Source organism: Haliotis rubra, unplaced genomic scaffold (genome assembly GCF_003918875.1).
Source record: "Haliotis rubra isolate DU_JTF1 unplaced genomic scaffold, ASM391887v1 Scf539, whole genome shotgun sequence".
NCBI lineage: Eukaryota > Metazoa > Mollusca > Gastropoda > Lepetellida > Haliotidae > Haliotis > Haliotis rubra.
Window position 1 is genome coordinate 629,207 of NW_025767234.1, and position 72,089 is coordinate 701,295.

Genomic DNA, 72,089 nt, shown 5'->3' on the forward strand with positions numbered 1-72,089 from the left:
ATACATAGGTGACGTTGGCAACACTTTGAAGTATATCGCACTGTTTGTTGTATACAGGGGACTCTGATTAGACCATGAAATATAACGTAGTGGTTGTTGTATACATAGGTGACGTTGGCAACACTTTGAAGTATATCGCACTGTTTGTTGTATACAGGGGGCTCTGATTAGACCATGAAATATAACGTAGTGGTTGTTGCACTATATCGGGCGTTCAGGATGCCTTGGTCAAAGCTTTCGATATATCGTGCAGTATTAAACGGCGATATTTACCTTCGACATTACTGCTAATTGAAGCGGTTAAAGCACTGTCATACGGATACGTACAACTGGGTTGTAAGTTGTACATTTTGTGCATCAATGCAACTCATGCGTTGATCAGAAAGTTCTCCAAGAACTGTCAATGCGAGGAGGAATGAGGACGTCCGTGGGATATCCTTACAAATAACGTCAGTTTATGATGAATGAGGATTGATCAAGCGGTTGAAGATGCTTCGGGAAGAATGCATGGAAGACAAAGCTCATGCTCTATGATAAACACCATAGACTATTTATTTTTAACATTGAATAAATACAAGAGATATGTTTAAAAAGGTAAAGTTGTTAATATCAGTAAAATACAGAAGTAAAGTAAGTAAGTAAATAAAATAAGTAACTAAGTAAAATACACAGAAATAATGAGTATTATTTTTATCTGGTACAAGATGCGGCATCATGTTGATGATTTGGGTCATAAATAATAATAACAATAATAATAATATGGATTCTTATATTGTGCTAAACTCCACACCAAAGTGTGCTCAAAGCGCTAAAACATAGCGTAAAGTTCGTAAATAATTATAATAATTGAGCAGAGTTCTAATCAAAGTTGCTGTGATAAAGATTAATCGTATTTCATGTATAATAGATATACACTTCACAGAAAGGGTGAACTTCATTTGTAATTACGACTGAAAAAAACATTGGGAGATATATATAGGAATCAGTCAAAGTTGATATTATAATAATGAAAGTATTTAGAGTGCATCACCACGTGCACTTCCTTATGACTATAGTTGTTTGTACAGTAACGCTCTTTAAAGATAATCGGTGTATGACGTGAAAAAATATGCCTGTGTACGATTTTCATTTTCAAAAAAAAAAAAAACTGCTAGAAAGAAACAAACACTAACAACTGTGTGATGCAAGGCGATTGGTCAAAATTAATGGTCTACAGTGATTTATGGACCTTGACAGCAGTCAAAATCAAGAATGACACATCATGCACGTGTATGGGGCTATTGCGTTGTGCACGTGCATCACATGCTTTGTGTTTAGGGTGGTGATAAAGAGAAATGGTGGTCCGTTCGTAAGTTGTCTACCGTAACAGTTTGTTAACGCTTATAATTCCTGTCCAATTCAAAGCTCAGGTTCCCCAACTTTTTTTAAGAGTAAATGTTACACGCTTAAGTGATATTGTCACTGAGAAGCCCTGCAAACCATGTATAAGTTCATACTAATGAATGAAATGTCATCTGTAATTAGTAAGCATTGGCCGCATCTCTCAGAATCGTCTTATCTGTCACAGTGCTGACAGAACTTGTGAATAACATTAAGATATCACAACGGGTTACTGGATTAAAAATAAGGAACAAAACACACCAAAATCACATACATTTGCTGTAACCAACGTTTTCGGTCACTTATTGAAGTCAATGCAAAGATCGAAGTCCCATGAGGTTCCAGGTAAATCATATGTCCACATGCTCTATACAGAGGGGACTATACTCAGTGTAGCATGGGGTCATGCATGTTGTCTGTATAGGGGACACTGATCACAAGATGCACTATAACGCTATCTATGTTGAATTGTATATTGAGAAGGGGACTATACTCAGTGTAGCATGTGGTCATGCATGTTGTCTGTATAGGGGACACTGATCACAGGATGCACTATAACGCTATCTATGTTGAATTGTATATGGAGAAGGGGACTATACTCAGTGTAGCATGTGGTCATGCATGTTGTCTGTATAGGGGACACTGATCACAAGATGCACTATAACGCTATCTATGTTGAATTGTATATTGAGAAGGGGACTATACTCAGTGTAGCATGTGGTCATGCATGTTGTCTGTATAGGGGACACTGATCACAGGATGCACTATAACGCTATCTATGTTGAATTGTATATGGAGTAGGCTCTGATTATACCGTGTTGCATGAATCCAATAAAGCGTCACTTAAATCATATGTCTATATCTGAGTCGAAGGTAACCAGTACTGTTTACTGGTCCGTCTGGCTAAATACAAATAATGTGTTCCCACTGTCCCTTTGGTCCCAGTACAGGACCCAGTTCCTCCCGCATTGTTTGATAGACCATGCACGATAGTACACAAAACATTGTCTTATGAAGTGTTGTCCAGTGCTAGACATGAAAGGATTCTTGGGGTTTACGCACGATTACCCATTTAGCTGGTCCCTTTGTCTTATACATGAGACGGGTAGATCAAAGGAAAGAAATATTTTATCAGATACTTAGTGAACGAACTGACCAATGATATACCTAAATCTTGAGTTCATCTTCTTGGCAGAAGTCTGTTTGATTCATATAACACACGCGCGCACGAACAGACGCTCACTGTGCTCAACAGTTTGGACAAAGGATTTCTTTATCGACTTCTTTATCGACCTCTAGTATCCACTGCGCTGGTGTGTCGACTGGGTGAACAGTCAATCTTTGGGAAAACTTATATGCTTGAACATTGTGCAGTGTACACCATTCCAGGGTATGACGACACATCATCAATCAAGTCAATCAGTCTGGAAACCTAATCTCCGCGGTGGGATCACACAACACGCATCGAGCACTGGAGCACCAATTTATAGGTAAAAATAGGTACCGTAATGTTTTCCATTATTTTCGACATCGACACTCTTAAACATATTCAAACACGGCAACCGTGTTGTTCTTCATGGCGACATATATACAGTCATACTTATCAAAGCAAACAGCAACAGGACCACAAAAGCTATCCACATCGGACCATATTTGATCTTGCTTAGAACCATCATTGCCAATGTTTGTCACTTTGTTCAGCGTATAGTCCGTAAAGAAAATGTCTCCCTTTGAATTGACAGCCACACCTCGGGTACACTGAGCCTCTCTGCACTGAAATATACACTCGCCAGCCAGGGAGACTTTGGTGATTGTGCTGTTACTGACATCACCTACAACAACGTTACCATCTCGCGAGAAGGAAATATACCGATCAATGTACACACCTTTTTTTACATCGACTTCCTTGTTGATCTATAGTTTCCACTGCACTGGTCTATCGTTTGAAGCAACAGTCGATCCTTGCCAAACTAACAAGCTGTTGGCCCATTGTGCAATATGGAACCCCGCAAGGGTGTGACGACACATGATCAATCAAGTCAATAAGACTGGAAACACGATACTACGGGTGAGGTATCAGACGCCGCGCATTGGACTCTGGAGGCCAATTTATCCTTCCTTGTTAGACAATATAAAGGCACTGTAATGTTTTCCATTATTTTCGACGTCTTTAAAGTTCTCTTAAACATATTCAAACACGGCAATCGTGTTGTTCTTCATGGCGACATATATACAGTCATACTGATCACAGCAAAGAGCAACAGGACCACGAGTGCTATTCACATCGACCATATTTGATCTTGCTTAGCACCATCATTGCCAATGTGTGTCACTTTGTTCAGCGAATAATCCGCTGGAGCTTTGAATAACATATTTGACGGATCTGGAATAGTTATAAGAAGTGTTAATTTGTCACGCAACTTGAAATCTAAAATGTCAACTGTGGATTGCGCGCATGCTTCGATTCTGTTTGATCCGAGATAGGTTGTTCCAAAATATTTCTTATCAGTGGAAAACTCTTTACATTTCTGAAGTTCTAGCTCTACCGCCAGTACAGAAACCAGCATCTTGTGCGGAACAGTCACAATGACGTCATGACATTCTATTTTAGCCAGTCCCACATGGTTTTCCAGATAGAGTTATGCTTTCGGTCATAGATTCAAAGTGATCCCGAGAAAAACCGGATACCCTTCACTGTCATGTTTTGTGGTATCTGTTCCAATGGCCTGCTGCGGAGACACATTGTATTGTGTTTTGCGTATTTACCTGCAAGTAAAAAGGAGAGGACAAGTTTCTGTTAAAGTTGATGAGTCCTGTTTGACAGCTTGTACGTGAACCAAGCATTTGGTCGTCACACTAAAATGCTCGCGTCAATCTTAGCCTGTCAAGGATAAATCCAACACTTTTTGTACGCCCCTTAACGTATCCACAGATCATATGTTTCCAACCGATCTACGGGTACATAATTATACCAGGCACATAAAGAAACTGTGCATACAAAAATTTAAATCTAAATTTATCAAACCTGTGTAGACACATAAGGATTTAAACTCAGAGATTTGTGACATGTATCCAACATGCATGCACGTGCCACGTTCCGTGACGTCAGTGGGTTCGTCCTTGAGACGTGCAATACGTTGTTGCACGTGTGCATTCCGGGAAAGAGAAACAGAGCAAATGAATGCCACTCAATACTGTCACTTTGGAAAGTTTCAACCCCTGCCCTTGCGATCGTTCAAGAACTAAAAGCATAGCATGCCAAGGCTCACGTCTGCACAACGTCATGAGGCCATTGGGATGGTCCGTGGGGGAATGTCTCAACGACAAGTGGTTGCACATTTCCACTGCCACCGGAACACCATTTCTGCACTGGTGAGACGCTACCAGAACACAAATGACGTCATCGATCGGCCACGTTATGGACGTCCACGCGTAACAACGCCAAGACAGGACAGATGGATAAGGGTGACCCATCTTCGCCACAGGTTTCAGACTGCAGTGATGACTGCCCGAACCATCCCAGGACTTCGCCGTATCCACCCCAACACAGTTCGACAACGTTTACGTCATCACGGGATCAGACCACGACGTCCCGCCATACGGCCTATCCTGACACAACGTCATCGACAAGCTCGCCGAATGTGGTGCCGAAATCATGTCCGCAGACCCTTGTTTTGGTGGAGAAATGTTGTTTTCACAGATGAGTCCAGGTTTAACATTTCCCATAGTGATGGACGTCAACGTGCCTATAGACGCGTGGGAGAACGTTATGCACAGGCCTGTGTCTTGGAGAGGAATCGCTTTGGTGGTGGTTCCGTGATGATTTGGGGTGGAATAACAGCACGCCAAAGAACTCCTTTGGTGATTGTTCAGGGCAACTTAACTGGTGTGTGGGCTACAGGGATCAGATTCTTCGACCTGTGGCAATTCCTTCTGCAACGTCATGGCCCTGGGTTAACATTCCAACAGGACAATGCCCGCCCTCATACGGCAAGGGTTGCTATGGATTTCTTGCAACACCACAACGTTGACTTACTGCCTTGGCCTGCAAATTCACCGATCTCTCCCTCGATAGAGCATGTTTGGGACGAGATGGATCGACGTCTACGCCGTCTTCCCTCATCCGCCAGATAACGTCCTTGACCTTGCAACAGAACTTGAGAGAATCTGGCGTGACATCCCACAAGCCTTCCTTGCACGTTTGATAGGCTCTATGCGTCGTCGATGCACTGCTGTTCTCAATGCCGATGGTGGACATACCCGTTATTGAGCTTGTGACATGGTCGTTTGACCCCTGTCCCGCTTGTGGACTCGTGACGTCATTGTGATTGACTTTTCAATTGAAATTCTCCTGACTTGTTATGGTCTCATGATCCCTCCATTAAAGTTTATATGTACCTTTGACATTGTTATCGTACTTATCAACTGGGATAATATTTTGACAATGCACAGTTTCTTTATGTGGGTAGTATATAATCATTATATGCCTGGCTAGTTTAGTTTATCAGGAATATCAGGAATAAACGATGTATGATCTTTAATAAGGAATGATGATTTTATTTTTCACAATTCAGACAGGAGATAAATCAAAAAGCAAAGTACCTTTGTCACGTTGTCGTTTTTCTTTTAATACAGACTGCTCGCCAATGTTTACATCATCTGCCGTACCCGTTCCACTGAAACATATCAGACAATGTTGCACATCATCACATCATTAAGCTTCAGTATTGTGTTAGAAACACATGATAATAATCTTATTTCATCTATGCCAGATTCTTTTTTTCCATATATTTTAAGTATTGTGAAATGAAATGATGAATATCAAGGTCGATAATAGAGCCTATTTTCTAAAAGCTCATTAAATTATTATTATTAAATTTTGATACAAGGATGATATCTTCTTCTGTAGCTCTACTTTCGTACGTTTGCAACAGAAATGCAAAACTTTGTTTTACCTTTTCCACTTGTCCACCTCCCTTTTTCCTGTTTTAGAGATTCGTTCATTCAACAGTAAATTCAGAGTCTCATCTCTGTGTGATTCATTTTTCGCACTGAAGATGGAATCTATGTGAAGCATTAGCTTACGGTACATGTCCACAGGTGTAACATAGTGGGACGCCCTGCCAGTATCCTCATCAACAGTTACCAATGACCGATGGTCAGATAGAGCAGACATCATGATGAAGGCTTTGTGGATTTTCAAACATCTTTCTTCAGACATCAACAGATTACTACCAATACTATATGTTGATGTCTCTTCTTTCAATGTTGACAGTCTCCTGTTAAATGCTTTGGTTGTCTTAGTATCTTCGGACCTGATAACTCCGTAGATCACATCAAATGGTTCATCCGTGAAATATCGTGCATACGTCAATGCCTTGGCTACGGATTTGTTGTATTGTCTTTCTTCCTCTGAGTCATCTGTGCCCTCGATGTTAAAGGCTGAGATACTTCCATCACTGTCTTCGTTGTCCTCAATGAAGGTGAGCAGTGTTGGGGAATGGATTTCGATATCAACAGAGCGTCACAGATAACGGTATCGGGACGAGCGTCACAGTTCTTCAAGTTGCATATTGCAGCCATGGATCTGCCCACAACTGTTCTACCTGCTTTGTCGATGACCTCTCTCAGACGTGAGGTGAGGTTCCTAAACTTGCCTTCAGCTTCAAATGTTTTGAACATCACTGATGAGAATATTCCTTGAAGTAGTAAATATGTTATTCAAATCAGTTATAAATCTTGCATCATACAAGAAACGTATTAGAGCATTTGCGTCAAACATTACACCTTTAAATAACTGTAACGTCTGTCAGTCTCGTAATCATGTTTTTGAGGGTACATTTTGTGCAACGCTAAGAATGTAGAGACAATTATATGTGTAAAGTGAAATAAGATGAACTTTTCAGAACTATGACCTGCTTGTTCAAGTCTGTTCGTTTAAGAAATACTAGATTCTCTTTTCAAAGAAAAGTTGTCAATGTAATGTAAGAGGTAAACAATAAACGGTATAAGCAATGACAGTGTTTTCGAACCTATTGTAGAAACTGATTCTTTAATCTCCTCCAGTGAGTTTCCGCGTTCCATAACAGTCGGTGGAAATGATGATGCCGAAGTGTACGTGAGGTAGTGGAGGTCACCTGAAGTTGTAGGGTCTGTACGAAGAAACGAATTCTTTTTAATTTTAGCCTGCTGGGACATGAAACGCACATTCAATAAAAATAGCACATGCTGTCTGGTCTCCGGCCCGCACCTGAAAAAATCTAGACAAAGTATCGGAATGAGAAGTTTGATTCATATTTTCTGTAAAATGTTATGGCTATTTTTTGTTTACAGTCGCTTTGTGTGGCAGCTAGAAGATGTTCATATCTGAATTATTTGTTATTCATACATCGGTATTGTCATAGAAAACAACAAGCAGAAATAACCATGTGGTACTGGTGTGTGTGTAAGACATGCACATCGACTTCCATATGTACATGAATGGGCCGATATGGTCAAGTTTCCTAAACCGGGTACCAATACTATTTCAATGTGGTACATAAAGATATGCTCGTGGTGTTGTCTGAATCGTAAATTGACTTTGTGTTATTCATTTTAAAACGGTGTTGTGACTGTATTACGTTGTTTCTGTTAAGACTCAGTTGAGGACAGATACGTTGATCAAGACGGCAGTGGACGTTTCCATTGCAGCCAGACCATTCCCGTGTTGCCCCACCCAGTATTTCAAGATTACCAGTGGAGATCCGGGTTAGAATTGGTCTTCAGTAACCCATGCTTGTCGTAAGAGGCGACTAACAGGATCGGGTGGTCAGACTCACTGACTTGGTTGACGCATGTCATCGGTTCCCAATTGCGTAGATCGATGCGCATGATGGTGATTACTGGATTGTCTGTTCCAAACGCGTTCATTTACAGACCGCACTCATATGACTGGAATATTGTTGAGTGTGGTGTTAAACAAACAAGCAAACAAAGTGTTACAAACAGTTCAAGAAGCGAAACGTGTATCTGAAGGGTCATCTCTCATTGCAGTTTCTGTCATCTCATATTAATAGCAATGCCAACATTGTTTCGATCATCTTTTACAGCTTGAGTGCCCAGTCTGGGCCTATTTTGGAAGCTTGACTACTGTCATTCTATAAACATTACTTTATTGTTGTAACAGGTGTTTTTATTTTGAATGGCCATTTTGCATCTTTAGCGCTTGTCTTCCATTGTAATTCTTTTGCAGTACCGTGTATTGATATGTAAACAAATACATCTCTGCAAAAGTCACGCACAACCAAATATTAATTGCAATATGTCATTGATTTCGGACGTGATGTCGTTCATAGTTCATCCCAGCGAAGAGACCATCTTTTTGCGTAATATCAGCATAAAAATTTTTGCATGAGACGTTTCACATGCACATAAAGCACGCGAGGAAGATGGCGCCCTCATTAGAGATAAACAGATGTTTACTGTGAAGCAATATTGACGGCGATATTCAAATTGATATCTGAGGTAAAAGGAGGCCGAAATTGTCCAAAGGAATGAAATGGCAAATTATTGGCATAGAACCGGGATCTCTTGTCGGGCTATAGGCAGACAGTTGAATACCAGCCATACAACTGTTAGCAGACAGACGGCGACAGAGAAAATCAGATGCCAGGGAAGACAGGGCTCTTGTCAGGATGGCTGACTCAATCCGTTCATCAGCAGTGTTCAGTCACGGAACCAATGGCGGCTACACCAGAGAGTCTCCCCAAGAACTGAAACATGAGGTCATGGCGCCGTATTCACTGGTCCGACGAAAGTCGGTCATTGCTGCACGTCACTGATGGTCGTGCGATGGTATAGCGGTCACGAGGAACAGTTTACCGCCTGGGAAATATCCAGAAAGAAGTCAATTTTGGCTTAGGTAGCGTCAGGGAGTAGGGCTACTGATTGGGGTCTTTTTTGTCACTTTAAACTGAATTTGTTTGTTAATCATTCATGGGAATCTTGGGATAGCGGTACCAAAATGAAATCCTGAATCAACATGAGGTGCCTAATTTTGACAACCCTTCTTGCCAGTCGCCCAGTATGCATGGACGACAGTGCCCGACTCCGCTGCACACGCCTAGTTCACCAGCTCCTTCAAGACAATGCAATTGAAACGATGACATGGCCAGCTCGACGACCAGACCTGAATCCCCTGGAGCCTATGTGGGACATTACGGGGCGCAAGACAAACTGAGAGATCCTCCCATGAACAAGCTGCAAGATTTATCTCAGGATTTAGCGGAGGAGTGACGCACGATACCATATGAGGACATTCAGAAGATTCATCGAGAGCATGAGACGAAGTGTCAGAGACACCATTGCTGCCAGAGGGGGATACACAAGATACCGAAGAGACTTCACTTTGTAAAACTGTAATGTGTCTGATGTTTGTTTGTTGCAGACGAATTCTGTTGCCGCCGTGTTGAGCCTCTTTAGGACAATACTTTTGCGTCATTTGATTCAATGGGTTTTTATGGTCATTAAATGATGCCGCTCAAAACATCGTTGTATCAGCTTTTTAGCGTGAAATGTCCCATAAAATACTCAAGAAAGACAAAGTCTAGATAAAGAATCCATTGTAGAAACGCTGATTACTATTACATATTTCATAGTGAGCTCTATGTAACGCAACCTTTCTATACAGTGGACTGTGCATGACTTCTGCTGAGGTGTATAGTTCCTTTTGGGATTCATTTGTCATTTTGCTGCTAGTCTCCCATGATTCATTTGTCATTTTGCTGCTAGTCTCCCATGGTTCCTGAGACAATGATTCCTGAGTTGGGGAACTAAGATCAAAGTCAGATAGCTTGGCGAGGTTTAAACTTTCGTTTCACAGAGGAACACATGGCAACAGCCAGTTGGATGCCTATATTGTTAATATACATGTAAAGGTAGCTGTTTACACATTCCCTGTACAATAGCTAGCTAAATCTGTTTATACACTCAATACATTCTGTATGAGTACAACCTTTTACGCGTAACGTCTCTTGCATATAAACAACAAATTGAATAACAAGCTTTTTATTTGACATTTCCGGATCACCAGACTGCACCTTTAACTGCTTTCAAATTGCTTTGTCAAGTGTTTTTCTTCACTGTCCTCTTGACAATCAACACACATGTGGTTCATGAATATCTCAGGCGTATCATGTATGCAGGATCTTGTTTGAACAGTTGGTGCGTATTTCAGATGCATTGGAGGTGTAATTCTATTCAGATACACATTTTTATCCGGCGCGAGATTTTTATTTCCTATTGTTATTTAAAGTACCGTCCAAAAGAAAGTTATCAGTTTTAAAGTAACTGTGTACAAAACAATAATGTTGGTACAGGTTTGAACCCAAGCAAAAACGCAACAATGTTACAATAACAACGCAGCTGTTCGAAAACCTCGTACGAATCGTGAATTCTACAAAACGCGATAAACGTAATTGTGGGGAATTGGTGCAAATGCACGTGTATGATTGTGTCATAGATACTGATGTTGGACAGAGCAAGCATGTGGCTTAAACATGATTTCCGTTTGTAAAACAATTATCATAAATCTCATTTACGTCTTCGTTTCTATTTTGTGATCAAATGAAGAATTACTTTCTTTTGCCTAGTAGTTTATTTCGACATTTTATTTTCAGCGGGTTTTGTCAGACGTAGAATTACTACCAACTCAAAGCACAATCAAAGAGGTGACTTGTCATTTACTTTTCTTTCTTTCTATCTATCTATCTATCTATCAATCTACATGAAATGTGTGAAATGTAATTCAACATGATACTCATTATTCAATATTACTGAAGAATATAACATATAAATGAATCATGAGTATCGCAGAGTTCGGTAATGAATTATTGTCCACAGACGCCACACAGAAGAAACCAGGGTAAATACACATCTGGTAATGGATGCCACTGTCTCAAAGTATTTACATTGTAGGATGCTCCCGAACCTTCTGACACCATTCCTGTGGTACGACACGTTGGATACAATTGTTCTCATTTATACGGTAGGACTCTGGACCATCACTGTCGAAGAACGCAACTCCTCTGAAGGAAGGCACATATATCTCAAGAACATAGATGTCTTCATGACGTTTCACTTTATGGAACGTAAACTTCAGTGATTGTGTGATCACATCTCTGCTAACAGTGGCAAACTCCGGGGTAAGAAACAAAATCTTCGAAGCAATTTGGTCCAGTATATCTGACTTGAGAGTCTCATGAAGCTCCTTCTTCAGTTCAAATCCTTCAATGGATACCTTTCTTGAGTTGTAGGTGCGCCTTGTTCGATCTTGTTCAGCAATTCCTAGGAAATAATACCCGCCTCCTTTCTGGTTTGCAAAGGATGAAATGTATTCCCTCAGACGAAGTTTGTCCATGATGTAGGGTGCCCAATCAGTCCTGGCCACCTGGTCGGCATGTGGGAAGGATTTTAGTTGCACGTTGCTGGCCTCTTGCAGCCCATGAAGTGACTTCTTCTCATACTCTCCACCTGATCTGTCTTTACTCAGGATGTAACGCATGTTCAACACTGTGGGTCTAGCAAGGCCTTTGTTGAGGTTGATGTGTGTGTTGTAGTTTACGGTAGATATAGTTGATGAAGAGTTGCATGTGATCGAGAGGCAGTTTGGTTCTCCTTTCAGCCAATTTCTGGAGTAACTATCATGGAATAAGACGCCATCCTCAATTAGTTCATTTAGCCTATCATCAATCAGTTCGTCAACTAGTGCAAGAGACGTGTCGCTGTCATCCATATGTGTAAAATATATCAGCAAGATGCCACCGTTTGAGTTTCTCAGTGCACAAATATGTTCAAAAATACGCTCTTTTTCCTTGTTTTTTCTTTCAGTCTTTTCTTGTTTTTCTTTCTTTTCCTGCTCTTTGTCCAGTTTTCTGTTCTTGGACGAGCTTGCCTTTGTTCCATTGGAATCTTTATCCGTTGGCGGACAGATGCTTCTGATGTCAACATGCATCGATAGGACACGCTGTGAGGTCTCCATACCACTTACAACGGTCTTGCATTTTGAACAGTCTGAAAAACCACATCTAGAGTTTAGCTCGACTCGGTCACCTGAACTTTCCTCAAATGGTCTTCAAACTTAAATATATTATCCTTCATATGTGCTTCTCGAGAACAGATAGTGTGTTTTCAAGTTTAATCAGCAATAACAATACATGTATGTGTACATTTCACTAGCCACTCGTTATTAAAAGGTTCACCTTCATCCCGGTCCATTCCCATAGACTTATGTCCGGTATCATAGCCCAGTCATTGAAGCCGCTCCCCCAACGATGAATACCATTTCTGGAGTGAGTTTACATTTCTGCCGCACTCAGCAATATTCCAGGAATATTGCTTGCGGCGTAAAAAATAAACTCATATTGAAATTTAGCCGTCACCCATTGCACAGAAATATGCAATGTTGAAATTGAGCGGCAATTGGAAGGAATAAATATAATCGACGAGATAAAGGAAGATAAGATGATGCAGTGCCCCTTTCAACTCTGCGGCTAGTGAATATAGAACTTTTGGAGGGGTGACATGGAAGGAAGTCTTTCACTTTTAGAGATTCCATTCTTATATTTACCTTTATCATTTGGTCCGTGAACACTGTCCATGGGGGTAAAAGACGCTTGACCTTCATCACGATGTTTCTCATCACCACCCTCATGTTTCTTCTTGGTTCCACGTTCAGAGGAACGGCTCATAGTGACAGCATACACGTATGATTGAGTATGTCGGATGCACTGTTCTAAGCACCTGTCAGTCAGTTGCACTACAGTCTAGTCTCTACAGCTGACGATGAATTGAATTTTTCAAACACCGGGGAGTTGTCAAATACAGAGGAGTTGATCAGTGTGCTTTCCAGACTGGTTCCTGTTTGTGTTGTATTCAGTGATAGCTGTTAACTCAACTCTATCATGACGATATGGTATAATATTACCTGGGTGCAGTGTTTATAGGTCACAATTGAGTTTCGTTGCAAAAACGAGGATCCCAATACCTGTATTTAAAAACTTGAGTAATTAAGTCTTTTATGATCAGGCGCTTTTATCTCCAACGAACATATTCATGACGTTATCCATTATCTCGCCTGAAATAGTATCTAAATTGTTAAACGCTTTGTAGAATCACAGACCGCGTGTCTTGTCCGTGTTTGCGCATTACGTATTTCGTTCCACTCTGTAAGTGACGCTATTGAGTGCATTCAACTTCAAAAACCAGTTTATGTGAATCTTCACACCAGTGTACAGGTGACCCTAGTTGCCTGGGGTGTCGTAAATTCACTATATGTACGTTTGCTTTGGAAGGGAAACTAGTGGGTTCGAATCCCAATTTCGACCAGATTAATTGTTTTGTTCCGAAGGCGCCAGATCCGTGGTGGGGCTTACCAAGGAAGCTAAGAATACATCTATGGCTTTTCACCCAAGCTTACATACTGCGATACAGTTGTTGTTGGTTCTCAGTGTGGCGTTAAACCAAACTCTCACTCACTCATCGGGTCCAGATTTAACATCGTGGTGAAAGAGTGTGTGTATCTAGGCATAACAACGCTTGAGACTAATGTACGTGGAATGAACACTCAAGTTGACAAGAGATGGTGACTCTAAATCCATTGATTAACGGACATATTATTTTTTTTTTCCAGGGGTGTCGTTTGTCTCAAAATGCAATGGTAATGTTCATGCTATTCAGCTACTGTCCTCGGATGATTTGAATAAACTAGTCAAACCAAAGTCTGTGTCCCAAGCCTGTAAATAAATATCACGTTTCATGCACTGATATGTACAAATCAATCGGTTTTATTTTAAAACTGGATTTGTTCAGAATTTGCAGAATCGACCAATTTATGAGGACAAAGACAACAGAAGGAATGGTGTTTTAAATTACATCAAGCAAAAATATATCCATATGAAACATTTCCGAATCCCTAAGAAGTGTAACCTACTGATATTAACTAACATTATTCTCCATGTAAATAGAGTATGCATTGTAATGTGCAAAGCGCCCAACTTGGCCAGGAGATTATCATCTTGGAGGGCAGTCGGATGGCCTAGTGGTTAAAGCGTTTGCTCGTCATGCCGACCCGCGTTCGATTCCCCATTTGGGTACATTGTGTGAAGCCCATCTCTGGTATCCCCCGCCGTCATATTGCTGGATTATTGCTAAATGCGGCGTGAAACTAAACTCACTCACGCACTCATTACACTGGAATACATTGCTCGATGAAAATCCCTCGTGTGATGACATTTGTGGAAAGTCGCAAAATGTTCAGATATTGGAATGTTTTCCAAACCACTAACCCAAGGAACTCCACGGACTCGGCATACAATATACACCTTTACATTCCTCTTCTAATTTTGTATCTACACATGTTGTATCTACTGGATGATAAACCACGTATCAGATGGTTGAACCATGACCTTAGGATGACACAATGGAGAGATGGGATTGTTCCCAGTACCCCTTGAACTCAGCAAGTAATTAATTATGTCGTTCCGCTGTGTAGTCAGATGGGATTGTAGCCTGATGTGAGTGTTCAAGCATTACACAATGTATTGCCTGAAAACATTAATAACATACCTCAGCCAGATCTCGACGGGGCGGTGGGGTAGCCTTGCGCTTAAAACATTTGCACAGACCTGGGTTTTATTCCCCACATGGGTACAATATGTGTTCTGGTGTCCCCCGCCGTGATATTGCTGGAATATTGCTCAGGCACTCAAAACCGCTCAAACTGCAAATTACCATCTCAGCAAAATAGGCAAAATCCGCAAGTACATTGATACGGACACATGCAAAACTCTCATGAATTCCTTTGTCACATCAAGATTAGATTATGGTAACTCCCTTTTGTCCGGATCAACTGTCATCTCGCACCTTCAACGAATCCAGAACAAAGCAGCGCGAATAATCACCCGTACTCGCCCAACTGAACACATCTCACCCATCCTAAGGCAACTCCACTGGCTTCCTTTAAAGCATCGTATCATATTCAAACGTCTTCTTTTCACGTACTCCACACTAAATGTGGACTCCTCACCACAGTATCTCAAAGACCTTCTTAATCTGTACCAGCCCGCAAGAACTCTCAGATCCTCAACCAAGCAGCAACTTTCCATCCCATCAACGTCTACTCAACTCACTGAAAATGCCTTCTCTGTATATGCTCCTCGACTCTGGAACTCCATCCCAATGGACTTCAACTCTGTGGACTCTGTTTCAATCCTCCAAGAAGTCTCTAAAAACATTTTTGTTTAGCCATTAACTCTTTTCCACTGCTTTCCTCAAAACTATAGCAGGCCTAGCTTGGAAATTAGGCGCTATACAAGTGAATTATTTTATAATATTGCTAAAGGCGGTGTAAAATCCAACTCACTCGCTCATATCCTGAAGGTAATGCATCGTTGTATTTTGATATCATATATACTCTATGAAAACAAAGCAGCAATTATAGGTATGATTAATGCACCTAAGCCCACAAAGCTGCCGGGCGTCTGATCGTTTGCCTACGTTCGGACTGGCACAGAGACATCTTTCCGTTTGAATCGGTGATTAGTGAGACGTGTCAGGAATCTTTAGGACATACAGGAACATCAACCCTTAGGATGACCGCGCGTTCTTGTAGCGCGTCACAGACGGTCATATTCCGGTCTGGGGGTAAACATAAACGGCGTCGAGCACAGGAACAGTCAACAGATCCACCGCAGCATCACATTAACCCCCTTACAAAATGCAAAAAATATTTTTATGGAAAATAGTGTAAAGAAGTCAAAAAGGGGTACTAAAGGCCACAATAATTATCAACAAGGGAGTTTCCATTGTATTGTGTGTGGTATGTTTGTGAGTGATATTCACATGTTGACAAATCATAATGTTCTCGGCTTTACGAGGAACGCTTTAACTCCAAGGCTACTCCGTCATTGCCGAAATATTGCAATGTTTTTGGATTGATGTGTGTTTTTGTTATATTGTCCAAGAGCCTTCGTATTAGTGCCTTCTTGGTTAGTAGTCCAGGGTGATTGACGGACAGAAGACAAAAGACGAAGACGACAGCAGCCATGTTTATTGTTGTTGGGGGAATACAGGTCGAAATGGTACATAATGGTAATAACGTGACAGAACGTGACCGGAGACCCGCTCTGTCACATACACACATGCAGGAGTCAGACGTCTATTCTTCATCGTCTACGTAGTCGTTGGTGAGACGACGGCCTTGGCCGACGCCACGACCAGCCGCACAATCCGTCTGCTTCTGTCGATGATAACTTCAGTTTCCCAGACTGGAGACCGTCTCTCCGACTGATCATGTCAGTCGGGATTTACAGACAGGGTCATTACTCCATGTGATAACTGATTTACAGATAGGATTGAGAATTACGGTCTTGCCCGATTTTCGGTGTACTTTGGACATATATCAAAACAATTCGGTAGTTTAATATATTAAGTTTAAAAGAAATGGTTTTGCTATATGCCAACATCATCAATACCAAAATCTCACCCAACTTTGTGACTAGAATCATGTTGCACAATATCTTGAAGCATGCTAGGAATTTTATTCAATATCAAAGGAAGTGGGCTAGGTCTCTGAGAGTCGCGGCAGCTGACTGGATGGTGAACAATATGACCGAGAAGTGTTGTTTGACTCTCTCCCATTGTTTCGCCGGATCCGCTGATTTGTTAATCTCAAAGAGCAGATCGGTGAGACCAAGGAATGACGGCCCTGCATAGCTGTTGACACTGCTGGGGGCGAACAGGATGTGTCTGAAAAAGAACAGTTAGATTGTAAAACAAGTCACTCTCAGTGTCTTTTCATTTGGGACAACCCAGCCATTCCTCTGCAATCAGTCAGTATAAGTTAATATATATGCAGCCAGTCACTATTATTTATATGTTAAAATACCACCCCATTTGAAACAAAGCACACGCACACACACATATATAAATATGTCTTATCATACTTTTATATATATATAATATTTGAATTTAGATGTTCCGATATTTATCTGAATGTAAACGTCGAAAATGGACACGTCCAGTTAATTACCTCCAAAAATCGTCTGGCATAAAATAAAATATTGTGTTATCTTTTGAGAACATTTCATGAAGTTCTGGCTGAGAAATACATCTACGTATAGTTTAAAGTTGAATCAGAGAATGAACCTGATTCTTCCCGAAATAGGATCTGCCTGGGATTCCGTTAGGATCCAAGAATGCTCTCTCTAGTTGCAGCAGCTGGTCTTTGATGCGGCGGACGGACAGGGGACTGAATGGAGGGACGGACGTTCATGAGCATAACTGAACAGGTGAGTTAGTGAGTGTGATTAACGCAACTGTCAGCTGTGACAGCGACAACATAACAGTCTGTAAATGTCTGAATCTTGGCAAGACAAACCAGTGATTGATAGCATGAGCAAGCTTTCAGCCTCCGGGACACCACAATGGATGAGGACATATGCTGAAAGTTAGGGAATAGCATTCAAGATAGTACTTTGATAGTGCCTATACAGTGATTAAGTAGATAGCAGCTGTGCGACAATCATTTCATATTTACCGGTATAACCGGTACTTCTTTGTAATGGTATGATGCAAAGTTTCGGTGTAGATTCTTACACCGCTGTCAAGCAAGAGTTACAACGGTTGACACACGGTATAAGGATCTTTACCGAAACGTCGAATCAGTAATATAATTAAGAAGTTGTCTTCCAAAATGAATGATGTCTTTTTATTTTATATTTATTTAGTTCTAAAATGCTAGTCAAAAATATCAGTCAATGAACCTGCCATGTGCCGTACAGTATGAAATGTCTTTGCATACGATCTGTGACGCCAAGGATGTGATTTGTTGATAAATATAAGTCGGTTTGTTGTTTAACGCCACACTAAGCAATATTCCAGCTATATGATGCCGATCTGTAAAAAACTTGTTATCTACATTATATCGACAGTACGCAGTAGTGATAGCGTCATGTGAGCTGTGAGTTGTGTTGAAGTCTGGTGGTTTAAGTGTTTGCCCGTAACGCCTAAGATTCGGGTTCGATTCCCACATGGAACATTTCTAGTGTCCACAACGGCGATTGTTGAAGACTCGCTCAACGTTTAGAATGATATCTGATAAGATATAAGTGATTGACATCATGACCATCGACATTTGCAATCAGGATACCAAGTCTGAGTACCCCATATCGATATTCGCCTCTTAGAACTTGCATGGGTTGCTGAAGATCAGTTCTAATGTTGTACCGCAGTTCGGTAGGTCGTTCAACCCAAGAACACTTTGGGGTTATTTTTCAATTAGTTCCAGTGGTAAAACAGAAACGGTCTTTCTGTGTGTAGACTAACTCATTCTTTTACCCTCAGCATGCCAATTATGTTCCTTTCTCCTTGACCAGAGATACTGTGCGATAGTGTGGACATAGTCATTGACCAGTGACACTAGGGACACAGACACTGAGCAGTGATACCGGGGAAACAGACATTGACCAGTGACACTGGGGACACACATATTGACCAGTGACACTGTAAAAATAGACATTCACAAGTGATATTAGGGACACAGACATTGACCACTGATACTGGGGACACAGATATTGATCAGTGACACTGGGGACACAGACATTGACCAGTGATACTGGGGACAGAGACATTTACCAATGATATTAGGGACAAAGGCATTGACCAGTGATACTAGGGACAGAGATACTGACCAATGATACTGGGGACACAGACATTGACCAGTGATACTGGGGACACAGACATTGACCAGTGATATTAGGGACACAGACATGGACCAGTGATACTGGGGACACAGACATTGACCACTGATACTGAGGACACAGACATTGACCAGTGATATTAGGGACACAGACATTTACCTGTGATACTTGGGACCCAGGCATTAACCAATGACACAAGGGACAGAGATATTGACCAGTGAAACTGGGGACACAGACATTGACCAGTGATACTAGGGACACAGACATTGACCAGTGATACTGGGGTCACAGACATTGACCAGTGATACTGGGGACACAGACTTTGACCACTGATACTGGGGACACAGACATTGACCAGTGATATTAGGGACACAGACATAGACCACTGATACTGGGGACACAGACATTGACCAGTGGTAGTAGGGACACAGACTTTGACCTTTGATACTGGGGACAGAAACATTTACCAATGATATTAGGGACAAAGGCATTGACCAGTGATACTGGGGACAGAGATATTGACCAGTGATACTGGGGACACAGACATTGACCAGTGATACTGGGGTCACAGACATTGACCAGTGATACTGGGGACACAGACTTTGACCACTGATACTGGGGACACAGACATTGACCAGTGATATTAGGGACACAGACTGGGGACAAAATAGACCACTGATACTGGGGACAGATACTGGGGACATTGACCAGTGATACTGGGGTCACAGACATGGACCAGTGATACTGGGGACACAGACATTGACCACTGATACACAGGGACACAGACGGTGATATGATATTAGGGACAAGACATAGACCACTGATACTGGGGACACAGACATTGACCAGTGGTAGTAGGGACTGGGCGTACCTTTGATACTGGGGACAGAAACATTTACCAATGATATTAGGGGACCAAGGCGTTGACCAGTGATACTGGGGACAGACATATTGACCAATTACGATATTGAGGACACAGACATTAACCAATGATACTGGGGTCACGAACATTGACCACTGATACCGGGGACCACAACTTTGATGATACTGACACGGGCATTGACCAGTGATAGTAGGATACACACGCGAACCCGCTGATACTTTAGGGACACAGACGATTGATATGACCGTAGGACACGAGGGCGACCTTTGATGCTAAGGGACAAGAAACATTTACCAATGATATTAGGGACAAATACATTGACCAGTGATACTGGGGACAGAGATATTGACCAGTGATACTGGGGACACAGACATTGACCAGTGATACTGGGGACACAGACATTGACCAGTGATACTGGAGTCACAGGCATTGACCAGTGATACTGTTGACACAGACATTGACCAGTGATATTAGGGACACAGACATTGACCAGTGATACGGGGTACAGAGATATTGATCAGTGATACTGGGGACACAGACATGGACAAGTGATACTGGGGACAAAGGTACTGACCAGTGATATTACTGACACAGACATTCACAAGTCATACCAGGGACACAGGCACTGACCATTGATATTAAGGACACAGACATTGACCAGTGACACTAGGGACACAGACATTGACCACTGATACTGAGGACACAGACATTGACCGGTGATATTAGGGACACAGACATTGACCAGTGATTCTGGGGACACAGACATTGACCAGTGATATTAGGGACACAGACATTTACCAGTGATACTGGGGACACAGACATTGCCCAGTGATACGGGGGACAGAGATATTGACAAGTGATACTGGGGACACAGACATGGGCCAGTGATACTGGGGACAAAGGCACTGACCGGTGATAATACGGACAGAGACACTGACCAGTGATACTGGGGACAAAGATGTTGACCAGTGATGCTGGGGACACAGACAATGACCACTGATACAGGGGACAGAGATATTGACCAGTGATACTTGGTACACAGTCAATGACCAGTGATACTGTGGACACAGACATTAACCACTGATACTCGGGACACAGACATTGACCAGTGATACCAGGGGCACAGGAACTGACCAGTGATATTAGGAACAGAGGCATTCACCAGTGATACTGGGGACAAAAATGTTGACCAATGATGCTGGGGACACAGACAATGACCACTGATACAGGGGACAGAGATATTGACCAGTGATACTGGGGACACAGACATTGACCAGTGATACTGGGGACACAGACAATGACCAGTGAAACTAGGGACAGAGATATTGACCAGAAATGCTGGGGACACAGACAATGACCAGTGATACTGGGGACACAGACATTAACCAGTGATACTAGGGACAGAGATATTGTTCAGTGATACTGGGGACACAGACATTGACCAGTGATATTAGGGACACAGACATTTACCAGTGATACTGGGGACACAGACATTGACAGTGATACTGGGGTCACAGACATTGACCACTGATACTGGGGACACAGACATTGACCAGTGATACTGGGGGCAGAGATATTGACCAGTGATACTGGGGACACAGACATTGACCAGTGATATTAGGGACACAGACATTGACCACTGATACTGGGGACACAGACATTAACCAGTGATACTGGGGACACAGACATTGACCAGTGAAATTAGGGACACAGACAATGACCAGTGATACTGGGACACAGACATTGACCAGTGATACTGGGGACACAGACATTGACCAGTGATACGGGGGGCAGAGATATTGACCAGTGACACTGGGGACACAGACATGGACCAGTGATACTGGGAACAAAGGCACTGACCAGTGATATTACCGAAACAGACATTGACAAGTGATACCAGGGACACAGACACTGACCATTGATGTTAGTGACACAGTCACTGACCAGTGATATTGGGGACACAGACATTGACCAGTGATAATGGGGACAAAGGCACTGACCAGTGATATAAGGGACACAGACGTAGACCAGTGATACCAGGGGCATAGGCACTGACCAGTGATATTAGAGACAGAGACACTGAGCAGTGATACTGGGGACAGAGATATTGACCAGTGATACTGGGGACACAGACAATGACCAGTGATACTGGGGACACAGAGATTGACCAGTGATACTGGGGACACAGACATTGACCAGTGATACCAGGGGCACAGGTACTGACCAGTGATACTGGGGACACAGACATTGACCAGTGATACTAGGGGCAGAGATATTGTCCAGTGAAACTAGGGACACAGACATTGACCAGTGATATTAGGGACACAGACATTTACCAGTGACACTGGGGACACAGACAATGACCAGTGATACGGGGTACAGAGATATTGATCAGTGATACTGGGGACACAGACATGGACAAGTGATACTGGGGACAAAGATACTGACCAGTGATATTACTGACACAGACATTGACCAGTCATACCAGGGACACAGGCACTGACCATTGATATTAGGGACACAGGCACTGACCAGTAATACTGGGGACACAGACATAGACCACTGATACTGGGGACACAGACACTGACCGGTGATATTAGGGACAAAGGCACTCACCAGTGATGCTGGGGACACAGAAACTGACCAGTGAGACTTGGGACACAGACATTGACCACTGATACTGCGGACACAGACATTGACCAGAGATACCAGGGGCACAGGGACTGACCAGTGATACTGGGGACACAGACATTGACAAGTGAAACTGGGGACAAAGGCACTGACCAGTGATAATAGGGGCACAGACATAGACCAGTGATACAAGGGGCCAGGCACTGACCAGTGATATTAGGGACAGAGACATTGACGAGTGTTACTGGGGACAGAGGTATTGACCAATGGTGCTGGGGACACAGACAATGACCACTGATACAGGGGCCAGTGATATTGACCAGTGATACTGGGGACACAGACATTGACCAGTGATACTGGGGACAGAGATATTGACCAGTGATACAGGGGACACAGACATTGAGCAGTGACACAGACATTGACCAATGTGAAGCATATGGTAAAATTACAGAGTCACAGCCTGGTTTCCGTCATGATTACTCCACCATTGATAATATCTTTACCCTCCAGTCTATTATCCAGAGGTACCTTAGTAAGCAAAAGGTTAAACTTTATTGTGTGTTTGTGGATTTTGCTAAGGCATTCGACAGTGTAAGTCGTTTGAAATTATGGTCAGTTTTGAAATCTAGAGGTGTTTCCCCCAAAATGGTTAACTCGATACAGTCCATCTATTCATCCGTTAAGGCTAGCGTAAAATTTAATAATGTGTTGTCAGGATTTTTCCTTGTTCACGTGGTGTTCGTAAGGGCTGTGTCCTTAACCCTCTGTTGTTTTCGATTTTTATCAACGAGTTGGCTGTTGAGGTAGAACGAAGTTCAGGTCCAGGTATTCAATTACATCCCGATGTTATTCAAATATTTATTCTTCTTTTGCGGATGACATCGCACTTATATCTGATACTATTGAGGCCGCTACAGAAGCGCATCGATGTTTTAGAAAAGTTGTGTATAGAATACGGTCTTGAGGTCAATTTGGATAAGACAAAAGTTGTCGTTTTCAGAAAGGTGGTATTTTATCAAAAGAAAGTTGGTTTTATAATGGAAGGAAGTTAGAAGCGGTAACTTCATATAAGTATCTAGGTATAACATACACAAGGGCTTGTCTTGGTCTAGTCATTGTTCTAATGCAGCTTTGCAAGGTAAAAAGGCTTTTTTGGGTGTTCTTAAAATATAAGTAAGCTTGGTAATATATCTCATGAATTATACTTTAAGATATTTGATATGAAAATAGCTCCTATTCTGCTGTATGGCGCCGAGGTCTGGGGATTCTGTCAGAATGATTATGTTGAATCTGAGCACACATTGGCTTGCAAACGGTTTTTAGGCGTTAAGATCTCTACAACTAATAATGAAGCTCGTGGTGAATGTGGGCGGTATCCCTTATATATCCTAGCATATAAAAGGGTAATAAAGTATTGGTTAAAATTATTGAGTATGTCTGATTCTCGTCATCCAAAAAAATGTTATCATATGATGTTAATGGCTTTAGATCATAGTAAAGTTAATTGGGCGTCGAAGTGTCGAGATCTGCTGTACAGTTTGGGTTTTGGTTTTGTTTGGGAACAGCAATCTGTTATTTCTCCTACCTCGTTTTTATCTGAATTTGTGAGTCGACTTAAATGTATTCATGAACAGAATTGGTATAGTTCACTTCAAAATGGCAGCAAATCTATGTTTTATTCTTACTTCAAAATATCATTGTCCAGGGAATTGTATTTAAATGTGATTAACATTAAAATGTTTAGAGTAGCACTCGCTCAGTTTAGATGTTTTTCACATCAGTTACGTATAGAAACTGGAAGGTATTATAATATAGATAGAAATGATAGATTATGTTTACAGTGCGATGAAGGTTATATTGAGGATGAATACCATCTTCTCCTCGTGTGTTCCAAATTCCAACAGCTCAGCTTGAACCATTTACCTAAAACCTATTGTATCAACCCAAGTAAAGCCAAATTCAAACTCCTCATGACATCATCAGATTGTAAACATATAAATAACTTAGCCAGCTTTATCTATCATGCAATGTATCTAAGGTGTTAAAAATTATCAATCTATACTGTACACACTATGTTTTGCCATGTAAATGTAGCTTATGTAGCTATGGGCCGATGGCCTACACTTCTGTAATAAAGAATTGAAATTGAAACCAGTGATAATAAGGGCAGGGATATTGACCAGTGCTATTGGGGACACAGAAATTGACCAGTGATATTAGGGACACAGACATTTACCAGTGATACTGGGGACAGAGACATTGACCAGTGATACCGGGGACAAAGGCATTGACCAGTGAGATTAGGGACACAGACATAGACCAGTGATACTAGGGGCAAAGGCACTGGCCGGTGATATTAGGGACAGAGACACTGACCAATGTTACTGGGGACAGAGATATTGACCAGTGATGCTGGGGACACAGACAATGACCAGTGATAATGGGGACACAGACATTGACCACTGATACTGGGGACACAAACAGGGACCAGTGATACTGGTGACAAAGGCACTGACCAGTGATATTACTGACACAGACATTGACCAGTCATACCAGGGGCACAGGCACTGACCATTGATATTAGGGACACAGGCACTGACCATTGATATTAGGGACACAGGCACTGACCAGTGATATTAGGGACACAGACATTGACAAGTGATACTGGGGACAGAGATATTGACCAGTGATGCTGGGGACAGAGATATTGACCACGGATACTGGGGACACAGACATTCACCAGTGATACTGGGGACAGAGATATTAACCAGTGATATTACTGACACAGACATTGACCAGTCATACCAGGGACACAGGCACTGACCATTGATATTAGGGACACAGGCACTGACCAGTGGTATTGGGAACACAGACATTGACAAGTGATACTTGGGACAGAGATATTGACCACTGATACTGGGGTCACAGATATTGACCAGTGATACTGGGGACACAGACATTGACCAGTGATACTGGGGACACAGACATTGACCACCGACACTGGGGACACAGACATTGACCAGTGATACTAGGGACACAGACATTGACCAGTGATACTGGGGACACAGACATTGACCAGTGATACTGGGGACACAGACATTGACCAGTGATATTAGGGACACAGACATTGACCAGTGATACTAGGGACAGAGATATTGACCAGTGATACTGGGGACACAGACATTGACCAGTGATACTGGGGACACAGACATTGACCAGTGATACTGGGGACACAGACATTGACCAGTGATACTAGGGACACAGACATGGACCAGTGATACTGGGGACACAGACATTGACCACTGATACTGGGGACACAGACATTGGCCAGTGATATTAGGGACACAGGCGTTGACCACTGTTACTGGGGACACAGACATTGACCACTGCTACTTGGGACACAGACATTGACCAGTGATATAAGGGACACAGACATTGACCAGTGATTTTGGGACACAGACATTGACCAGTGATACTGGGGACACAGACATTGACCAGTGATACTGGGTACAAAGGCACTGACCAGTGATATTACTGAAAGAGAAATTGACCAGTGATACCAGGGACACAGGCACTGACCATTGATATTAGGGACATAGTCACTGACCAGTGATACACGGGACAGAGACATTGACCAGTGATACTGGGGGCAGAAACACTGATCAGTGATACTGGGGACACAGACATTGACCAGTGATACTGGGGACACAGATATTGATCAGTGATGCTGGGGACACAGACAATGACCAGTGATACTGGGGACACAGACATTGACCAGTGATACTGGGGACACAGACATTGACCAGTGATACTGAGGACACAGACATTCACCAGTGATATTAGGGACACAGACATTAACCAGTGATACTAGGGACAGAGATATTGACCAGTGATACTGGGGACACAGACATGGACCAGTGATACTAGGGACACAGACATTGACCTGTGATACTGGGGACACAAACATTGACCAGTGATACTGGGGATACAGATATTGACCTGTGATACTGGGCTCACAGACATTGACCAGTAATACTGGGGACAGAGACATTGACCATTGATACTGGGTACACAGACATTTACCAGTGATACTGGGAACACAGACATTGACCAGTGATAATGGGGACACAGACATTGAGCAGTGATACTGGGGACACAGACAGTGACCAGTGATACGGGGGACAGAGATATTGACCAGTGATACTGGGAACAGAGACATTGACCAGTGATAATGGGGACAAAGGCACTGATCAGTGATATTAGGGATACAGACATTGACCAATGATACCAGGGCACAGGCACTGACCAGTGAAACTAGGGACACAGACATTGACCAGTGATACTGGGGACAGAGACATTGACCAGTGATACTGGGGACACAGACACTGACCAGTGATACGGGGGACAGAGATATTGACCAGTGATACTGGGGACAGAGACATTGACCAGTGATAATGGGGACAAAGGCACTGATCAGTGATATTAGGGATACAGACATTGACCAATGATACCAGGGGCACAGGCACTGACCAGTGAAACTAGGGACACAGACATTGACCAGTGATACTGGGGACAGAGACATTGACCATTGATACTGGGGACAGAGATATTGACAAGTGATACTGGGGACACAGACATTGACCAGTGATACTTGGACACAGAATTCACCAGTGACCAGACATTGTGATACTGGGGACACAGACATTGACCAGTGATACTGGGGACACAGACATTGACCAGTGATACTGGGGACACAGACATTGACCAGTGATACTGGGGACACAGACATTGACCAGTGATACTGACACAGACATTGACCAGCGATACTGGGGACACAGACACTGACCAGTGATATTACTGAAAGAGACATTGACCAGGGCACTGACCATTGATACTGGGAACACAGACACTGACCAGTGATACTGGGGACACAGACACTGACCAGTGATACTGGGGACACAGACATTGACCAGTGATACTGGGGACACAGACATTGACCAGTGATACTGGGGACACAGACATTGACCAGTGATACTGGTGATACTGGGGACACAGACATTGACCAGTGATACTGGGGACACAACACACTGACCAGTGATACTGGGGACAGAGACATTGACCACAGACATGACCAGTGATACTGGGGACACAGACATTGACCAGTGATACTGGGGACACAGACATTGACCAGTGATACTGACATTGACCAGTGATACTGGGGACAGAGATATTGACCAGTGATACTGGGGACAGAGACATTGACCAGTGATAATGGGGACAAAGGCACTGACCAGTGATATTAGGGATACAGACATTGACCAATGATACCAGAGGCACAGGCACTGACCAGTGAAACTATGGACACAGACATTGACCAGTGATACTGGGGACACAGACATTGACCATTGATACTGGGTACACAGACATTAACCAGTGATAATAGGGACACAGACATTGACCAGTGATACTGGGGACACAGACATTAACCAGTGATTCTGGAGACACAGACATTGACCAGTGATACTGGGGACACATACATTGACCAGTGATAATAGGGACACAGACATTAACCAGTGATTCTGGGAACACATACATTGACCAGTGATACTGGGGCCACAGACATTGACCAGTGATACTGGGAACACAGACATTGACCAGTGATACTGGGGACACAGACATTCATCAGTGATACTGAGGACACAGACATTGACCAGTGATACTTAGGACAGAGATATTGACCAGTGATACTTGGGACAGAGATATTGACCAGTGATACAGAGACATTGACCAGTGATACTGGGGACACAGACATTGAGCAGTGATACTGGGGACACAGACATTGACCAGTGATACTGGGGATACAGATATTGACCTGTCATACTGGGCTCACAGACATTGACCAGTAATACTGGGGACACAGACACTGACCAGTGATATTGGGGACACAGACATTAACCAGTGATACTAGGGAAAGTGATATTGACCAGTGATACTGGGGACACAGACATTGACCTGTGATACTAGTGACACAGACATTGACCAGTGATACTGGGGACACAAACATTGACCAGTGATACTGGGGATACAGATATTGACCTGTGATACTAGGGACACATACATTGACCAGTGATACTGGGGATACAGATATTGACCTGTGATACTAGGGACACAGACATTGACCAGTGATACAGGGGACACAGACATTGACCAGTGATACTGGGGACAAAACATTGACCAGTGATACTGGGGATACAGACATGGACCAGTGATACTGGGGACACAGACATTGACCACTGATACTGGGGACACAGACATTGACGAGTGATCCTGGGGACACAGACATTGACCAGTGATACTGGGTACACAGACATTGACCAGTGATACTGGGGACAGAGACATTGACAAGTGATACTGGGGACACAGACATGGACCAGTGATGCTGGGGACACAGACATTGTGCACGGACACTAGGGACATAGACATTGACCAGTTATACCAGGGACACAGACATTAACCATTGATAGTTGAGACACGGTCATTGACCAGTGATACTGGGGACACAGACACTGACCAGTGATACGGGGGATAGAGATATTGACAAGTGATACTGGGGACAGAGACATTGACCAGTGATAATGGGGACAAAGGCACTGACCAGTGATATTAGGGATACAGACATTGACCAATGATACCAGAGGCACAGACACTGACCAGTGAAACTATGGACACAGACATTGACCAGTGATCCTGGGGACACAGACATTGACCATTGATACTGGGTACACAGACATTAACCAGTGATACTGGGGACACAGACATTGACCAGTGATACTGGGGACACAGACATTGACCAGTGATACTGGAGACACAGACATTGACCAGTGATACTGGGGACACATACATTGACCAGTGATAATGGGGACACAGACATTGACCAGTGATACTGGGAACACATACATTGACCAGTGATACTGGGGACACAGACATTGACCAGTGATACTGGGGACACAGACATTGACCAGTGATACTGGGGACACAGACATTGACCAGTGATACTGGGGACACAGACATTGACCAGTGATACTGGGGACACAGATATTGACCTGTGATACTGGGGACACAGATATTGACCAGTGATACTGGGGACACAGACATTGACCAGTGATACTGGGACACAGACATTGACCAGTGATACTGGGGACACAGACATTGACCAGTGATACTGGGGACACAGACATTGACCAGTGATACTGGGGACACAGACATTGACCAGTGATACTGGGGACACAGACATTGACCAGTGATACTGGGGACACAGACATTGACCAGTGATACTGGGGACACAGACATTGACCAGTGATACTATGGACACAGACATTGACCAGTGATACTGGGGACACATTGACCATTGACACAGTGATTGACTGGGGATACAGACATTGACCAGTGATACTAGGGACACAGACATTGACCAGTGATACTAGGGACACAGACATTGACCAATTGATACTGGGGACACAGACATTGACCAGTGATACTGGGGACACAGACATTGACCAGTGATACTGGGGACACAGACATTGACCAGTGATACTGGGGACACAGACATTGACCAGTGATACTGGGGACACAGACATTGACCAGTGATACTGGGGACACAGACATTGACCAGTGATACTGGGGACACAGACATTGACCAGTGATACTGGGGACACAGACATTGACCAGTGATACTGGGGACACAGACATTGACCAGTGATACTGGGGACACAGACATTGACCAGTGATACTAGGGACACAGACATTGACCAGTGATACTGGGGACACAGACATTGACCAGTGATACTGGGGACACAGACATTGACCAGTGATACTGGGGACACAGACATTGACCAGTGATACTGGGGACACAGACATTGACCAGTGATACTGGGGACACAGACATTGACGACTGATACTGGGGACACAGATATTGACCACTGATATTAGGGACACAGATATTGACCAGTGATACTGGGAACACAGATATTGACCAGTGATACTGGGGACACAGACATTGACCAGTGATACTGGGGACACAGACATTGACCAGTGATACTGGGGACACAGACATTGACCAGTGATACTGGGGACACAGACATTGACCAGTGATACTGGGGACACAGACATTAACCAGTGATACTGGGGACACAGACATTGACCAGTGATACTGGGGACACAGACATTGACCAGTGATACTGGGGACACAGACATTGACCAGTGATACTGGGGACACAGACATTGACCAGTGATACTGGGGACACAGACATTGACCAGTGATACTGGGGACACAGACATTGACCAGTGATACTAGGGACACAGACATTGACCAGTGATACTAGGGACACAGATATTGACCAGTGATACTGGGGACACAGACATTGACCAGTGATACTAGGGACACAGACATTGACTAGTGATACTGGGGACACAGACATTGACCAGTGATACTGGGGACACAGATATTGACCAGTGATACTGGGGACACAGACATTGACCAGTGATACTGGGGACACAGACATTGACCAGTGATACTGGGGACACAGACATTGACCAGTGATACTGGGGACACAGACATTGACCAGTGATACTGGGGACACAGACATTGACCAGTGATACTGGGGACACAGACATTGACCAGTGATACTGGGGACACAGACATTGATCAGTGATACTGGGGACACAGACATTCACCAGGGATACTGGGAACACAGACACTGACCAGCGATACTGAGGACACAGACAATCTCTGCAGATACTGGGGAACACCGACATAGCCCGGTGATAATTTGAGCAAACGTGTCAATAGATTCTAACAGGTTAAGATATGTCAGATAAACGTCCCAATACACAAGGTCAGTTACTTATCAACTTATCAAGTACTTTTATGGTATACTGCAACGTTTAACACTGATGGTACGGGGATTATACGTGCGGTGCTTTTGTGAATACGTTCGTTCAGAAGATAATTTTGTACTCAATGATATTCAAGTTATATTTTACGTGAACTTCAACAGATATTGAGAACAGACCATCAGCATGCTTGTTTCAATGTCACTGCATATGCATATGCAGCAGTTAAGGCTTAATTTTTTCAGGGCAGAATGACGTTTTCATGTCGATGGTATTTTCCATACATGGAAGCATGCCATATATGTCCTCTGACCGTCTCATTGGTCCCACAGATGAAACGTCTACCTGGAGAGCGGAAGATTGTTGGTTCCATCCCAATTCGCATCAAAACAAAATACCGTTAAAAAGGGTACTTGTTGTTACCCTGCCTGGATTTTAGCATTAGGTGGATAAAACAAGGCCTGGTCGGCTCGGAGTCAGCATTACGTGTCTGGATGGGGTATCGATGTTATACAACAGTCCGTTTGATTTCATTTGAGACCGATGAATTCCTCACTAACACAAAATCTAATAATTACAACAAAACCAAATTTTTCCCTCAGTCACATGAAATCGACAGGCCAACTCAAATGATTTGTGTCATAACTTTGGACACCCAAATAAAAACTTTGTTTAACACACGATCATTATTTGTTGTCACTTTTCGCTATTTAAACGAGAAGGGACCACTTGCTGATAGAACACTGATCACCTGGGGTTGTATAACGCGATGTATGTTGAATTGTATTCAGAAAGTACTCTGATTATATCGTTTGGCATGAAATAGTTGCTGTGCATATACAGGTGACGTTGGCAACACTTTGAAGTATATCGCACTTTCTATTGTATACAGAAGTGATGTTGGCAATACTTTGAAATATATCGCACTGTATGCTGTATACAGAGGTGACGTTGGCAACACTTTGAAGTATATCGCACTGTATGTTGTATACAGAGGTAATGTTGGCAATACTTTGAGGTATATCGCACTGTATGTTGTATACAGAGTTGACGTTGGCAATACTTTGAGGTATATCGCACTGTATGTTGTATACAGAGGTGACGTTGGCAACACTCTGAAGTATATCGGACTGTATGTTGTATACATAGATAATGATGGCAATACTTTGAGGTATATCGCACTGTATGTTGTATACATAGGGAATGTTGGCAACACTTTGAGTTATATCGCACTGTACATTGTATATAGAGGTGACGTTGACAACACCTGAAGTATATCGCACTGTATGTTGTATTTTTAGGTAATGTTGGCTATACTTTGCGGTATATCGCACTGTAAGTTGTGTAAGTAGGTAATGTTGGCAACAGTTTGAAATATATCGCACTGTATGTTGTAAACAGGGCTGACGTTGGCAACAGTTGAAGTATATCGCACTGTATGTTGTATACAGGAACCTCTGATTAGACCATGAAATATAGCGTAGTGGTTGTTGTATACAGAGGTAACTTTGGCAACACTTGAAGTATATCGCACTGTATGTTGTATACAGCGATCTCTGATTAGACCATGAAATTTAGGGTAATGGTTGTTGTATACACAGGTAACGTTGGCAACAGTTTGAAGTATATCGCACTGTATGTTGTATACACGGGGCCTCTGATTAGACCATGAAATATATATAGCGTAGTGGTTGTTGTATACAGAGGTATTGTTGGCAACACTTGAAGTATATCGCACTGTATGTTGTAAACAGAGGTAATCGTTGGCAACACTTGAAGTATATCGCACTGTATGTTGTATACAGGGACCTGTGATTAGACCATGAAATATAGTGTAGTGGTTGTTGTATACACAGGTAACGTTGGCAACACTTGAAGTATATCGCACTGAATGTTGTATACAGAAGTAACGTTGGCAACAGTTTGAAGTATATCGCACTGTATGTTGTATACATGGGCCTCTGATTAGACCATGAAATATAGCGTAGTGTTTGTTGTAACGTTGGCAACTCTTCATGTTTTACAATGAGGGAGCGTTGGTCAAAGCCTTTGCTATATCGTGTAGTATGAAGCGGCGCATGTTACCTTCGACATCACTACTAATTGAAACGGTTAAAGAACAGTCATACGGATACGTGAAACTGGCGTGCATTCTGTGCGATAATGCAACTCATGCGTTGATCAGCAAGTTCTCCAAGAACTCTCAATGAGCGGAAGAAGGCGAATGAGGCCATCCGTGGAACATCCTTGCGGTTGCTGATGCCATGGGAAGAATGCATGAAAGACAAAGCTGATGCTCTATGATGATTCCATCAGAAAGTTGTATATTAAGAAATATTATTGTGCCCCTCCAAACCTTTATAAATTCTCAGCATTGTTGAATAACAAAACCCATACTATACTTCAAAACTTGTCCATGTTTGCTTACAATGCTATGTTGTTTAGGACAGAATATATCTCAGAACACAATGTAACCTAAAGTTGATTATTTTCCCTTCTTCATGTATATTATCCGTGCGTGTAAATATTGATTTATAAATGCATTGTACTACAGGCCTGTGGCCTTTCAGTACCGGAAATAAATATATATATGATAAACACCGAAGAATATTTATTGATAACATTAAATAATTTCATTACAATATGTTAAAAATAGGTAAAGTTGTTAATATAAGTAAAATACATTATATATACAGAAATAATGAGTATATTTTGGTATCCGGTACAAGATGCGGCATCATGTTGATGATTTGAGTCATAAATAATTATGACAACAAAGCAGAGATGTAATCAAAGTTGTTGTGGTAGAATTTAATCGCACTTCATGTATAACAGATATACACTTTACAGAAAGTAGGGGAACTTCATTTTTATTTACGATTGAAAAAAATGGGGGATATATCGGAGTCAATTAATGTTGATATCATAATGATGAATGTTTTGAGAGAACATAACCATTTGCACTTCCTTATGACTATAGTTGTTTGTACAGTAATCGCTCTTGAAAGTGTATGAAAATATATGCATGTGTACGAAAAAAAACAAAAAAACCAATTCAAAATAAAAAAAACGGCTAGAAGCAAACACTAACAACTGTTTGATGTAGGGTGACAGTCAAAATTAATGGTCTTCAGTGATTTATCAACCTTGAAAACCGTCAACATCAAGAATAACACCCCATGCACGTGTACAGGGCTATTGCGTTGTGCACGTGCATACCATGCTTTGTGTTTATGGGGTGGTGATAAAGCGAAATGGTGGTGCGTTCGTAAGATGTCTGCCTTTGAACAGTTTGTTAACGCTAATACTTCCTATCCAAATTGAAAGTTCTGGTTCCCCTACTTTTTTAAGAGTATATCTTATCTCTGACACGCTTAAGTGATATTCTCACTGAGAAACCCACAAAATGTATCTGTATCAGTTCATACTAATGAATGAAATGCCATCTGTAATTAGTAAGCATTGGCCGCACCTCTCAGAATCATCTTACCTGTGACATTGCTGACAGAACTTGTGAATAACAAACAGTTCATAACCAACCTCAGTCGAGTAATCAAAACAATGACAACTAGTTTATATATATATTCTACGCGTTTCATACACACAGATAGTTCAAATGTTTTTCAGGAAGTAACAATAAAATATCACGTTGGTTTACTGGATTAATAAAAAACAAAAAAAAACCACACCAAAATGACATATATTTGCTGTAACCAAAAGAAAGTTTCGGTCACTTATTTAAGTCAACAGTAAAAATATAAAAGTCCCATGAAGCTCCATGTAAATATATACGTACATGTTCTATACAGAGGGGACTGCGGATACTCAGTGTAGCATATGGTCACGCATGTTGTCTGTATTGGGTTCACTGACCACAGGATGTACTATAACGCAATCTATGTTGAATTATATACGGGGAGGCTTTGATTATGCCTTGAATCCAATGAAGCGCCACTTAAATCATATGTCTACATGTTAAGTTGAAGGTAACCAGTACTGTTTACTGGTCCGTCTGGCTAAATACAAATAACGTGTTCTCCTTGTCCCTTTGGTCATCTAGGTACAGGACCTAGTTCCTGCTGCTCGTACGAAGGTTTAATTATAGGATGAGGTCATGCTCTGCAATATGGGTGATCATATGTCATCGTTCCCGATGGCCTTTGTCTTGCTGAAGTATTTAGTAACAGTTTTGCTTGCTAAACTTAATTCACACACAAACATCATCATTGCTTACTGTTGCGTCAAATAACTTCCGAGATATGATATCATACCTGCTTGACAACCATACAAGAATCGGTATTGTAACGTCGCATCACCCAAACAAGGAAATTGTTCATAAAAAATGTTTGCCTTTATCTGTCTCTCCAACTTTTATAAATGACACTCAAGGAAGAGACTTCCGACAACCACTTCCTTTACTATTTCTAATATTGTATTACTTGAACATGATCGACAGTTACTGCATTTGCAGGTGTTTATGATTGGTGATAGTGGTGGAACGTAAACGCTCATCATACACTCAGTATTATATGACCATATTGATCAATAGTATTCAATCAACACGAGTCTGTCAAATCCTTAAATAAGAGTGTTTAGAAACTGTTGGCCTCTTCAAAAACGCAGATACGTTAAGGAGTTTGGATACAAAACATCAAAATGTCAAGAAATTGCTAAATTTTGTATCATTTTGAAGAAAAGTGTGTCCCAAATCTAATTATAATGTAATAAAAATAGCAAGTCACCACAGCATTTGTTTGACAAGTGGCGCCCCCTTGTGGCACCGTCTGTAAAAAGTAATGTGTCAATAAACGTTCTCTTAAAAGTAAATGGTTTACTTTTATTATTCAATATGTGTTTTTTTTATAAATATACTTCAGCACTGATATGAAATATAGCAGGAGAACCAATTTTCAAGGCAGTATGTAGGATCGGACACATTAATTAACTTCTAAAAAAACAGGAATTAAAAAAATAATATTAATTCATCAATGAAAAAAAGATTTTAGTAAATTCACACTAGATTAATATTACAAAAAAATGTATCAACAATATCTCCAATTAAAACAGCATACCCAAATTAAAGTTGATAAGGGGAGATACCTCTTGCCCAGGTTTACCTCAGGATAAATGCTTGCGTGGCGGAAGTATGATTAGAAGCAAGATAACGGGAAATAACTGATACTCGCTTGTACTGTCGCGTCCCGTCGCATACGCTATGCGCACAAACAAAAGTATCCAACCTCTCTAAGACATGTTTCATCCATTATGGTATGAGGGAAAAAATAATTCTTGCATTTATATCGTAATGGTCTTGGTCACATTTTGTGTCAAACTTAGAAACGCCCACTACATGTCTTCCTGTATAAATAAACGAAATCGGCATTCAGCCTCTGAATGGTGTATCTCTAATGGAACAACCTTTGAGCAAAGGTTGCAATCTTACTAGTATGTTTGAAATCGTAGCTGAGGACCATGAACGATAGTCCACAAAACATTGTCCAGTGAAGACTCCAAGTGTTGGAACGACAGGTATAGTGCTCGACATGAGAGGACTCTGGGGTTTATGCACGGATCCCAATTTTGTTTTATAAATCGATCAGAGGAATGGAATTTCTAATGAGATACTTATTGAACCAAAGATCCTAACTGAACGAACTGATCAATGGTATAATACATGAAGCTTCAATTCAACTTTTATGGCAGTAGTCCATTTGGTTTGTATTGACTCTGCCGATACAATATGTTCTCTGGTTCATATCTCGTATTGCATGTCGGCTAGGTAACAATCGATCCTTGGCAAACTTTCAAACTGTTGGCACATTGTGCAGTGTGCAACACCGCCAGGGTGTGACGACACATGATCAATCAAAACAATAAGTCTGGAAACACGATTCTCCAGGGAGGGACCATACACCGCCCATTGGACACACTGGAGGCCAGTTTATCCTTCCTTGTCAGAAAATATATAGGCACTTTTAAAGTTTTCTTAAACATTCAAACACGGCAATTTTGTTGTTCTTCATGGTGACATATAAACAGTCATACTGATCAAAGCAAACAGCAACAGGACCACGAAATCTACCCACATCGGGACATATTTGTTCTTGCTCAGCACCATCATTGCCAATGTTTGTCACTTTGTTCAGTGAATAATCTGCAAAGAAAACGTCACCCTTTGAATTCGCCGTCACACCTCGGGGACACTGAGCCTCTCTGCACTGAAATATACACTCGCCAGCCAGGGAGACTTTGGTGATAGTGTTGTTACTGACGTCAGCTACAAGGACGTTACCATCTCGCGAGAAGGAAATATACTTTGGAGCTTTGAATAACATATTTGACGGATCTGGAATAGTTGTAAGAAGTGTTAAGTTGTCGCGCAACTTTAAATCTAGAATGTCAACTGTGGATTGCGCGCATGCTGCGATTCTGTTTGATCCGAGATAGGTTATTCCAAAATATTTCTTATCAGTGGAAACCTCTTCACATTTCTGAAGTTCTGGCTCTACCGTCAGTACAGAAACCAGCATCTTGTGCGGAGTAGTCACAATGACGTCATGACAATCTATTTTAGCCAGTCCCCAGGGTTTTCCAGGTAGATTCATGCTCTCTGTCTTAGTTTGTCTGTGATCCAACGAAAGCCTGATACGTTTCACTGCCCTATTTGCCGTATCTGTTACAATGACATGAGAGAAGCCACAATGCCTGAACACGACAATATCTGTCAAAGAACTATTTTTTGTTTAACCTTCTATCAAGGAGATACACCCTGTATTCTGCTTTCTGTATTCACCTGCAAGTAAAAGGAAAGGAAATGTTAAAGTTCAAAAGTAGCATTTGAACAGAGATATTGGATGAACATTCTAAACTACAAGCAGTTGTCCTTCCACTAAATTGTTCCTTTCAAGCTTAGCCTATCAATGATAAGGCGGAGACTGGTTGTAGGTCCCTTAACGTATCAGAGATGATATGTTTGCAATTGATCTACGGATGCACAACGCCTAATCATCAAATACCCGGCTAGTTTAGTTTATCAGGAGTAAATCATGTATGATCTATTTAAAAGCAATCGTGATTCTGTTTTTCACGAGTTCGTTTAGACTGCAGACCAGTCACAATGCAAAGTACCTTTGTCACGTTCCGACTGTAGATCTTTAAAAACATATTCATCGTTAGTGTTTACATCATCTGCCGTACCCGTTTCACTGAAACAAATTAGACAATGTAGCACTTCATGATGTCATCATTAACCTTCAGTATAACTATAGAAGCACACAATAATAATCATATATTTTTATCAATGCCGGAATGAACGTATCAATATTTTATAATATTCTAAGTATTTTGAAATGTAATTATGAATATTAAGGACAATAATACTTTTCCAACATCCAAATGAATGAGTATTATTACATTGTGATACCGGGATGAATATTATCTACTTCTGTAACTGTACTTTCGTAGGTTTGCAACAGAAACGCAAAACTTTGTTTTACCTTTTCACCCTGTCCACCACCCGTTTTCCTATTTTAGAGATTCGTTCATTCAACAGTGAAATCAGAGTCTCACCGCTGTGTGATTCATTTATCCCGCTGAAAATGGAATCTGTGTAAAGCATTAGCTTACGGTGCATGTCCACAGTCATGACATAGTGGGACGCCCTGCCAGTATTCTCATCAACAGTTACCAATGACCGGTGGTCAGATAGAGCAGACATCATGATGAAGGCTTTGTGGATTTTTAAACATCTTTCTTCAGACATCAACAGATTACTACCAATACTATATGCTGATGTCTCTTCTTTCAATGTTGACAATCTCCTGTTAAATACTTTGGTTGTCTTAGTATCTTCGGGCCTGATAACTCCGTAGATCACATCAAATGGTTCATCCGTGAAATAACGTGCATACGTCATTGCCTTGGCTATGGATTTGTTGTATTGTCTTTCTGCATCTAAGTCATCTGTGCCCTCGATGTTAGAGGCTGAGATACTTCCATCAATGTCTTCGCTGTCCTCTACGAAGGTGAGCAGTGTTGGGGGAATGGATTTCGATATCAACAGAGAGTCACAAATCACCGTCTCGGGACGGGCGTCACAGTTCTTCAAGTTGCATATTGCAGCCATAGATCTGCCAACAACTGCTCTACCGGCCTTTGAGATGAAGTCTCTCAGACGTGAGGTGAGGTTCCTATACTTGCCTTCAGCTTCAAATGTTTTGAACATCAGTGATGGGAATATTCCTTATAGTAGTAAATAGATTATTCAAATCAATTATTATATATCTTGCAGCATGAAAGAAATGTATTAGATCATTTACATCAAACATTACACCTTTAGTAAACGTGATTTCTGCCAGTCTCGTAATGAAGTTATTTAAGGTACATTTTGTACAAGAATGTAGATACAATATATGTGTAAAGTGAAATCAGAAAAATGACCTGCATGTTCAAAGTATGTTCTTTAAGAAATGTCTGATTCTCCTTTCGGACAAAAGCTGTCAGTGTGTTGTAAGAGGTAAAAAATAAACGGTAAAAGAAATGATAATGTTTTCGAACCTTTTGTGGCAACTGATTCTATAATCTCCATCAGAGAGTTTCTGCGTTCCATCACAGTGGGTGGAAATGTTGATGCCGAAGTGTACCTGACGTAGTGTAGGTCAGCTGAAGCTGTCGGGTCTGTATGAAGATACGAAATATTTTTTGAGTTTTAGCACGCGTGGACATGCAATGCACATTCATTAAAGATAGCACATGCTATCCGGTCTCCGACACCCGCACCTGAAAACGTTAAAACAGGCAAGGTATCGGAATGAGAAATATGATTCATATTTTCTGTAAAATGTTATCCCTATTTTTTTTTGATGTGGCAGCTTGTTGATGTTCATATCTGAATTATTTGTAATTGGTATAGAAAACAACAGGCAGAAATAACCATTTGGTACTGGTGTGTGTGTAAGACATGCACATCTACTTCCATATGTACATGGATGAGCCGATATGGTCAAGTTTCCTACACCTGGTGTCAATACTATTTCAATGTGGTACATAAAGATATGCTCATTGTGTAGTCTGAATCGTAAATTGACTTTGTGTTATTCATTTTAAAACAGTGTTGTGACTGTATTACGTTGTTTCTGTTAAGACTCAGTTGAGAACAGATATGGTGATCAAGACGGGAGTGGACGTTTCCATTGCAGCTAGACCATTCCCGTGTCACCCCACCCAGCATGTTACAAAATGACCCGTGAAGATCCGGGTTAGAATTGGTCTTCAGTAACCCATGCTTGTCGTAAGAGGCGACAAACAGGATCGGGTGGTCAGGCTCGCTGACGCATGTCATCGTATCATAATTGCATAGATCGATGCGCATGATGGTGATTACTGGATTGTCTGTTCCAAACGCGATCATTTACAGACCGCACTCATATGACTGGAATATTGTTGAGTGTGGTGTTAAACAAACAAGCAAACAAAGTGTTACAAAATGTTCCAGAAGCAAAAACGTGCATCTGAAGGGTCATCTCTCATTGCAGTTTCTGTCATCTCATATTAATAGCAATGCCAACATTGTTTCGATAATCATTTTCAGCTTGGGTGCCCAGTCTGGTCCTCTTTTTTGAAGCTTGACCGCTGTTATTCCAAAACAATTACTTTATTGTTGTAACAGGTGTTTCTATTTTGCATGGCCATTTTGCATCTTTAGCGCTTGTCTGCCATTGTAATTCCTCTGAAGTACCGTGTATATGTACCGTAAAAATATAATTTTTTTTGCGTAATATAAGCATAAAGCATTTTGCAATACAGATAAACAGGTGTTTACTGTGAAGCAATATTGACGGCGATATTCAAATTCGGATTGATATCTGAGGTTAAATGAGGCCGAAATTCTCCAAAGGAATGAAATGGCTAACAGGATCGGGTGGTCAGGCTCGCTGACTTCGTTGACACATGTCATCGTATCCCAACTGCACATGATTTTGATTACTTGATTGTCAGGTCCAAATGCCATCATTTACAGACCCCCGCCATATGACTGGAATATCGTTGAGTGTGGTGTTAAACAAACAAGCAAACAAAGTGTTACAAAATGTTCCAGAAGCGAAACGTGTATCTGAAGGGTCATCTCTCATTGCAATTTCTGTCATCTCATATTAATAGCAATGCCAACATTGTTTCGATCATCTTTTACAGCTTGAGTGCCCAGTCTGGGCCTATTTTGGAAGCTTGACTACTGTCATTCTATAAACATTACTTTATTGTTGTAACAGGTGTTTCTATTTTGCATGGCCATTTTGCATCTTTAGCGCTTGTCTGCCATTGTAATTCCTTTGCAGTACCGTGTATTGATATGTAAACATATACATCTCTGCACAACCAAATATTAATTGCAATATGTCATTGATTTCAGACATGATCTCGTTCATAGTTCATCCCAGTGTAGAAACCTTCTTTTTTCGTAATATCAGCATAAAGCATTTTGCATGAGACGTTTCACATGCACATGAAGCACGCGAGGAAGATGGCGCCCTCATTACAGATAAACAGATGTTTACTGTGAAGCAATATTGACGGCGATATTCAAATTGATATCTGAAGTAAAAGGAGGCCGAAATTGTCCAAAGGAATGAAATGGCAAACCATTGGCATAGAACCGGGATCTCTTGTCGGGCTATAGGCAGACAGTTGAATACCAGCCATACAACTGTTAGCAGACAGACGGCGACAGAGAAAATCAGATGCCAGGGAAGACATGGCTCTTGTCAGGATGGCTGACACAATCCGTTCATCAGCAGTGTTCAGTCACGGAACCAATGGCGGCCACACCAGAGAGTCTCCCCAAGAACTGGGCGAAGACGTCTCCGTGCTGCTGGTCTGAGGGCTAGACGTCCTGTTCGAAGACCCTTACTGACCCCTAGACACAAACACGATAGTCTAAATTGGTGCATGGCAAGGCAGAACTGGAACATGAGGTCATGGCGCCGCATTCACTGGTCCGACGAAAGTCGGGCCTTGCCGCACGTCACTGATGGTCGTGCGATGGTAAAGCGGTCACTGGGAAATATCCAGGAAGAAGTCCTTTTTGGCTTAGGTAGCGTCATGGAGTGGGTCTACTGTTCGTTTTTGTTTTGTTACTTTAAACTGGATTTGTTTGTTAATCATTCATGGGAATCTTGGGACAGCGGTACCAAAATGAAATCCTGAATCAACATGTGGTGCCTAATTTTGACAACCCTGTTCTTGCCAGTCGCCCACTATTCATGGATGACAGTGCCCGACTCTGCTGCGCACGCGCAGTTCACCAGCTCCTTCAAGACAATGCAATTGAAACGATGCCATGGCCAGCTCGACGACCAGACCTGAATCCCCTGGAGCATGTGTGGGACATTATGGGACGCAAGACAAACTGAGAGATCCTCCCATTAACAATCTGCAAGATTTATCTCAGGATTTAGCGGAGGAGTGACGCACGATACCATATGAGGACATTCAGAAGATTCATCGAGAGCATGAGACGAAGTGTCAGAGACACCATTGCTGCCAGAGGAAGATACACAAGATACTGAAGAGACTTCACTTTGGAAAACTGTAATGTGTCTGATGTTTGTTTGTTGCAGAAAAATTCTGCTGCCGCCATGTTGAGCCTCTTTAGGACAATACTTTTGCGTCATTTGATTCAATGGGTTTTTATGGTCATTAAATGATGCCGCTCAAAACATCGTTGTATCAGCTTTTTAGCGTGAAATGTCCCATAAAATACTCAAGGAAGACAAGGTCTAGGTAAAGAATCCATTGTAGAAACGCTGCTTACGATTATATATTTCATAGTGAGCTATATGTAACGCAACCTTTCTATACAGTGGACTGTGCATGACTTCTGCTGAGGTGTATAGTTGCTTTTCGGATTCATTTGTCATTTTGCTGCTAGTCTCCCGGATGGAGCCGTACGTCTCCACAACTTAGTGTGCCTGTCTTCCGGATGGAAAGACGTACCTGGACAGTCGGAAACAATATGTTTTCACGTGTTTCTTATGTCAGCTTCTACACACTGTTTGGTAACTACAGAATTCATGATCTCCCTTTTTAATGCTTCCAAACAGACGCTCTCAATGTAGAAACAGTGGCAGAGAAGAGAGGAGGCGGAAGAAGACAATGATTCCTGAGTTGGTGAACTAAGATCGAAGTCAGATAGCTTGGCGAGGTTTAAACTTTCGGTTCACAGAGGAACACATGGCAACAGCCAGTCGGATGCCTATATTGTAAATATACATGTAAAGGTAGCTGTTTACACATTCCCTTAACAATAGCTAGCTAAGTCTGTTTATACACACAATACATTCTGTATGAGTAGAACCTTTCACGCGTAACGTCTCTTGCACATAAACAACAAATTGAATAACAAGCTTTTTATTTGACATTCCCGGATCACCAGACTGCACCTTTAACTGCTTTCAAATTGCTTTGTCAAGTGTTTTTCTTCACTGTCCTCTTGACAATCAACACACATGTGGTTCATGAATATCTCAGGCGTATTGATCATGTATGCAGGATCTTGTTTGAACAGTTGGTGCGTATTTCAGATGCATTGGAGGTGTAATGCTATTCAGATACACATTTTAACAGGCGCGAGATTTCATTTCCTATTGTTATTTAAACTGCCGTCCAAAAGAAAGTTATCAGTTTTAAAGTAACTGTATACAAAACAATAATGTTGGTACAGGTTTGAACCCAAGCAGAAGACATTCGCCAAAACGCAACATTGTTATGATAACAACACAGCTGCTCGAAAACCTCGGACGAATCGTGAATTCTACAAAACGCGATAAACGTAATTGTGGGGAATTGGTCCAAATGCACGTGTATGATTGTGTCATACATACTGATGTTGGACAGAGCAAGCATGCAGCTTAAAAATAATTTCCGTTTGTAAAACAATTATCATAAATCTCATTTACGTCTTCGTTTCTATTTTGTGATCAAATGAAGAATGACTTTCTTTTACCTAGTAGTTTATTTATCTATGTATCTACATGAAATGTAATTCAACATGATAGTCATAATTCAATATTACTGAAGAATATAACATATAAATGAATCATGAGTATCGCAGAGTTCGGTAATGAATTATTGTCCACAGACGCCACACAGAAGAAACCAGGGTAAATACACATCTGGTAATGGATGCCAGTGTCTCAAAGTATTTACGTTGTTGGATGCTCCAAAACCTTCTGACACCATTCCTGTGGTACGACACGTTGGATACAATTGTTCTCATTAATACGGTAGGACTCTGGACCATCACTGTCGAAGAACGCAACTCCACTGAAGTAAGGCACATATACCTCAAGAACATATATGTCTTCATGACGTTCCACTTTGTGGAACGTAAACTTCAGAGATTGTGTGATCCCATCTCGGTGAACAGTGGCCCTCTTCGGCGTCAGAAACAAAACCCTCGAAGCAATTTGGTACTGTAATTCTGACTTGAGAGTCTCATGAAGCTCCTTCTTCAGTTCAAATCCTTCCATGGATAACTTTCGTGAGTTGTAGGTGCGCATTGTTTGATCTTGTTCAGCAATTCCTAGGAAATAATACCCGCCCCCTTTCTGGTTTGCAAAGGATGAGATGTATTCCCTCAGACGAAGTTTGTCCACGATGTAGGGTGCCCAATCACTTCTCGCCACCTGGCCGGCATGTGGGAAGGATTTTAGTTGCACGTTGCTGGCCTCTTGTAGTCCATGAAGTGACTTCTCCTCATACTCTCCACCTGATCTGTCTTTACTCAGGATGTAACGCATGTTCAAAACTGTGGGTCTAGCAAAACCTTTGTTGAGGTTGATGTGTGTGTTGTAGTTTACGGTAGATATAGTTGATGAAGAGTTGCATGTGATCGAGAGGCAGTTGGGTTCTCCTTTCAGCCAATCTCTGAAGTAACTATCATGGAATAAGACTCCATCCTCAATTAGTTCATTTAGCCTATCATCAATCAGTTCGTCAACTAGTGCAAGAGACCTGTCGCTGTCATCCATATGTGTAAAATTTATCAGCAAGATGCCACCGTTTGAGTTTCTAAGCGCACAAATATGTTCAAAAATACGCTCTTTTTCCTTGTTTTTTCTGTCAGTCTTTTCCTGTTTATCTTTGTTTTTGGGTACACTTTGTTCATGTTCATGTTCCTTGTTTTTGTCCATTTTGCTTTTCTTGGACGAGCTTGCCTTTGTTCCCACGGAATCTTTATCCTTTGGCGGACAGATGCTTCTGATGTCAACATGCATCGATAGGACGACACGCTGTGATGTCTCCATACCACTTACAATGGTCTTGCATTTTGAACAGTCTGAAAAATCCACATCCAGAGTTTAGCTGGACTCGGTCATCTGAACTTTTCTCAAATGGTCGCATTAAATATATTATCCTTCATATGTGCTTCTCGATGAACATATAGTGTGTTTTCAATATTACTCAGTAATACATATATGTGTACATTTCACTAGCCACTCGTTACTAAAAGATTCACCGTTTGCCGGTAAGACTTCTGTCCGTATCACCCCCTCCTCACTCTTAAAGAAATATACATTATTTAAATTTTGGATGGGGATATGGAAGGAAGTCTTTCCTTTTTAAGAGATTCCATTCTTATTTTTACCTTCGTCATTTGTGCCATGTCCACTGTCCTTGGGGGTAGAAGGCTTTGGACTCTCATGAAGTTGTTTCTCATCACCACCCTCACGTTTTCTCTTCGTACCACGTTCAGAGGAACAGCTCATAGTGACGGCATACACGTATGTCTGGATACGCTGAAACTCCAGCGGGTACCTGCTCTACACAGTCACTTAACAGCTGACGATGAACTGATTTCTCATACACCGGAGAGTACATGTAGTTCGTATACACGGTGGAGTTTGTCAGTGTGCTTTCCTGAGTGGTTCCTATTTGTGTTGATTTCAGTGACTGGCTGTAACTCGGCTCTAGCGTGACCACATGATATATAACCTGGGTGCAGTGTTCAAGGACACACTTGATTTGTATAACGTGGGTCTCAATACATGCTTTTAGAAACTTGGAGGCAATTATTTCTTTTGTAGCCTAGCGCTTTAAGCTCCAACGAACACATTCATGGTCATTACCTCGTCTGTAATCTAGATCTAAATTCTAGAATGACAAAGGTCGTGTATCACATGTCTGTATTTACGCATTTCGTTTCACTCTGTACGACAATGCATTGAGTAATGAAATGTTTACTGGGGTACAGTTGGACCAGATGCTTAAGGTGTCGCAATTCACGATGTACATTTGTGTACGTTAGGCTTGGAAGTAACTATTGGGTTTGAATCCCAATTTCGACCAATTTATTTGTTTTGTTCCGACGGCTCCAGATAGGTAGTTAGGCTTTTCCTCTCACACTAAGCTTATACACTGTGATGTAGTTGTTGTCGCTGCTCACCCGTGAAGATCCATGTTAGAATTGATTTTCAATAACCCATGCTTCTCGTGTGGTGTTAAACCCAACTCTCTCTCACTCATTCGGGTCCACATTTAACATCATTGTGAAAGAGTGTGTGTATCGCTACGCATCTAGGCATAACAACGCTTGCGACTACTGTACATGGAAAGAACACTACAGTTGACAAGAGAGATGGTAACTCTAAATCCATTGATTAACGCACATATTTTCACTAATTTGCCTTTCCTTTTTCCTAGCGGAACGTGTTTGGGCACGACGAAAGTGGTTAGGCTCAAAATGTAATAGTCGTCCATGATATTCAGCTACTGTCAAAAGCCTGTGTCCGATGCCTGTAAATAAATATCACGTTTCACGCACTAATATGTACAAATCAATTAGTTTTATTTTAAAACTGGATTTGTTCAGAATTTCCCGAATCGACCAATTTATGAGGACAAAGACAACAGAAGGAATGGTGTTTTAAATTACACAATTTAAGTAGGCAAAATATATATTCATATAACATGTAAATAGAGTATTATGGTAATGTGCGAAGCGCCCTATCATTCACTGGAAGACGGTGGTGTAGCCTATTGGTCAATGCGCTTGCTCATCACGCCTAAGACCCAGGTTTAATTCCCCATTTGGGTACAATGTGTGAAGCCAATTCCTGGTGTTAGCAATCCCCCGCCGTCATATTGCTGGAATATTGCTAAAAGCGAGATGTACCCCTTGAACTAATTCAGTCCTTAATGATTTATGTCATTCGGCTCTGTAGTCAGATGATACTGTAGCCTGATGTGAGTGTGCAAGCATTACACAAAACATGTTTTGCCTGAACATATTATAGCATACCTTAGCCAGATCATGTCTTCACGAGGCGGTGGGGTATGCTAGTGGTTAAAGCGTTCGTTTGTCAAGCGGGTACAATATTGCAGGGGCTTATGTAACAAATATGCGTGGAAAGTGCCTGTTAATTTTTGGAACCACTGGTAATTGTAATCAGTAATGCATATGGATTCAGAATGGATTCTGATGATTATAAGTGTCATTCTTCGGTAACTGAACATCGGTAGCCATAATGGAACTGCAACACCAATGTGAGAAAAACATATTTGTATTAACCTATCACAACAAAGGCACGTAGCATATCAAAATGTACCTTGTGATGGGTGTTTTACAACTACCAGTTTATATATCATGAATCCCAATAATATATGTACGCATAATACTTACTATGATCATAATTGCCTTTGCCAAAACCGAAGGTTTCTTCTCGAGGGAATATATTAAACCCTGTTTGTATGTGTATATTTATGTAGTAGCAATTTAACTCAAAATACCCTAAATGGATTTCAATGAAACTTAATGGATCTCTTGGGTATGTATCCAGGGCAAATCAATTAGATGTTGAAGAAAGTACACTCTTCAAATAAAAAAAATTAAAAAAAAGAAACGCGAAAACAAAACATCATTGAGAAATTTGGTCTCATTCTATATCTGTAAGTCACCGAAAACAAACGATACAGCATTGAAATTATGTAGAGCAATACATTGGTATCTCGTGCACATTTCACAAGAATGAAAGTCATCATTGTCAGTACTGCTGTCCACGAGGTGACGTTGACGTTACTACCATGTATGACCAACTCTTACTGCTGGAACTGCACGACACCTCCTTGACACAGATCGAATTAATTGTTGGATGTTTCGTTGTGGAATCGTTCTCCACTTCCTCCTGCAGCATGCTGAACAACTGTTACAGGGTCAATGGCGGATTACGACTTTGACGTACACGTTTAGCGATCTGATCCCACAGATACTCAATTGGTTTCAGATCCGGGGATCTGGAGGGCCAGGGGAGGACACTGATGTTGTTATTGGCCAGGTCGTCCTCTGTAGCACGTGCTGTGTGAGGCCTGGTGTTATCCTGTTAGTACAGCTCCCTCTGACAGTCGACAAGGCGAGGACAGAGAATCCGGTCGATATATCGAGCGGCCGTTAGATTGCCGTGGACGAGCACCAATTCCGATCTACAGGTGTATGAGATGGCTCCCTACTCTATGAAAGCATCTCCACCCAATCTGTCCACTTGCGTGATGCAGTTGGGTACAAAACATTCATTGCGTGGACTGTAGACAGGTTGTCTTCCGTCACGTCGCTTGCGTGGATACCGCGATTCATCACTGGAAGTGCCTCAAGTTTCCATGGCTGCACCGTGTTACACCACCTGACTCACGGACGTTGATGTAATCGTGTCAGAGAGGAGATAACTTTTGGATGTCTGGCAGGCATACCTTCCTCTCGGTGACCCTACTTGTGCTGTGTCCCTGGCAGAACGATGGCAGTCACGTAGGTGGGTTACCAGGATGTAGCAATCTTGGGCTGTCGGGTGACACGCTTTCTTCCTGGTCTTGGATGGTCATTTGTTCAACTGGAATGTACAAATCGATCCCACAAACGAGGTATTGAGCTGGGATGAACGCTGAAGGCTCTGGCCATGACACTCTTTGATACGTCAGCTGGTAATCGTCCAATGGTCATATTTCAGTCGGCACCGTTAAGACGTCCCATTTTATCATCCAGTATATCTTGCAAGGGTTTTGGATGAACTTGTGGGATGCATTTGGGTCTTTTATAGCTTTGCACATGAAAAGCAATAACTGCGGCTTTTGGTTGTGTTCCATAAAAGTCAAGCTCATCATGACAATCATGATCGATAACACCATTCAAAATCATTTATGGTTGCATTCGTTCACGCATGTTCTTCTAAACCATACCAACAACAATATTCAACCCTCAAGTTTTATTTTTCCTTTTTTTGAAGAGTGTATGTTGAAGTACATGCAACGAGGGCCCTTCTAGTTTCCAAATTGTAGAATTCATGCTTGTGTTTTGTATGTCAAATAAGTTCAACGCTTGTATTTCAACAGCAAAGTTTGTTCTTGCAGGTTCATTTGTTGGGAGATCAGTGTTGGCGACCGTCGATGAGAAAATGCATTTTGTAAGGCCCCCCGAACCCTAAATAGTTGCCGTTGTCTGATTGGTTAAATCCGTTCGGCCGTCTTCGCCTTTGATTGGACGGTCATAGGTCGCTCAAAGGTTACCTGACGCGACCTTCCACAAGGTTTTGTTTGACTCAGTATAGCAGTGTAACGAATAATACTGAGGCTAAGTTTACTTAGCCTGGGAGAATACATTAATTGAATAAATGGTTTCCATTAATATAACCAAATACTTACAATGTGTCCGATGAAGGACGATGATGAAGACGATATTTGATTGGTTCATATGATTATGTAGTGGGGAACATTCCTCAGTTATCTCCCTTTACAGCTTCGCCAATAGATGGCGCCAATCACTACGGTCCTAAGTATACTTCCGGCATAATGATGCCGTTCCAAGTTTGTTGCACGGTCGATTTCAAATGCGCAGCAATATTACGATGCCTGAAACGTGCTGCCGTGCCTCGGGATGCTGCAATAGAGGTTCGACGTGTCCGAGAGGTCAAAACTTGCTGAAATGGTGGTTGACTATCATTCGAAGTAGAGACGAATGAAACAAAAGCATGACGAGGCAGCCGTCAGCTCTCGCTGGTCTCACTCTCAGTGCTGTGTGCCATTTCCACTTCTTACAGAGCGATTTCGTTACTGTAACTAATAATGGTAAGTACCACGTATTTTGAATATTTTACAATTTGAAGAAAACGTTGTTATTGTTCTTGTCCTTGCCAAATTTAGTTAACGAGCAGGGGTTTTGAATCGATTCAGGAAAAAGAATGTGTTGCTTAAGAGGGACCCATGCTGTACAAAACTTTTCACGCGAAACATTAGGGGCGTCTCACTGTAGTAATCATCAAAACGTACAGTACACACTCTTTTCGCTTTACAAAGGGTGCAGCCCAAGGCGTCACCATCTGTAGAATGCCACTGATGTTATCGTCTGATATCGGCACCCCAGTGAAGATTAGTTGTAAACATGATAAAACAGTTTCTGTAGTAGTCAGGCTTTATTCATTGTTAACATTGTATAAACATTTTCCACCGTACTTGAACACAGCTATTGCATTCTAATTTCAGGTTAATCTATTGAATTTATTTTCAATTATATTTCAATTATATCTTAGCAAAGCATTCATCACTTGATATGGCCTGTTGATTTTACCTGCTTGTCTTCTTTCATACAACACCTGGTCATGCATCTTAAATACAGTTGTCAGTTTGACAATGAGTTACATTAAGTAATTTACTTAAAATTTTAATGTATGTGATAGTTTCACATATGCTTATATCTCCTGATGACAGGTAGAGTAGGCAAGTAAATTGGAACAGACCCAATTTATTATTTTCAATGTTTTAAGATAATTGGCATTTCACAAGTAAATTTTCATGTGAACCTGTGGGTTAACTTTCATTTGCTTCTTGTTTTGAAAAAGCAGGTTAGCATCATTATATACATGTTTGCAAAGTTGCTTATGCTTGACAATAACACCTTTGCTCCCTTCATTGTTGAATTAAAGTTTACCAAGAATGCTAATACACACAATTGACTTTTCCCCTTTAATGCATCATATAACATCTCCTACAGGTGCCTGTTGTCCACAAAGATGAGGTGATTCCAGAATAAACATGCTACAGGTTAGTGTTTGTTTACTTTTGGTATGAATTTGTCTCAATAATGTCTGGTGTACTTGTTGAACACACTTCTTTGTATCAGAAAAAACATTAACGTGGAGAGTTACTTGCCTGATAACGGGGTTAGTAGCTACACCACAATGTCGCTCATATTATATTAAAGAAGTTGTACATCCATAGAACTCTCCTTGTTGTTCATCACACCAACTTCTAAATGCCACTCTGAGAAAGAAAAAATGGCAGCATATTTAAATTATGCTTCTCCATAGTTGAAACATTTGTTATTATTTCCTATCGGAATGAGTATGTTCATCATGTGACATGTCTTTCTCTACAATAGTAACTTAAATCTGATAATGATACATTTTCTCATAACTGGCAGTCATGAGATAGTTTTATCCTGTATCAGTTTTATTATCCACTGATGTTTTCCAGGATGAACACGTCTGAGGCAACAGAGAGAAACAGATGTAGTATGACCAATTCTTTCCCTGGACTGTATCAGCTGACCCACTTAATGCTGGTGGATACTTGTGATGTTGAATGTAACATCAGTGAGGTCTCTGGGGAGGAAACAATCAGCCATGATGATTTTGATGGCAAGAATATTGAGCCAATCATTTTCTCTCCAGACTGGGCACAGGCCAAATATGAAACTAACTGTATATCAACACAGAGACTAACATGCAGTACTTCCAGTACTAACTATTTTGTTTAGTGCTGAAGCAATTTTCATTTACACAGGACTGTCAAAATATTCAGACTTCACTGTTGTACTTCCATTTTCGGTGCATATGCATGTCACCTAAATTGTCTGTACAGCAATATTGACAGTATGACTGTCAGTGTGGAAAACATCAACATGCATCTGATGTAAGTGTTAATCAAGGTTCTTCAAAGGAGATCATCATGTTTTACTGTATTTATGTCTATATTTATGAATGTCCATACATGTAGAATATAATATGTTGAACAATAATAACTGAAATGACAACCCAGACTTTTTTTTTTTATATTTGATGATAATTGACACATGAGAATAATCGTAAGTATTCTAGAATCTCAATTGTACCATTTAGACTACCATTCAAAAGCTATATTATTCCTTGTTTCAGTATTTCAAATACTCACTGTGTTCACTGACACTGTCAGTCCATTATAATTGTGATGAGCCTTGATGTAATTTGCAAACCCTTCACACATGCTGAAATAACAAATGTGAAATATCTGTAATCAAATTTAAAAGGATCCCACCTTAAAAGACAATGAACCCGATACCCCCTTGCTTCTGGCATCAGATAGTTCAGACCTCCAGTAAGGGTTCAATGTGTTTATAATATTTCAGTAATTCACTCATGCTTAGTTACATTATTTGACAACACCTGAAACACAATTTCAAATAATATTCTTGTTTTCAAAATGTGATCTATCATTTAGATACTGGTTATTTGTGTTGAGAAGAGACAGCCTTTAAAGATGGTACAGATTGGGGCGGGGTCCCAAATGATACTTAGAAATATATTGTGCAAGCAATATGCCAATTAAATGTACATTTTGGGATTGAATAATGGCCTAAATATATTTTGGGGGGTTGTGTGGTGTGAGGTGGTGATGAAGTTAAGGGGGATCACCTATTTTGTTCTGGAAAGGTAGGGGTCATCAGTTTTTTACACGTATGCTTAAAATTGTGGGGTGGGGTGGGTTTAATTGATTTTGGATATGACATATGCAAAGGGGGTGTCACTTTCTTTGTACAAGAATTGTAGGGAGGTCATTCACATTGTACATGCTTCTCCATAAAAATCGTCACCACCACCCACCCCATTAGTTATGAACGGTCCTTAAATATGTATGCAGAAACTATAAACCGGAAGTTGTGAGCTTATTTATCGTGTGAATGGGTGTAATATATTTTGTAGAACACAGTCAGCGAGTCGTTAATTCGATGAAAATGTTTTATGTTTCAAATCCTTTCGAAAACGATCCGTTGCCATAGCATTTCCTCTTTCCATTGCTTCTCAAAACGTTATAGGCAATGAGAATAGGTTGTTTACGTGAACGAAAACTGAAGCATTTATGTTGTGCGCGTAATCAGGTCAGTGCTAACGTTATTTGTGTAACGCTAATTTCCGTGTACACTAATCCTATGTTCAACAACTATTATGACGCCATTAATGCTCTATTTAATGTGACAAAATAGGGGAGTACATGGTTTTACGAATTTTCAAAGCAACTACTCAATAAGAAATTCCGAGAAACGGCAATATTACAATAACTGCAGTACCGTTCTATTAGCATTATTTTTCGTCCAGACACGCTCGTTCTTCGTGCTTTGACAACAGTCGTCCAGATTCCGTAATTCGTAATATAAGAACCACAGAGTTAAAAGTAGGTTTAATGTCGATTTAAGTTTAGGCTTGGCCGATAGGCAGGCCTATATGCCAGTATCAGAGTGACAGCTGCTCTTGGACCGTAACTACCGCAGCGCTCCAAGCGGGCAAGGGGGCGCAACTCCAGGAATGTTCCCCATTCCAACGGAATTACACAAGCCCCTGCACTACAATGTGTGAAGATCATTTCTGGTGTCCCCCGTCGTGATCTTGTTGGAATATTGCTAAGAGCGGCGTAAAACCCAACTCACTCGCTTAAGTACAAATTGATGATAAACTTTACTCTCTGTGTGACGATGGAATACAGCTCAAGATGGTGAAATTTGTGAAGTCCTTCAACCGGAACCCGGCACCGGCAAAGGACCAACACTTATTGAACATGATATCTCCAACTTGAAATCATCATATCCAGACAATCAAGTTAACGAACTCTGTCAATAACAACGATATGTATCGAAAGACCAGTTTGAAGAGACTATCTAGACAATTTAGAACTCTGTTTCAGATAACGATCGTGCTTTGATTTATCAACATCTTATCTCTGGGAAAATAGATCTTGCTGTCCACCACTTTGGTAAACTTTTGTTAGAATGCGCGAGTAAATTTCAAAAACAACATTACCCCTCGCAGACACATGATAAAGGGAGATAACTGGTTCGATAATGAATGTAGAGCCGCCCGCACTAAAGCGAGACGATTATTACGTGCATTTCATGCCTTCAACAGTGAAGTTGCTTGAGAACAATATGTATCAGCCAGACCTTTGTACAAAAACGTATGTAAACAAAAACAATCGGTATCATGCCAGGGAAATGCTACCAAACAAGTTGAATGATTCTCTAATGCTTAAGAATAGTAAACTTTTCTGGTCAACAAATAAAACCAGATCACATGTTTGTAAAAAAAATATTACTCCCAAGGAATGGGTTACACATTTTCAATCACTATCTCTTGGCACTAATTTCTGTGCAGCAGGGGTCGACTTTTATAATTATGTTTATGAGTTTGTTGACTCTATTGGAGACCCTTTAATAGAAGCCACTTCAGATGTTATTTATTTAGACAGGACTATTACATATGAAGAAGTACGAAGCTCAATTGACTGTATGCACTCGGGTAAATCCCCGGGATTTAGTGGTATCACTGCTGAGTTTTTTTTAAAAGCACCCTCATTGTGTATTGATATGATAGTTGTCTTGTTTAATTCAATATTATCATCTGGACTGTAACCCCTAGGAATGGACTTTGGGAGTCATACTCCTCATACATAAAAAGGACAGCATTAATAACCCTGCAGATTACAGACCTATAACATTACTAGAAATATCTTGTAAAATATTTGCTAAGGGGATAAGTCTTAGGTTAGATAAATGGGCGAAGGATGAAAAGGTTTTTGTTTCTGAACAAGCAGGTTTTCGTAAAGGGTTCCGAACAACGGCTTTTGATTCAGTTGTTAGGAAGGGATAAACTGTGAATAGGTAATATTAAAGGGAAAATGTTTCGTTTACTTCATAATATGTATGCAAATGTGAAGGCTTGTATTTCTTTAGAAGATGGTAATACCGTCTTTTTCCAGTGCCTGTTTGGTTTTAGACAAGGATGTCAGTTGTCACCATTTCTATTTTCTTTCTTTATTAATGAGATTGTTCAATTATTGTCTATGGATAACCAAAGGTGTATTGATATAGATTTACTGGAACTTTTCATTTTACTCTTTGCTGATGATATTGTTATGTTTGACAGTACAGTTGGAGGTTGACAGGAAAGAATTGATAAATTAACAAGTTACTGTGATAAATGGCAATTAAAGGTTAACGTTGATAAGACTAAAGTGATGTTTTTAAGGAAAGGTGGTAGACTAAAAATATGAACGCTTACCACTTAATAGTAGCTCTATTGATATTGTTTCATCCTATAAATATCTTGGAAGACCACTTCTCTTATTCCGGATCATGGTATGTTACACAAAAGACATTGTCTATAAAGGTTTTGTCGACGCTAAGGTCTCGAATCCCAAACCTAATGAATCTTTCATCTTGGGTTTTGATGCATATTTTGATGTCAAGATTATGCCCATCCTATTATATGGTAGTGAAGTTTGGGGTTCTCACCCCTCACCCAATGTTATTCGAGTTCATGACAAGTTTTTAAAGGACATTTTACACCTAGGTAGGACTGTACCAAATATTGTCGCTAGAGGCGAACTTGGACGTTATTCTGTTAAGGTGAATCAGCATGTCAAGATAGTCAGTTACTGGCTCAGATTAGTATATCAATCGGATAATCCTACTTTAAAACATATCTATTTCTACCAATATAAGCTGGCAGAAAATGGAATTAATTGCTGGGCTCTCAAGGTAAAATAAATGTTATTCAGTTTAGGGTTAGGCTTCTCTTGGATTGAACAGGGTGTTTAAAATGTTAATCACTTTCTAAGTATGTTTAAGCAAAGATGTGTGGATACTGACAAGCAACTATGGTTCGAGATTTTGGCTATTACTCTAAGTCAAGTTTTTATAGTCAAATTGAAGTGAATCATATGTACGAAAATTACTCATCAGCTGTACCAATTCATGTTTACCGTAAAGCGCTCTGTAAATTCCGCTGCTCAAATCATAATTTAACGATTGAGATTGGTAGAAGATGTGATATTCCACCAAAAGAAAGATCGTGTCCTTTTTGCATTGTCATTTTTCAAGAATCTGAATACCACTTTTTGTTACAGTGTCCATTTTATTCAGACCTTAAAGTACATGTATTACTCTACCCATATATGATTGTGCTTCATCGTCTTAGCAGAAAATGTATTTGCTTGTAAATCTGTTAATAAGTACATTATTGACCGTCCAAAAAAGTATGTTTTCCTCGCATTAAAAAACGTGCAAAGTTTTTGAAGCTAATATAATGATAACATGTATTTATATAAGTATTCATTATAACTATATGTAGTCATTATAACTGGTGCTTCATAAAGTAATGCCATTGTATTATACTGCCTGTACATGTAAAATAGGCCGGTGGTACATTTCGTACATTTCTGTTGCAATGTCCATTCTATTCAGATTTTAGAAGTAGTACTCTACCCATGTATTATCGCCGTTTTTACAAAAATGTACTCTCTTTGTAAATCTGATAATAAGTAGAACTTATTAAGGGAGCACCTTTAGAATACAGCACCACAACTTCTCGTGAGGACGATCTCTGCCGTAGGTCACGTGTCATTAAGACAAGCAACCAAACCTTCGGATTGTTAGCTCGACAGCTAACCGACTGAGCTACGTCCACACTGTTGCACTGTGCAAATTTATCGAGTCATTCCTGTGACGTCACGGAAATGAACGGAAAGAGTCGAATAGGTCACGGACAATTACGAATGCTACGGGTAGACTTGGTGTCTCGTGATTTCATTCTACGGACAATTGCCGAATGGATCCGATGCCATTTGGCACACTCGTCCAATTCCGTAATCTACAAATTAACGTGTGGCGTGGAATGAGCCGATATGCCTCAAACTGTATAGGGTTGTTGACGTCAGGCCTCAGACGTAAATTTCACGGTGTATGCATGAATGACGCGCTTTTATATATATCGGTGATTTTGTGACAGAAAAGTGATGTAGGGAACACTGGAAGGATAATGTGGATCGCACTAAGGAACGAGGGAGACATGAGCATGTGTAGTGACGGCACGAGGGTGAGTTCGAATCATTACTTTACAAAATTTATGTTGCGTGTGAAAGAGGCTTGAGTGCAAATTCCAGGCCAATTTCCATTAGCCCAAAATTTCTACATTAACCCATTTCTTAATGTACTTTCGACGTTTTTGGTGTCCCGTTTTTGTCTGCAAAAATGTATTAAAATGCAAGAAGGAAAAACAACAAATGGTACTCACGTATTACACGGGAACATGTACCTACTATATTAGATTAGGTCCCTAACCCTAACCCTAACCCTAAACCCTAAACCTTCAGCCCTTACCTTAACCCTAACCCCTTGAAATAATCCTAATAAATATAATGCATTGACCGAACCACCGGACATGTACCTACTATATTGCATTAGCCTAACCCTAGTCCTAGCCCTAGCCCTAGCCCTAATCCCTTGAATTAATCCTAATAAATAGAATGCATTGACCGAACCGGCACAAACACGACTGACGTGTCTAGTGTAATGCATTATTACCTCTTCGAAAAATAAAATACTAATAAAACATTTTTCTATGTAATGATATGTAAATTAAAAAAATTACAAAATACAAGATACACAAAACATAACACCTCAGCAGCCCGTAATACAAATAAATATGAGCGTATTAGTGAAAAAAGAAAAATATTTCAAACTGGTTCTTGCAAAATATAGCGCATCCGCCGGTATACAACTACTGGAAACTCTCAACATCGTTGGGCTTATGCAATGACATAGCTCGTAGAGATGAAACACCAGTGAGCTGAGCTTATACGCACTAGTAGTATATACACACTCGCTGAGCCAGATAACCGTCAGAGGGGTACACAAAGCCGACGGTCTAGACCACCAGTTGTCCGACTTCCATTTTTGTGGAAGTCGCGGTAGCTGAATAGGTTAGGCGGCTGACTTTGTGTGCTGGCGATTAGGTGCCTGACTCGGAGGGTGTGAGTTCGAATCCCGGATGGGGCTCAACTCAAAAAAGTACTAGAATTTGTACTTTACTAAGAAAGTGTAATCTCAAATATAACATATGTTACAGACAACCGTGTTGCCATGCAAGCATCATAGGGCATTATTTCGAGAGCGTGCTGTATTCTAGAGGTAGGCCGCAACGCTATTGTTATACTGTCTGTACATGCAAAATGGGCCGGTGGTCTCATTTACTTCTGAATAAACAACAACAACTCGCCTAAGTCTTGACGGTATATGTGAATTATAGGCGTGATTAATGCACGAAAGACAAACAAAGCTGTCGTTTGCCCACGTTGGGTTATAAGGAGTCTGGCACGGAGATATCTTTCGTTTGAACAGGTACTTTATGAGATGTCTGGAATCTTTAGGACATAGAAGAACATCAACCGTTAGGATGACCGCAGGTTCTTCTTTGCGCGTCACAAATGGTCATATTCCGGTCTGGAGGATAACAAACACGGCGTCGAGCATAGGAACAGGCCCACCATCCACCTTAGGATCACATTAACCCCAATTATAAAATGTAAAAATATTTTTAGGGAAAACAGTGACTAAAGAAAACAAAAGGGGTACTTTTGGCCACACGAATTATTAACAGTGCAGTTCCCATAGTATTGTGTGTTGACGAATCATATTGTTCTGATATGAAATCAACATTTTCAAAGAAATCTTTGGCTTTACGAGCGAACGCTCTAACCCCAAGGCTACTCCGTCATTGCCGAAATATTGCAATGCTTTTGGATGGATATGGATTTTTGTGTCATATTTTTTGCCGGTAGTTCACAGTAGTAGGACAGAAGACAAAAGTAAGCGGTAGAACTAAAGACGAGAGGAGCCATGTTTAGTGATGTTTGGGGAAATATAGCTCGAAATGGTACATAAAATTGTAATCACGTAACAGAACGCACACAGGTTCAGGAGACCTGTCTGTCACATACACACATGCAGAAGTCTTTTCTTCATCGTTGACGTGGTCGTTGGTGAGGCGACGGCCTTGTTGGACGCCACGACTAGCCACACAATCCGTCCGCTTATGTCGATGATGACTTCAGTCTCCCAGACTGGATCATGTCAGTCAGGTTTAACAGACATTACCCCATGTAGGGAGGTGGTAATTAATTTATAGATAGGATTGAGAATTACTGGATTTGCCCGAATTTCGGTGTACTTTGGACATAATTTGCTCGTTTGAATAAATGCAGTATTTAGGAAACTTATTGAAATGGTTTGATCTATGACAGTATCATCAATGCTCAAATCAACTCAGCAACGTTTGAGCAGTATGCGACAAGGCATTTGAATCCATATCACAGGAAGAGGGCTGGGTCTCTGAGCGTCGCGGCAGCTGACTGGATGGTGAACAATATGACCGAGAAGTGTTGTTTGACTCTCTCCCATTGTTTCGCAAGATCCGCTGATTTGTCAATCTCAAAGAGCAGATCAGTGAGACCAGGGAATGACGACCCTGCATAGCTGTTGACACTGATGGGGGCGAACAGGATGTGCCTGAAAAAGAACAGTTAGATTGTACAACATGTTCCCCTATTGTCTTTTCATGTGGGATAACCCAACCATTCATCTGAAATCGGTCAATATACATTGATATAGAACACACACACGAAGGCACGCATTCACATACGCGCGCGCACACACACACACGCACACACATACATACATAGTTTGACAGTATTTTATTCGAAACTCGATGTTCCGATATTTGTCTAATTATAAATTTTACTGTCATAAATCGTCAAGTCCAGTAAATTATATAAATATTGTCTCGTTTAAAATAAAATATTGTGTTATCTTTTCAGAACATTTCATGAAGTTATGGTTAAAGACTACAGTTTGCAGTTAAAGTTGAATCAGAGAATGAACCTGATTCTACCTGAAAGAGGACCTCCCTGGGATTCCGTTAGGATCCAAGAATGCTCTCTCTAGTTGCAGCAGCTGGTCTTTGATGCGGCGGACGGACAGGGGACTGAATGGAGGGACGGACGTTCATGAGCATAACTAGAACAGGTGAGTTAGTGAGTGTGATCAACGCAACTGTCAGCTGTGACCGCGACATCATAACAGTCTGTAAATATCTGAACCTTGGCAAGACAAAGCAGTGGTTGATAGTATGAGCAAGCATTCAACCTCAGGGACAACGCGATGGATGAGGACATATAGCCTAGCGGATATGTGCATTTGTTTCACTGAATTGTGCACTTCGTGTTACAGGCTTACACCCTTGTTAATAAAGAAAGATCGCAAAACAGAAAGTGCACAATTTGATCACTTATCCGCTTCCATGTTATATCAATATTGTCTGTGTCAAGTTAGTTATTTTATTGAGTATAAATCAAACCCTCTCTTTTGTAGGATTGTGCCGGGACAGGTGGACTCAGTTCAACGCTTCTTGCTATTTGCTATTTTTTGCATTATGATAACAAATCATGGACTTCAGCTGAGGTAAGTCTCATAAATGATTCAACCCGTGAAGGCCTAGGTTAAAACTGATCTTCAGTAACCCATGCTTCTCGTAAGAGTCGACTGACTGGATCAGGTGGTCAGGCTCACTGACTTGGTTGACACATGTCCTCGGTTCCCAATTGCGCATATCGATGCTCATGCTGTTGATCACTGGATTGTCTGGTCCGACTCGATTATTTACAGACCGCCTTCATATAGCTGGAATATTGCTGAGTGTGGCGTAAAACTAAACTCACTCACTCACTCATAAATGATTCAATATGTGCTGTGTACTGCAAACGCGTTTGATTGTGTGACAACACATTAGGGGCCCGATCCACGTTGTGTGCGTAACATTAAGACTTGTCGAAACTCTATAGTTTATCAAAGGCAGCAAACGTTTAGTGGATCGGGACCCAACTCACCAGTCAGCAGATACAGAGTCCTACCTAAAGTAAATACAGGTTAAAGAAATATGGCACTGCTACCACTGCTGTCTTTCTGTTTCTTTACAGGCCACTACCCTACTATTACTATTACCCTAGGAGCCCTAATTTGGCATCGACTGAATCTGCCCAAGAGAATCAGTTCGTGCAGTCCTTCGTGAAAACAAGGGGCGGTATGTAATTTACAACACAGTCACTTAAATACCATAGTATACAATCACATCGATTGGGTTGGTTGTTGATTTAACGCCCCGTTCTGCAATATTCCAGTTGTATGACGGCGGTCTGTAAATAGTCTGGAGCAGATCATCCAGTGATTGACATCGATCTACACCGATCCGGGTTAGATTTGGTCTTCAGTAACCCTTGCATGTCGTAAGAGCCGTCCAACGGGATCGGATGGTCAGGCTCGCTGACTTGGTTGACACATGTCATCGCATCCTAGATGTGTAGATCGATGCTCATGCTGTTGATCACTTGACTGTCTTATCCAGAATCGATCATTTACAGACCGCCGCCATATAGCTGGAATATTGCCATGTGTGGCGTTGAACAAACCAACCAACCAGCCAACTAACCATCCTGAAACTATGAATATAAGAGAAGGCTACAGTGTTGTAGAGTCTACATTTTCTCCGCAACCTTCTTGGGCTCGCCTTCTTGGGCTCGCCTAGGTAGGGCTTCCTTGGAACACATTTGCACCATCCCTCATTGAGAGTGATGTGATCCGTCATTTAACAGAGACGTTTACAGGTTATGGCTCCACTGCGTCTTTCACTACACTTGCTTGTTACAAGTTCAATACCCAAGCGGTTACAATACTGTGAGCCTGTCTATTTGAATACTGCTAAAACCCCACTCATTTACACACTTGCTGTAGGTCCCAGACATGACATATGGATCGGAGCAAATGACTTGAAGTCGGAGGGCCACTTTACCTGGGTAGGCAGTAACAAGGCGCTGAGTTTCACAGACTGGAGTCTTGTGGAGCCCAACAGCGGTACTATCAACGAAAACTGCACTGAGATCGCGGACTTCCGGCAGTATCAGTGAGGGAGATGTTTATTTCTGTAAAGGGGCCACCGGCCCATTATACAAGTACATACAGACTTATTATACTGACTTGGAGCGCCAAGGTTGTTACATGTTAAGTTTTTAGAAAGCGAACACGCTTTTTCATACCAAGAAATACAAATCGTGCAAGACTGTTAATGGCATAGACGTTTGTAGAGGATAATAAGTGAATAAACTTATCAAATGATGGACAGGTGGTGTAATATACTGGTAAAATGGAGTTTATCAGAATATCATAAAATGGACAAACCATACCGTTGGTGCCAAGTCTGTCCCTGATGTTGCTCAGTCAACCGTTTCTTCGGCGCCGATTGTAATAAGTAACGGCTATACTTTTGATAGGGTGTTCCCAGTGGGCTAGCATACCGGTCTTTAACATTAGATGTTACAATTCGACTTCCCATCATTGTAAGAAGCGACAAGAGGAGCAGGTATGAATCTGTTGCGATGTGAAGTTACTACAATAAGACGATTTAGTGTAGTTTACGTATTTGTCTCCCGTATCCATGTGTCAATACTGCTCCAGCTGAGTGTACATTGTTCCACAGTCGAGATATTACGCTTTTTCACGTGGCACACCGGGCAACGTTTGATATTCACAACCACTAACTGCTTTGTAGTCATTAATAGTTCAGTGAAGGTGGGGTAGCCTAGTGGTTAAAGCGTTGGCTCGCCAAGCCGATGGCCCGGGTTCGATTCCCTACATGGTTACTATGCGTGAAGCTCATGTGTCCCCTGCCGTCATATTAATGGAATATTTCTAAAGGCGGCGTAAAACCACACGCACTACACAGTTTTATGCACGTACATTATGTAGTGTTCATGCATGATAAGAAATTTTAGTGTCGCCACGTTGCTTTCAGATGCAAAACCATGGTACTGTAAAAGTAAACTACAACGACAACCACGTTCCGTCTATAGCCCTTACTTTTTCAAATCCATACATTTCCAACACTGCGGTAAAAGTGTAAACATACATGCCATGAACAAAGAAGGGGAAGTTCCTACCTAAAAAAAAAATGCTTTCATTTTCTGAACATTTACGTTTAAATGTGATATTCATATATTTTTCAGTCCGGATGATGATATCATCGGTTGAAATGCCCACACTCAATAAAGAAACTAAGCTGTGTATTTATCTCTCATATTTGATTAATCTAATACACTCGCAACACAAACACAACAATGAGAAATTAGCTGGCCTGGAGTTTATAACACACATATACACACTCCCACTCAACCAGATCCGGGTTAGAATTGGTCTTCAGCAACCAAAGCTTATCGTAAGAGGCGACTAACGGGATCGGGTGGTCCGGCTCGCTCACTTCGTTGACACAAGTCATCGTATCCCAATTGTGTAGAGCTATGCTCATGAAGTTGATCGGGTCCTGACTCGATTATTTACAGGCAGCCGCCATATAGCTGGAATATTGCTGATGTGCTTTTCACACTGTTCCGTGTTGGTGCCCAAGTGAAATCTAGATAGTTTCAGTCCATAAAGAACTAAGTGTAAAACCAACTAACAACAAATCTGTGTGCTGTAATTAACAGTTGTATTCCAGAATTAATCAAGTTCAGGAATCTATACAAATAAATACAAACATATCACCATGACACCTCAAAATTGCGTGCTAGATTGATATTCCTTGCTTCAAATTACAAGAGAGCTTTATAGACAGTTTCCTTCAATAAGTTCCGCTGGCCATATCTAACGCAGGTTTTGTCCGGATTTTAAAGGGGGGCCAGCTGTGATGCATACATCAACACGATCATTGTACAGCTTAACATGAGTTACAACATTACTCTTTATGATCTATAAGTTGTTCTCATTATTTGTCTACACATACAAATCTTACGAGGTCTTTACACCAAACATGAATGAGGATAAAGCTTCCGTTGACACCATGTGCTTTGCCTTGTACATTTACGGATTCTTAACCAGGACGAACCGAACATAATTATTGACAATTAAAACAAATTGAAGCACCCGTAAAAGAATATGGCTTGGGCTTCCAGTGACGCAGGCTGTACTGCGTTGTGTAAGGCGACGTTTGTAGAGGTACTTGCATACTGAGATATACTAGCTTTCCTGTCCTGTGTAATGCTATGCCTGTTGTATACATAAGCGGCACTGTTACACGGCATGTATGTCGTTGCTCTATGTAGAAGGGGCCGTGATTACTCAGCATAGCATAATTTCAATGCATGCTGTCTGTATCCAGACAGGACACTGAACACAACGTGTAGCATAACGCGATGTATGTTGAATTGTATACAGAGGGGGCTATGTTAGGGCTGTGTATTGGCTAATATGTTGTATTGGAATGTATAGCGATTCAGGTACCCGTATTGCGATACGTATTGCGATATAATGGGAACTTAAGTGTCTGACAGTGAGTGACACTAATTGTGCATGTCAATCCTATGTTCTACATTAGAAGTCCCTAAACATATATGTTATAGTTCTGATAACAGCAATGTCAAAGGTAGGTTGCATAGTCAGGGATTCTATTTTATTCTATATACAATTTATTGCATTACAATATGACATTTTGTAATTGAATAACGAAGGAAAGAAGTTGTTGTGAACGATGTTGTGTCTATTTTAATTTAAACCATAAAGATAATCACAAAATTTCCATGTATGTTCTTAACCCAATATACTTGTTCTCAGAAAACATATTGCAATACGTACCGTTTGAAAAGCGTATTGCGATATTCCGGTATACCGGAATGCCATGCACCTACCTCTGATTTTACCGATTAGCATGGAATAGATGCCATTTATACAGGTAACGTTGGCAACACTTTGAAGTATATCGCACTGTATGTTGTATACAGGAGGCTCCTGATTAGACCATGAAATATAGCGTAGTGTTTGTTGTATACATAGGTGACGTTGGCAACACTTTGAAGTATATCGCACTGTATGTTGTATACAGGAGGCTCCTGATTAGACCATGAAATATAGCGTAGTGTTTGTTGTATACACAGGTAACGTTGGCAACACTTTGAAGTATATCACACTGTATGTTGTATACAGGAGGCTCCTGATTAGACCATGAAATATAGCGTAGTGTTTGTTGTATACACAAGTAACCTTGGCAACACTTTGAAGTATATCGCACTGTATGTTGTATACAGGGGGCTCCTGATTAGACCATGGAATATAGCGTAGCCGTTGATATATACATAGGTTACGTTGGTAAAACTTTGAAGCATATCGCACTGTAAGTTGTATACAAGAGACCTCTGATTGTAACCATGAAGTATAGCGTAGTGGTTGATGATGTATACATAGGTGACGTTGGCAACACTTTGAAGTATATCACACTGTATGTTGTATACAGGAGGCTCCTGATTAGACAGTGAAATATAGCGTAGTGTTTGTTGTATACATATGTGACGTTGAGAACACTTTGAAGTATATCGCACTGTATGTTGTATACAGGAGGCTCCTGATTAGACAGTGAAATATAGCGTAGTGTTTGTTGTATACACAGGTAACGTTGGCAACACTTAGAAGTATATCGCATGTATGCTGTATACAGGGCTCTGATTAGACCATGGAATATAGCGTAGCGGTTGATGTATACATAGGTGACGTTGGCAACACTTTGAAGTATATCGCACTGTATGTTGTATACAGGAGACCTCTGATTAGACCATGAAGTATAGCGTAGTGGTTGATGTATACATAGGTAACGTTGGCAACACTTTGAAGTATATCGCACTGTAAGTTGTACATACAAGAGACCTCTGATTAGACCATGAAGTATAGCGTAGTGGTTGATGTATACATAGGTAACGTTGGCAACACTTTGAAGTGTATCGCACTGTATGTTGTATACAGGAGGCCCTGATTAGACCATGAAATATAGCGTAGTGTTTGTTGTATACACAGGTAACGTTGGCAACACTTTGAAGTATATCGCACTGTATGTTGTATACAGGGGGCTCCTGATTAGACCATGGAATATAGCGTAGCGGTTGATATATACATAGGTTACGTTGGTAAAACTTTGAAGTATATCGCACTGTAAGTTGTATACAAGAGACCTCTGATTAGACCATGAAGTATAGCGTAGTGGTTGATGTATACATAGGTGACGTTGGCAACACTTTGAAGTATATCACACTGTATGTTGTATACAGGAGGCTCCTGATTAGACAGTGAAATATAGCGTAGTGTTTGTTGTATACATATGTGACGTTGAGAACACTTGGAAGTATATCGCACTGTATGTTGTATACAGGAGGCTCCTGATTAGACAGTGAAATATAGCGTAGTGTTTGTTGTATACACAGGTAACGTTGGCAACACTTAGAAGTATATCGCATGTATGCTGTATACAGGGGGCTCCTGATTAGACCATGGAATATAGCGTAGCGGTTGATGTATACATAGGTGACGTTGGCAACACTTTGAAGTATATCGCACTGTATGTTGTATACAGGAGACCTCTGATTAGACCATGAAGTATAGCGTAGTGGTTGATGTATACATAGGTAACGTTGGCAACACTTTGAAGTATATCGCACTGTAAGTTGTATACAGGGACCTCTGATTAGACCATGAAATAAAACGTAGTGTTTGTTGTCTACATAGGTGACGTTGGCAATACTTTGAAGTATATCGCACTGCGTGTTGTATACAGGGACCTCTGATTAGACCATGAAATAAAACGTAGTGTTTGTTGTATACATAGGTGACGTTGGCAACACTTTGAAGTATATCGCACTGTATGTTGTATACAGGAGGCTCCTGATTAGACCATGAAATATAGCGTAGTGTTTGTTGTATACACAGGTAACGTTGGCAACACTTTGAAGTATATCACACTGTATGTTGTATACAGGAGGCTCCTGATTAGACAGTGAAATATAGCGTAGTGTTTGTTGTATACACAGGTAACGTTGGCAACACTTAGAAGTATATCGCATGTATGCTGTATACAGGGGGCTCCTGATTAGACCATGGAATATAGCGTAGCGGTTGATGTATACATAGGTGACGTTGGCAACACTTTGAAGTATATCGCACTGTATGTTGTATACAGGAGACCTCTGATTAGACCATGAAGTATAGCGTAGTGGTTGATGTATACATAGGTAACGTTGGCAACACTTTGAAGTATATCGCACTGTAAGTTGTATACAAGAGACCTCTGATTAGACCATGAAGTATAGCGTAGTGGTTGATGTATACATAGGTAACGTTGGCAACACTTTGAAGTGTATCGCACTGTATGTTGTATACAGGAGGCTCCTGATTAGACCATGAAATATAGCGTAGTGTTTGTTGTATACACAGGTAACGTTGGCAACACTTTGAAGTATATCGCACTGTATGTTGTATACAGGGGGCTCCTGATTAGACCATGGAATATAGCGTAGCGGTTGATATATACATAGGTTACGTTGGTAAAACTTTGAAGTATATCGCACTGTAAGTTGTATACAAGAGACCTCTGATTAGACCATGAAGTATAGCGTAGTGGTTGATGTATACATAGGTGACGTTGGCAACACTTTGAAGTATATCACACTGTATGTTGTATACAGGAGGCTCCTGATTAGACAGTGAAATATAGCGTAGTGTTTGTTGTATACATATGTGACGTTGAGAACACTTGGAAGTATATCGCACTGTATGTTGTATACAGGAGGCTCCTGATTAGACAGTGAAATATAGCGTAGTGTTTGTTGTATACACAGGTAACGTTGGCAACACTTAGAAGTATATCGCATGTATGCCTTGTATTCAGGGGTCCTGATTAGACCATGGAATATAGCGTAGCGGTTGATGTATACATAGGTGACGTTGGCAACACTTTGAAGTATATCGCACTCGTATGTTGTATACAGGAGACCTCTGATTAGACCATGAAGTATAGCGTAGTGGTTGATGTATACATAGGTAACGTTGGCAACACTTTGAAGTATATCGCACTGTAAGTTGTATACAGGGACCTCTGATTAGACCATGAAATAAAACGTAGTGTTTGTTGTCTACATAGGTGACGTTGGCAATACTTTGAAGTATATCGCACTGCGTGTTGTATACAGGGACCTCTGATTAGACCATGAAATAAAACGTAGTGTTTGTTGTATACATAGGTGACGTTGGCAATACTTTGAAGTATATCGCACTGCGTGTTGTATACAGGGACCTCTGATTAGACCATGAAATATAACGTAGTGGTTGTTGCACTATATTGTACATTCAGGATGCCTTGGTCAAAGCTTTCGATATATCGTGCAGTATTAAGCGGCGATAGTTACCTTCGACATTAAAGCTAATTGAAACGGTTAAAGCACTGTCATACGGATACGTACAAGTGGGTTGTAAGTTGTAGATTTTGTGCAATAATGCAACTCATGCGTTGATCAGAAAGTTCTCCAAGAACTGTCAATGCGAGGAGGAATGAGGACGTCTATGGGACATCCTTACAAATAACGTCAGTTTATGATGAATGAGGGTTGATGAAGCGGTTGCTGATGCTATGGGAAGGATGCATGGAAGACAAAGCTGATGCTCTATGATAAACACCGAAGACTATTTATTGTTAACATTGAATAAATACATTACAATATGTTTAAAAAGGTATAGTTGTTAATATCAGTAAAACAAAGTAAGGTAAGTAAGTAAATAAAATAAGTAACTAAGTAAAATATACAGAAATAATGAGTATTTTTTTTATCTGGTACAAGATGCGGCATCATGATGATGATTTGGGTCATAAATAATTATAATAATTGAGCAGAGTTCTAATCAAAGTTGCTGTGATAAAGATTAATCGTATTTCATGTATAATAGATATACACTTCACAGAAAGGGTGAACTTCATTTGTAATTTACTACTGAACAAAAATTTGGGAGATATATATAGGAATCAGTCAATGTTTATATTATAATAATGAAAGTATTTAGAGTGCATCACCAGTTGCACTTCCTTATGAACATAGTTGTTTGTAAAGTAAACGCTCTTGAAAGATGATTGGGGTATGACGTGAACTCTGCATGTGTACGATTTTCATTTTAAAAAAACTACAAAACCACTGCTAGAAAGAAACAAACACTAACAACTGTGTGATGCAAGGCGATTGGTCAAAATTAATGGTCTACGGTGATTGATGGACCTTGACAGCCGTCAAAATCAAGAATGACTCATCATGCACGTGTATGGGGCTATTGCGTTGTGCACGTGCATCACATGCTTTGTGTTTAGGGTGGTGATAAAGAGAAATGGAGGTCCGTTCTTAAGTTGTCTACCGTAACAGTTTGTTAACGCTTATACTTCCTGTCCAATTTGAAAGCTTTTTTTAAGAGTAAATGTTACACGCTTAAGTGATATTGTCACTGAGAAGCCCTGCAAACCATGTATAAGTTCACACTAATGAATGAAATGTTATCTGCAATTAGTAAGCATTGGCCGCATCTCTCAGAATCGTCTTATCTGTCACAGTGCTGACAGAACTTTTGAATAACATTAGGATATCACAACAGTTTACTGGATGAAAAATATGGAACAAAACACACCAAAATCACATACATTTGCTGTAACCAACGTTTTCGGTCACTTATTGAAGTCAATGCAAAGATCGAAGTCCCATGAAGTTCCAGGTAAATCATATGTCTACATGCTCTATACAGAGGGGACTATACTCAGTCCAGCATGGGGTCATGCATGTTGTCTGTATAGGGGACACTGATCACGCTATCTATGTTGAATTGTATATGGAGAAGGCTCTGATTATACCGTGTTGCATGAATCCAATAAAACGTCACTTAAATCATATCTCTACATCTGAGTTGAAGGTAATCAGTACTGTTTACTGGTCCGTCTGGCTAAGTACAAATAATGTGTTCCCATTGTCCCCTTCGTCCCAGTACAGGACCCAGTTCCTCCCGCTCGTACTTAGGTGGAATTATAGAATGAGGGCATATTCTGCAACATGGCTGATCATATATCAGCGTTCCCGATAGCGTTTGTCTTGCTGGAGTATTTAGCAACAATTATGCTGGCTGAACCTTTTTCACACACAAACATCATACAGCTGGAGCATTGCTTACTGATGCGTCCAATAAGTTCTGACATATGATATCATACCTGCTTGACAACGATACAACAATCTGTATCGAAACGTCGCATCACCCGAATAAAGAAGTTATACAACCCAAAAGGTTTTCCTTATCTGTCTCTCCAATTTCCAGAAGTGTCACTTAAGGATGAAACCTCCGACATTCACCTCCTTTACTATTGATAGGATTGTATTACCTGAACATTATCGACAGTGACTAGTTGCAGGTGTTTGTGATGATCGTGGTGGGACGTGGTTCGCCAACCTTAAGTATGACCATTGTTTGATAGACCATGCACGATAGTACACAAAACATTGTCTTATGAAGTGTTGTCCAGTGCTAGACATGAAAGGATTCTTGGGGTTTACGCACGATTACCCATTTACCTGATCCCTTTGTCTTATACATCAGACGGGTAGATCAAAGGAAAGAAATATTTTTTCAGATACTTAGTGAACGAACTGACCATTGATATAACTAAAGTTTGAGTTAATCTTCTTGGCAAAAGTCTGTTTGATTCATATAAAACACGAGCACGAACAGACGCTCTCTAAGCTCAACAGTTTGGACAAAAGATTTCTTTATCGACTTCTTTATCGACCTCCAGTATACACTGCGCTGGTGTGTCGACTGGGTGAACAGACGATCTTTGGGAAAACTTATATGTTTGAACATTGTGCAGTGTACACCACTCCAGGGTATGACGACACATCATCAATCAAGTCAATCAGTATGGAAACCTAATCTCCGCGGTGGGATCACACAACACGCATCGAGCAGTGGGGGCCAATTTATCCTTCCTTGTCAGAACTGACTGACTGACTGAGTTTGGTTTTACGCCGCTTTCAGCAATATTCCAGCAACATCACGGCGGGGGACACCAGAAATGGGCTTCACACATTGTACCCATGTGGGGATTCGAACCTGGGTCTTCGGCGTGACGGGCCAACGTTTTAACCTTTAGGCTACCCCACCGCCCCTCCTTGTCAGAAAATAGAGACAGTAATGTTTTCATTATTTTCGACATCGACTCTCTTAAACATATTCAAACACGGCAACCGTGTTGTTCTTCATGGCGACAAATAAACAGTCATACTGATCAAAGCAAACAGCAACAGGACCACAAGGAACCCCGCAAGGGTGTGACGACACATGATCAATCAAGTCAATAAGACTGGAAACGCGATACTACGGGTGAGGTATCAGACGCCGCGCATTGGACACTGGAGGCCAATTTATCATTCCTTGTTAGACAATATAAAGGCACTGTAATGTTTTCCATTATTTTCGACGTCTTTAAAGTTCTCCTAAACATATTCAAACACTGCAATCTTGTTGTTCTTCATGGCGACATATATACAGTCATACTGATCACAGCAAA

General features: G+C 41.1%; 3 protein-coding genes across 3 annotated transcripts; all 3 read right to left on the bottom strand.

Moving 5' to 3' along the window:
• Positions 1-4,039: 4,039 nt before the first annotated feature.
• Positions 4,040-7,406, bottom strand: LOC124253311. The gene is made up of 3 exons (XM_046687059.1): positions 6,336-7,406; positions 5,983-6,056; positions 4,040-4,146 (listed from the first exon to the last, which is right to left on the bottom strand). The coding sequence occupies exons 1-3, from the start codon at positions 6,599-6,601 to the stop codon at positions 4,040-4,042; spliced, it is 447 nt and encodes a 148-aa protein (XP_046543015.1). The 5' UTR covers positions 6,602-7,406.
• A 9,558-nt stretch (positions 7,407-16,964) lies between these two features.
• On the bottom strand, positions 16,965-40,292 carry LOC124253312. The gene is made up of 5 exons (XM_046687060.1): positions 40,078-40,292; positions 39,018-39,762; positions 38,650-38,726; positions 20,909-20,972; positions 16,965-17,163 (listed from the first exon to the last, which is right to left on the bottom strand). The coding sequence occupies exons 1-5, from the start codon at positions 40,127-40,129 to the stop codon at positions 16,965-16,967; spliced, it is 1,137 nt and encodes a 378-aa protein (XP_046543016.1). The 5' UTR covers positions 40,130-40,292.
• Positions 40,293-44,555: 4,263 nt separating this feature from the next.
• Positions 44,556-45,797, bottom strand: LOC124253316. Its single transcript, XM_046687063.1, has one exon. The coding sequence runs from the start codon at positions 45,792-45,794 to the stop codon at positions 44,721-44,723; it is 1,074 nt and encodes a 357-aa protein (XP_046543019.1). The 5' UTR covers positions 45,795-45,797; the 3' UTR covers positions 44,556-44,720.
• Between the last annotated feature and the right edge of the window lie 26,292 nt (positions 45,798-72,089).

Excerpts from the sequence above, each read along its gene's own strand:
- LOC124253316 (XM_046687063.1), bottom strand. The coding sequence starts at position 45,794 with ATGCATGTTGACATCAGAAGCATCTGTCCGCCAAAGGATAAAGATTCC.
- LOC124253311 (XM_046687059.1), bottom strand. The coding sequence starts at position 6,601 with ATGTCTGAAGAAAGATGTTTGAAAATCCACAAAGCCTTCATCATGATG. Across the intron at positions 6,057-6,335 it reads GAGGTGGACAAGTGGAAAAG|TGGAACGGGTACGGCAGATG; the intron begins GTAAAACAAAGT and ends GATATGTTTCAG. Across the intron at positions 4,147-5,982 it reads AAAACGACAACGTGACAAAG|GTAAATACGCAAAACACAAT; the intron begins GTACTTTGCTTT and ends TTTTACTTGCAG.
- LOC124253312 (XM_046687060.1), bottom strand. The coding sequence starts at position 40,129 with ATGGAACGCAGAAACTCTCTGATGGAGATTATAGAATCAGTTGCCACA. Across the intron at positions 39,763-40,077 it reads AGAATCAGTTGCCACAAAAG|GAATATTCCCATCACTGATG; the intron begins GTTCGAAAACAT and ends TACTACTATAAG. Across the intron at positions 38,727-39,017 it reads GTGGTGGACAGGGTGAAAAG|TGAAACGGGTACGGCAGATG; the intron begins GTAAAACAAAGT and ends AATTTGTTTCAG.